This window comes from Falco rusticolus, chromosome 1 (genome assembly GCF_015220075.1).
Source record: "Falco rusticolus isolate bFalRus1 chromosome 1, bFalRus1.pri, whole genome shotgun sequence".
Lineage (NCBI taxonomy): Eukaryota > Metazoa > Chordata > Aves > Falconiformes > Falconidae > Falco > Falco rusticolus.
The window spans coordinates 44637451-44709539 of record NC_051187.1 but is presented as its reverse complement, the minus strand read 5'-3'; the positions used below and the strand labels follow the sequence as shown (position 1 = coordinate 44709539).

General features: G+C 37.5%; 1 long non-coding RNA gene across 1 annotated transcript; it reads left to right on the top strand.

The window, feature by feature from the left end:
- The first annotated feature begins 25587 nt into the window (after positions 1-25587).
- Positions 25588-58732, top strand: LOC119143245. Its single transcript, XR_005102636.1, has 6 exons — positions 25588-25686; positions 54435-54585; positions 55802-55979; positions 56197-56259; positions 57031-57162; positions 58152-58732. It is a non-coding gene; the product is annotated as an uncharacterized LOC119143245 (long non-coding RNA).
- The last annotated feature ends 13357 nt before the right edge of the window (positions 58733-72089 follow it).

The following is a 72089-nucleotide window of genomic DNA, read 5'->3' as shown; positions in this document are numbered from 1 at the left end:
TACCATGGGACAGAGTCCTGGAGGGAAAAGGTTCCCAAGAAAGCCAGTTAATACTCAAGGATCACCTCCTCCAAGCTCAGGAGCGATGCGTTGCAACAAAGCAGATGTCAGGCAAAACCACCAGGAATCCTGCATGGATGAACAGAGAGCTCCTGGAGAAACTCAAACACAAAAAGGAAACCGACAGGGTGGAAGCAAGACCAGGTAGCCTGGGAAGAACACAGAGAAATTGTCTGAGCAGCCAGGGATGAGGTTAGGAAAGCTAAAGCCCTGATAGAATTAAACCTGGCCAGGGATGTCAAGGGCAGCAAGAAAAGCTTCCATAGGTATGTCAGTGATAAAAGGAAGACTGGGGAAAACGTGGACCCTCTCTGGAAGGAAACAGGAAACCTGGTTGCCCAGCATGCGGAAAAGGCTGAGGTACTCAGTGATACTATTATTGCCTCAGTCGTTACTGGCAAAGTGCTCCAGCCCAAGCCTCAGAAGGCAGAGACAGGGGCTGGGAGAATGAAGAATCACCTAGCGTAGGAGAAGATCAGGTTTGAGACCATCTAAGGAACATGAAGATGTAGAAGCCCATGGGACTTGATGAGGTGCATCTGCAGGTCCTGAGGGTGCTGGTGGATGAAGTTGCTAAGGCACTGTCCATCCTATTTGAGAAGCTGTGGCAGTCGAGTGAAGTTCCCGCTGACTGGAAAAGGGGAGAGGTAAGCCTTGTTTGTAAAAAGGGAAATAAGGAATATCTGGGTAGCTGCAGGCCAGAGAGTTTCACCTCTGTGCCTGGCAAGATCATGGAGCAGATATTTCTGGGAACAATGCTAAGGCACATGGAAAACAAGGAGGTAATTGGTGATAGCCAATATGGCTTCACTAAGGCCAAATCGTGCCTGACAAATCTGGTCACATTCTGTCATGGAGTTTCCGTGTTGTAGGCTGCGGGGTGAGTGATGTCATCTACCAGGACTTGTGCAAAGCATTTGATACTGTCCTGTATGACGTCCTTGCCCCTAAACTGGAGAGACAGGGATTTGACAGGGGCACTGGTCGGTGGGTAAGGAAATGGCTGCATGGTCACACCCAAAGAGCTGCTCGATGTCCAAGTGGAGACCATTGACGAGTGGCATTCCTCGGGGGTCAATATTGGGACCAGCGCTGTTTGACATCTTTGTTGGCAACATGGACCAGTGGGATTGAGTGCACCCTCATCAAGTCTGCCAACGGCACCAAGCTGTGTGGGACAGCCAACATGCTGGAGGGAAGGGATGCCATCCAGAGGGACCTTGACAGGCTTGAGAGGTAGGTCCATGTGAACTTTAGGAATTTGATCAAGGCCAAGTCCAAGGATCCTGCCCGTGGGTTGGGGCGGGGCAGTCCCTGCACAGATACAGGCTGGCTGGAGAATGGATTGAGAGCAGCCCTGAGGAGAAAGGCTTAGGAGTGCTTGTGGACAAGAAACTCAGTGTGACCCAGCAATGTGCACTTGCAGCCCAGAAAGCCAATCGTATCCTGAGCTGCATCAGAAGAAGCGTTGTCTGCAGGTCAAAGGAGGTGATTCTCGCCCTCTACTTGACTCTCGCGAGACCCCACCTCTGGAGTACTGCGTTCAGCTCTGGAACCCCCGACAAAAGAGGGACATGGACCTGTTGGAGCAAGCCCAGAGGAGGTCCGGGAAGCTTGATCAGAGGCTGGAGCACCTCTCCTGTGAAGACGGGCTGAGAGAGTTGGGGGTGTTCAGCCTGGAGAAGAGAAGGCTCCAGGGAGACCTTACAGCAGCCTCCCAGTACCAAAAAGGAGGGTAGTAAGGAAGCTGGAGAGGGACATTTCACAGGGGCCTGCAGTGATAGGACAAGGGGGAATGGCTTTCAGCTGAAAGAGGGTAGATTTAGATTAGATATGTGAGGGTGGTGAGGCACTGAGGCAGGTTGCCCAGGGAAGCTGTGGGTGCCCCATCCCTGGAAGTGCTGAAGGCCAGGTTGGATGGGGCTTTGAACAAGATGGTCTAGTAGAAGGTGTCCCTGCCCGTGGCAGGGGGTTTGGAACTAGATAATCTTTAAGGTCTTTTCCAGCCCAAACTATTCCGTGATTCTATGAAACACAAAATTACTATATTTTTTTTTGTTCCAAAGAATACTGTTATGAATACAGATTTACTTATTGGTGTAGAAGTATGTTTTGAAAAGCCATAATACCAGTAAGATTTCAAGTGAGAGAGAAATGGTGAAAAGTGCAGGAGAAAGTCCATATATTTGGATGAATTATCTGATGAATATTAAAGATGCCAAACGCCAATTAATGTATCTAGGAATTAAGACTGTAACATGCCCCTGCAACATGAATTGCAGAACCTTGCAGGCTTTAAAGATTATGTGAAATGAATTTCTAGTGTATTGATGTTGCTAGAATACTTACCTAAGAGCCCTAAAATGAAAGGCAGGAGACATAAAGTAAGGAGATGGCATTTTCTCTGATTATGGCAATATAAATACCATCTGTTTTCAGAGTGAAAGTTGAAAATTTTCTTTGTTTCATTTTAATGCTTTTCAAGGCACCCAGGAATTGTTTGAAACTTGAAAGACACTTGCCTTTAGAAACTAAAAATTCAGTGGAGTTGATCAAGGCATATTACCATGTACCTGAAGAAGAGATCTCTGATGATATTTGGCTCTTAGCAGCAAATCACTTTGTTGAAAGCTGCAGTTAAAGAAACTCAGACTGAAAATGAAGTGCAGGTTATCAATGGTTACACTTTTTTTTTTATCAGCTTAGGAAAGTACTGTTCTATCAATACTATCTTGGATCAATAAGACTAGAAAAGCACAACATAGATGCTATAGCTCAAAACAGTATTGAAGGGTGTAGAGCTAATTTGATCATTGTGTTGTATGGTATGTGAAGTGCAGGAGGTTTGATGGGATGGTTTTCATGCTACTCTCTAGCTTTAAAATTTCTGACTTTATAAAAGGTGGCCAGACTGGCAGCCCTGGAGCATGAATGTTTCCTTTTGTCTGCACAGCAGGTACCACATGTTAAGCACCAGTGCACACATCCTCCCTAATAAGTCTGAATCCTTCCCGTAGGGCCCAGTTCTGTGGAAAAGTGGATGATTTCTTGAAAGATGGCCATCCTGCAGGGGCACAAAAAGGTGGAGGCGGACCTAATTAAATCTGGAATACTGTCTATCTGTGAAAGGGAAATTTTACTAGGTTTTAGAGGACCAATTCACATAGCCACTAATAGTCAACAGATGGTAATTACTACTGGCTACTAAAAGCTAGATCAGATTTGAACCCAATGACCCAGAACTAAAATGCTCCATATGCCATCACTGTGCTGCCTGATATGTCACTAGTTGTGACCCTCCCACTGAAATGAGGCCTTTCCCCCCAAGCAGGAAGTTTTAATAATCTCAGTTTGATGAAACAACTGTCTTGACAGTTTTGCTTTGACATTGGTTTTAGCTCTTGCTACATGCTGTTTATACGACTTTAGTTTTAACCTTGGGGGGACAGGGGAAAGCAAGACACTTTGTGAAAGAGAGGAAGTCATGGAAATAGTAAGGATTCTCTTAGAGGAGAAGCTCTCCCTAAGTTCCAGTCAGCCCATGAACTAGAAGTTAGGTTAGGCTTTTTTTTCTTTTTCTTTTTTTTTCTTCACACAGTGCCCTTCAAGATCTTTTCCAGGGCCTTAGGTGTTAAACAATTGCTAGGCAATATCGGTTGTCTTGGATGGTACATTTAATTACAAATCTTTTGGTCAATTTAGGCTGAATCTGTCTGGATTTCATCAGTTAGGTAGAATCTGATAAAAATCTAACTGGAAGGTGTTCATTAAACACATAGTGATGAACAAATACAGCTTGTTGCATCTTGAAAAATATGAGGATTTCTTACTGTTAGGACATGCAGGACATACAGCAAGTTTATATACCTTGCCATTTATATGCTTTTCATCACTATGGCATCTTGTGTTTTATATGCATACATAAAAATACACTGCATTCTCAGGTATTAATTTTCTGCAAATGGTGAGTTTGGAGAAGTTACTATGTATGTAGTAAGGAATAAAATGCTTCTCATTGAGGTCATAATTAATAGAGAGGGAAGTTTTCTGTGTGTAGGAGGCAAAGCATGTCTCTTCTGCTCTTCAGTTTCCTGACTAACAAAACACAGTCTCTGCTGCCTAATGTCACACTACAAGGTTGTTAGAAGTCCTGACCTAGGCTGAACAGTCACTATTGATCACACTACAGTACCAAAGCCGTAAATTTATTAATGCATGGGGTTTTTTTTCAGTCTTCTCAGGAAACTGCTCTGAACTGTTATCATATATATGATATACCATATATATGACTAAGAATTTCCCTGGTAGGAAACCACATATCTTTTACTGTGACTGCAGATACAGGATTTACTTGGAATCAGATTTGCTGAATGCTGACTTTCTGACAAATATGTATTGAACCTTTTATGTAATTGTGTTTCCTTTAGCTATTATTGTTAAGGAAATACCTGAAAATGCATTAGGTGTCTTCAGGACATTGCTTCTTTCTATGACTCCTGCAGGGTAAGCACTTTCATTTTCATTACTATGGTCTCTTTCTTTACTCTATAACATAAACCTCAAAAAACTTGAAAAAAGTTTGTTAGCAAGTATTTTACAGCAGTGATGCTGTGTTTTTTAATTTTACTATATAAAAAGTGCTGCAGCCATGTGTTGATGCTTCCCTGTATCTGTGTGGCAGGTGAATAAATAATGTGAAATATTTTTTTTCTTATGAAGCTCATAAAATAGCAACTAAAAGGCAAATGTATGTTTGGTAGTGAAACAAAGTAATGCTGCATCAGCAGGTCTTAATTAAAAAAAAATAAAACAACGGAAACAATAAAAAAAGTCTTTTAATACCCAATCAATTTTAGATAATACTAACACATGAGAAAGAGCAATTAAACTGCAAAATCTGCAGCTTTATGTATGAGGAAGTCAGCAGTAGGATAGTAAGCCACAGAAGTATCAAAAAGAAAAAAAGAATACCAGGAAAAAACAGAAAAATATTTTCATAAGTAGTTTACTCTGGACTGCAAGAGGATGCATAGGGATGTAAAGTTTCCAATAAGGTATCATAAAGATATATCGGCTAATAAAGAAAGCAGAAAATTCAAGGATATTTGTGACTGTCTTCCTCAGCTGTTAGACAAAAAGGATGAAATTCAATCTTCTGCGGAGTATTGCCACAAGGCCTATACTACTGGAACTTCTCTTTAGTTGCTTTTCTACACAAGAGAACATTATTTACTCATGCTGAATGCCACCAAAATTAGAATAGCTGGTTAAAGGATGTATAATTAAGTATTTTTTGGCTAAACAGTTTGTTTTTTCAAGCAGTCTGTATGGCTTTTAGCTAGTACCTATCACTATGGAGGAGGTCTTTGCTGTAACACTGCTATGACATTTTGCATGGTGGTAAAATATCTAGGATAAAACCCTTACCACACTGACATCAATATAAATACACTTTTTTTGAGGATAGGACTAAGGTTTGCTTCTCTTTTCATTTGACAATTCCTTTTGTTTCATAATGTTCAGTACTTAGGAATCTACAGCAATCTGTACTTAGCATGCAAAGGTCTTGCAGGGGTTTCTTTTGTTAAAGAAAAGAAACTCCTAAATAAGACCTATATGTATGTCTGATTACATTTCCTCATTGGAGCTTATCATGGTCTGAATGCACCATCCTAATAACAGCTCAGACAATAGAATAATTATGTATGATACTCCGTTTATGTGTAAGGCTGTTGAAATGAAGCACACTATTTTAGCAGAGCTATTTGTACCTTCCTTCTGTTAGAATAGTTAAGTATGACTCCCATCAATCATTAATCAACTTCATTTTTTGGAGCAGTAAGTGCTCCTCCTGTTATCTGTGGCATCACTTAGTATCTTGTTATAAGATGTCTTGGGGCTAGTGTCTCAAGCAAGGCAACTGTCAACAATCACCATGAGCCAGAAAGACATAAGAGTAGTAATATAAAGGGTTTAATTCTTTGAAGGACGTTTAAACATGCAGTCACTCAGGAAAGAATAGGAAAAGTAAGACAAGAAAACCCAGCACCCTACCTGCGTCACTTTGAAAGACACAAAAAAATTTACAATACACAGGAGACTTTTTTGCCTCTTTTGCCTTTTTCTTCCTTTCTTTCTGTTATTTTTTACAAGCTAACATTTTAATTAATGTTAAATCAATTAATAACAATGTCAAAGTAATTGTTCTCTGTCTGTGAGTACCCAAACACCAAGCACAGAAGACCTGGCTGACAATCAGCATGACTAAAACACTAATGGATATCATGTCTAATCTTCATGTGCTACAGCTGGGTCAAGTGCATGGGCACAAATTGATGGCTAGGCTAGTGCTAGATTTCCAGTCTTCAACTGATGTCTTAATTCCTCATGCAGACTGTGTCTGAAAGATAATTACTCTTTTGCATGTCAGCTCATTCCAAAGCTGCCCTGAATTCTGGGACTGGAGAAAACAGACAGAGAAAAGGGAGGGGGGTTGGGGGTGCCGCGGCTGCTCTGAAAATGCAAAGGTGCAGAGTTGAAATTGGGCATCCACAATGGAAAAAATATGAACAGAGAATAATTAAAGATGGCATTTTGGGGTTACAACTGTGGAGTGTCTGTTCTAACCAAAATAAAATTAAATTGAAGCTGAAAGAAACAGCTGCACATTAAGCCCTCTTTAATATTGATGCTAACTGAAGTATGGATTTTAGTGAGCTTCTTCCTCCAGGTTTTTGCCTTGTATCACTGCCTTATTGTATAATAAAAAGGATTTCTACTTAGAAAAGTATAGCAATCACTCATGTATACTACTTCATTGTATTTTGAAAAGGAAAAAAAATATTTTTCCCCTTATAAAGCCTTTGCAATGATGCCCAAATAGTCCGAGAGACTCTATCAAAAATTAAGGTAATAGTCCCCAGGAGGAAAAATCCCCAATGCTCAAGTGGGAGAATGAATCTCTATAGTTTACTTATACCTTACTTGAAAGTAAAGAAATATGTTAAAAATATTTTTAACGAAAGCTGTTTTCTCAAACTTATTGATTTACTCCATATGTATTAACTTGTTTATAAAGACACTGTTCTTTTTCACGTAGTCAGTTGTTAGAACGCTTAGGTGGGGGAGAATCCTGTCCTGACAGCTTCTCTTATTGGAAGTCTGATAGCCAAGTCATCAGGAAGAAGTATCTTCTCCAGTAGTCACTGGGGTACAGAGTGGTGTGTATTTAAACCAGATATCATTGTTTCTCAGGGATCTGCACATCCTCCCTAAAAGAAACTAAGCAGAAAACACCTTGTGCTGAACAAAACAGAGAATCTTCTTCACCACTACCACTGCAGCAACAGAAAAGGAAATACTCTTCCCACTTCATTTACTTCCAGGCTTCCTGTAAAATGGCCTTGCCTGGTGCTACAGTCTGGTGATCACTGCATAATCATCCTGACCATTTTTTTTTTTTTTTTTACTTTGTCTTTCAGTTTTCAGGAAGAATTTCTGAGAGCTGCCTGCATCAAAACTGGTAACATTTGATCAGTTAAAGCAAAACCACCAGGTTCATAATGTTTTATTTAATTTCACTGAAGCTAAACTTTTACCACACTGTCAGAGTGAATAAGAAATTTAAGATTCAATAGTTTTCTTTCAAGGATATAGGTGCTTTTAAATTAACCTAGAATATTAAACAATGGAAAGGGTAATGTAATCTATATTTTACTAATGTATTAATTGCAATACAAAGGGAAGCTAGATAAGCTTATGCAGCTTTATACTAGAAAATTCAGGAACAGGGTTAAGTTCATGAGTCCTTTCTTTGACATCTAGAAAGCTGTTATTTTTCTTCTTTTTTTTTATAATTCCTATGTCTCATGAAAACATTTTATAGTATTTTTTCCAACTCAAATATAGCCAGTTTTTCTGTTGAAATTGTTAGTCTGCATAACATTTTGACTTCTCATTGAAAAGCCATATATTCATGTGATGCTACATTGAAAATTTTATATTTTTGAGGGAAGGATTTATTTAGATTTATGGATATTGTTGTTTTAGTTGGTATTTTCTGTGGCTTTCCCATTCTCCCCATATTAGTCATCTGGTAGGACAGTACTGCTACAGCACAGTTTTAGGTCTGACTTAGATTACTTTTTTACGAGATTAATTGGCTTTGCAATGATGATGAAGCAACACTTAATTGCATCTGCTGTAACACTTGTGCTTAGACTAGGGTTGTGTTTTTAAAGCTAGTGTCCTGATCAGCTCCACAACCCATGTTTTGCTGTTACACCAGGGAGGGGTGTGGACTGCACAAATCTTAATCCTTTCAGAGGAGAACACACTTGAAGTGTTTGTAGGGCAAACTCGGCACACTCTGAAAGCTAACGAGTGTTCAATCCTTAACACCAGCCAGACCCCAAATGTGCATAGCTGAAACAATCATTATCACCATCTCCTTAACTTTTCTGATCCAATTAATGCTCCTCTTAATGTGATGTGGTTACTGCTGGCATGTCAGCAGCTTATGCAATCTAGTTAGAATTGCCAAGTGAGAGATAGAAAAATGCCCTAGATCAGTGCTTGGTGACCCATCAGACATCAGAAGATGGGTGTAAAAAACCATCACAACATGTGTGTCTATTCCCATACTAGCAAAAGGAACAATAACAAACAATTATTTCAAATTTAGCCTAAATATTGTTTAGTTTAAATTTTGGAAATCGTCATGACATTTACACAAATGCATTAATGACAGGGTGTGGGCTATGGATTTTTTCAGGAAAGTCAAGTAGACTTTGGCCTAAAAAGGGTTAAGGTGTACTGTCCGTGAAAGTGCTTCTGGACAACTGTCCCATCTTAACCTGTTGAACATGACTGTGAAATCACTATGATGATTATTAAGGATGACATTGGCTGAATTTACTGGGAAAATATTGTAAGTTTCCTACTCAAATTAGCTCTGCAGCAAATATTTCTGTTCTGGTAACTTCAGCAGAAGAATTTACTTACTTACAGAGAGAACAGCTTTTCTATAAGGACCACTGATAAAATTTTCTACAGAATCTTTCTGACTTCTTTTTCCCTGTTCAATGCTGGCACGCTAAAAATTAATGATAATTTGTTTTAATGAAGTTAATGTAATTAATGGATGTTAAAGCATTCAGTGTTACTGTGTCGTCAAATATGTTGTTTTAACAATTTGTTTGGCAATGTTGTAGCTTTGAGGGAAACTGCGTTCTGATTTGTGTTTTGTTTTCCAAGGTATGTAGCTTTAGATCTATTTAAAGACCTACTGAAGCTATAGAAGAGATGAGGTAATGCAAGGTATTATTTTTTATGCTTTCGCCTTTTACTTCCTTTGAACTCCATTATACCATTTTCTAGCACTGGTTCCAGATTTTTGAACATTCTTATCAAAATTTTATAAAACAAATAAATAACTCAATGAAACAATGAGAATTCTTGTTTAGATATGGGAGTAAGATAGGGTAGTCTTCTGATAATGGGGATTGTTGCAAATCCATGTATTTTAGGTATTGGATGGGATGCTGCTCTTTTCTCTCCATCTGTTACATTGACTGTATCCATATATTAGTATGTAGAGAAGTGTTTATAAGCATTTTCTTAACCACTTGAGGGAAAATAATCTGGGTTAGTATAAAACACTTATTTAATTGTGAAGAATAACCTGACTGATTTTGGCTGAGGAAATCCAGAAGTACTCAACTGTAGGGATGTAATCTTCAACAGCAGGCTGGTAGACAGCAGCTAGAGAGGAATGTCAATATTTTATACACTGGACATTATGATTTTTTTTTTATAAAAAGTAAAAATTTCTATCTTAGAATGAAATATTTAGCATAGGCTTTGTCGGGTTTGTGCCATCCTATTTCTTTTATTATTTGTAACATAAGTATTTCCTGATTAAACTCTGAGGATAAACTTAGGGGATCTTTGCTTTAATTTTTTTAGTCAAAGTCAATAAAAATGTCCCAGTTCTCATGTTTCCTTTTCTATTATCTTCCATTGAAAAACTATTTTTTGATGTCTCTACTTCGCTGTTTTTAAAGCCAATTAGAATCCGTCAGAGATCTGATGTTTTACAAAGTTCTTTGCCCACATGCATCTTAAAAGAGGTGTTTTGGTTTAAGTACAACTTCCACTCATGGGATACATGGGAGAAATATGTTACTGAATGGAATAGGAGTATCTAGCTGTACTTTAATGTGTCAAACAAGGCTTTGCTATACAGGACATTTAGGACCATTGGAAATCCATTATAAGCCATTTCTACCTCCTCTGCCTCAAGTTACCATCTAACAGGTCAATGCACTTGAGAAGGACAATAAGGTCAAACAAGTGCTAGAAGCTAAAAATCCCTCAGTTGTGATTCTGCCACTACTTGCAATTTGCTGCATGAAATTCAGTGAGTTATTTGTCTGTGCTTAAAATTACTCAGCCTTAGTACAGAGATAAGAAAACCTACTACATCCAGCTAATGGAAACATTCTGTTATTTAATTAATTGTACAGTTGTTTCTTGAGAAAAATTGGTTTTGTATAAAAGTCCAAGACTATATTCCCACCTAAAATTATTCAGAGACTTACAGGCAGACTTTCAAGGTAAATCAAACTAAAATATGAATAAGATGCTTCTATTCCAAACAACATTAAAGTTTTGACTATTTTATATATAGCCAAGGTATACAAATGTTAATGTTCCATGTTATCTTATTTTAAAATGGGTTGCAGTCAGCTCTTTTTAATAGGAAATGTCTATACCCTTAAAAAAAAAAAGGCCTTGAACAGTATTATTGTTAAATTGTACTAAGGGTGTTCACTGAGCTTTCTGGAATTATACATGTGTAAACTAAGCAGAATTCAGTTCTTTTTCAAAAACGTTACTAAACTAAGCAACTGAACAGTCCTCTGGACACCTCTGTGTGTGACATACTGGTATACACTGTGCTATGACTACTAAATATTTTAAGCAAAAACCTGTTAATTTGTCTCTACATATCCCTTTCAAAGTCCTTTCCTGAGAAAGAGGTGTCAGCAGGCTTGCTAGAACACTAGTCTCATTAAATACCCAAAACAAAGTCAGTAGTTACATAGGATTCAGATTTCCTTCTTCTCCCTGCATTTTAGAATAGTGGTAAATTTGGGTGAGGAAACCAGTGGTTTATACCTCTCAAGTTCACGTGCAGAATGCGGAGTTTTTCATTCTGCCTGATAACCTGCCAAGCATTCAGGAAAACAGAAGCCACAAGCAGCTCTTCTGCCTAGAGCTTTCTGCATTTTAGTGGCAGCAGTTTTTTCAGAAGCTGATGACATTCTGGGTAGTTACTGCAACCTAAATAGCACAAATATGGTGATATTAGATCACTGAACCCAAAGTTCACCCATCCCCATTCAACTGCAAAGGTGGAATGCTGATACACTTTGTGTAGGTGCCCCTGCGTCATTATGCAGAAATGACTAGACCATTATGACTTGGGATATTCAGAAAGTAGAAACTAAGAGCTAAACACTGGTGAAATAGTTAACCTACCTGACTGCTCATGAATACTAGATCTGGAGATATTAGTTCAGAATTAGTTTTTACACAGAGAGAATTATTCTGTCTTCTACAGGCCCGTGTCTTGTGTCATCTTCCTCTTCTATTTCATTCTTCTTTATTTCATCCACATTTTGGCAGTCCCTAAAGCAGGGTTTGCACAATAATTGGTGTTGATTAAAATGTTAAACCTTGATTGCTGTGTTTAGGGTACTATATATGTGTAGCTTCATTTTCAGTGATGCTGTGAAATTTCAGCTCTGCCCACTAAAAATTAGTTTAAATATGATTTTGAAAGAGTAAATTTGTAATTTAAGAGAGTGGTTTTAGACCAGATTTCCTTGGGCACTTACTCCTTTCAACAACTTCCAGAATCTTGTGTTCAGTATGAAGAAATGTTGCAGTGTGGCCTCTTCTGATGTGATTCCCAAACTATCATCCTGTTGCACACTGAGGACAGGGAATGCTGAAGAGAAGGAATAGCTTTAGCTCCGCATACAGCTGTCATTTGTGACTTCTTTGACAGCATTCTTTTACATTTAGACATTAAAAAATTTGGGGTTTTCTGCTATGCCTACAAGTAACACTTATAAAAGCATCTGACATTCCGTTTAGCAGAGGGCAGAGATAAACATATTAACTAGTCATTGCACTGAATACTGTGATCCATGGAGTAGTGTAAGCAAGTCACTTGTGGTTTAAGGGGACAGGCAGCTAAACTCCACACAGCTGTTTGCTCAACCTCCAACCCACAGTGGGATGGGGGAGAGAACTGGGGAAAAACCAGTAAAGTTCATGGGTTGAGATAAAGGCAGTTTAACAGGACCGAAAAGGAAGAGAAAATAATAAATAATAACAATAACAATAATAATAATGGTAAAAAAATTAGAATATACAAAAGAAGCGATTCACAATGCAGTTGCTCACCACCCACTGAGAAATGCCCAGCCAGTTCCCAAGCGGCGGTCCCCAGCCAGCTTTCCTGCTAGTTTAAATACTGACCATGATGTTCTATGGTATGGAATATCCCTTTGGCCAGTTTGGGTCAGCTGTCCTGCTGTGCCTCCTCCCAGCTTCTTGTGCACGTCCCCACAGCCAGCCTGCTCACTGGCAGGGCAGTGTGAGAAGCTGAAGAGTCCTTGACTCAGTGTAAGCCCTGCTCAGCAACAGCTAAAACATCAGTGTTATCAATGTTATTCTTATACTAAATCCAAAACACAGCACTGTACCAGCAACTAGGAAGAAAATTAACTCTATCCCTGCCAAAACCAGGACATCACTTTACACGTAGCTTATATCTCATATACCCTAATAATTAATTTAGAAACCCAAACTGTATTAATTCAGAATTTATGTATGGTTCAGAAAGTTCTGCGAGAAAGTACTGTGTGCTTTTACGAGCATTGATCTCTGGTCATAATCTCTAAACCCCAGTTCCTTCTGTTTCTGGTTATTGTCCAGGGGAAACTGTACTATGGCAGAAGGAAATAACTTCTGAATTATTGTCAATACAGTCTCGTGAAATTGATTGTAATGTCTTGGGCTGTATGAGATTAACCATGTGTGGTTGCATTTTGCTACATCTATCACTGACTTATGTCAATCTCATACATTTTTTGTCATAGCAAAGTATTTTGAGATATTCCCTTATGGTAAGTGTTACAATATATAAGGTATGGCTTGCCATTGTTTGCCTCCCAAAAGCCTTTTCTGTGATAAATTGAACATTAAATCATATCTCAGTATAGCTAATCTCAGATTCACAATCAGCAGTATTTCAGTTTATCATTTGTCTATTTCTTACCACGGTGATTTAGGTCCCAGGATATTCCTCCATTCTTTGTTAACACTTGTAAGGAGTATACAGAGCGTGAATTCAACTGAAGTGTCTCCTATATGCTTATTTTGAGAAATTATTATTTCAATATGCTTATTTTGAGAAATTATTATTTCAAACTGGGAAGTTTCAAGGTATGTTGCATGTTTTCTGCTCACACCCCCTCCACCTTATGCTTCTTTTAGAAAACAGCCATTTACCTGGCGTTTTAAATATATGTCAAAACACTTTCAATGCTTTTTTTGCTAGCTACAAGATTAAATTTATTTTAAAATTGGTATTGTTCTAAGACAATGATCTGAAACTGTTTAGGAATGGGAAAAAATACTTTCTTTTTTCCTGGCTGATTTGAACCCTGAGCTTTGAAATGCAAATCTGGTTTTATATTTTAGGTGGTAGAGGCAAATTTGGGTGGCTTACAGTTATTCATTGCATTTAGGAACACTGTCATGATGAGCCAGCATAGTGATTGTATTTGGCTGTGGTATCAAAGCATGGATAAAACTGGGCTCTGGGGCAAGGAATGAAATGTTGTACCCTGCTTAACTGTGCTTGGTGCTGATTTTCTGCCATCTTCATAGTTTTTCAGCTGGCTTTGACCTGAAAGCCCTCAGAGAGGAGTTGTACTGTGTATGAGGGTATCCGTTTCTGTAGGTTTGTGCAAAGTGGAAGGAAAAGTATAAGGTGCATTTGAGAGTGCTTTTCCCTGTAAAAGAATTTCCTTAAAATTTAGAAGGTGAAAAATGGAAATCATTAACTGGCATGAATTATTATGGCTAGAAGACTGTTACCTGCTCATCTCTGGAAAGAATTTTATGGTTACAGCAGCACTGGGTTGCCACAGAGCAAAGAACAGAGTGTGTAAAAGCACAAATGATTGGAAAAAAAACATAAAATCCTTCTCAGAAAAGATCTACAGGTTCCTTGGTAACACAATGTATATACTCAGACCAGTTTTATGTTAATGTGTTTTTGAGTCACTTATCATTTTCATCTGACTCAACCTACAATCAGCCCCTTGTTTATTGGCGCTGTCTGTTGTTTCTTACAGTTTTTCTTACAGCACCAATCAGAACTCCTAATCATTATCAATTTAAGTATGAACATTCTTTTGCTCAGAGAGTTTATATTTCCTTTTGATGTCAAGACAAAGACTATCACTGACCCATGATGTCTATACAAAGACTCTGGCAGAGGCTTTAAATGTTAGTAGACTACAGTGGGTGGGACAAGAATGTGCAACACAGCCTTTGATGATTAATTAATCTAAAGATGAGCAGATAGTAATATACTGTAGCTTCCTCTTGCTAGCATTGCTGTGTAGAAAAGGTAGGGCTCATCCATTCCTACCTACATAAAACTACAGCTAGGTTCCATCTGACCAACAAAGTTGAATTGTCCAATTTCAGCATTTGTAAATGGAGGTGTCTGCTCTGTATTGTAAGGAGGGCTGTCCTTGGTATGTGAGCAGAAACCAGTACCTCTGAGTTTTGTTCATTAGCATTTGCCTGTGGGTAGCGATCAAAAGTGACTAACATGCCAGAACAGATATTTTATGCATAATTTTTTTTATTTTTAATACTTCAGGCATTTTGGAATATTTCTTCACATTTCCTGAAAACTGGATTTTCTGTTGCACTAAAGTGCACTCAGTAGTGCAGATGCTGAGGGAGGAAATACATACACTTCATGCTTGCTTTGAAGCTGATGATCACATGCCCTAAAGCTAATGATAGCAGATAATCTTTCCAAAGGAGACTCTGTCAGCCACGAATACGTGGAACAAGGTATGCCCCAATCTCCTTACCTTCTGGCTAACATTTCTGCAGTTAAGAACTTTCCTGTGCTAGAACTTGCTTTCTGCAAAAATTGGATCCGGAAGGTGTCTTATTCTGCATCAGGGAAAGGAAATAAAACAAAAGAGCCTCCATCATGTCTTCTCCTCCTCCCTTTACCCCAGAAAACACAAACAAAGCTCTAAGAGAAGAGAGCAAGAACAAAAGAATCACCACTTGTTTCCTATGTTTTCCTTGGATTACTTCTTTCTCTGCCCTTCAGTTAAGATGTACAGTAATTATATAACATAGGAGTGTAATGAAAATTAGGTTAGGAGTCCCTATCCTAAAATTCATCCTAATAGGGCTCAAACTAATTTCTCATTTCCATTCATAGCAATACTGCCTGCTCACTTGATACAGTGGTATAATTATTGTCTTCTTCTTCTGCTTGACTGTGGAGTCCTTGCTGCAGAAAGCAGGCCACCCAAAGTATGCTTTAGGATGATAAAATCCTTTGCCTCTTTGTGCCAGTTCTGCATAATGAAAGATAACTACAGTGCCTGTTTCAGAAATACCTTTCCCCTCCTAAAAAAATCCAACTGTAGTTGTCATAATTGTGACAGAAAAGGTGAAATATTTATCAAATAGAAAATCACCATTGGTGCTAATTAAAGGATGCTGAGAATATAATTGGAAATCTTCACATTAATGGATTGTCTTATAACAGCAAATCTTTACATTAAGCAACCAAACAATTCTTTCCAAGGAAATATAACTTTTTAAAATGTAGGCATAATAATGCCAGAGTACTTACTGTCACCCATGAAGGCAATTACATAGGCTAAAGCAGCACAAAATCATTAGAGGACAAGCTTTTCTCTGATAATCTCACTTGACCACAGTATCCATAACTGATCTTCAGTCTAGCTCTTCTCTGAGATTGATTAGAAGGGGTCAGTTCTCAGTTTTACACTGAAGATGAGTTTGATTTATTAGGCAGTCTTCTATCAGGAAAGAAACAAATGTCTTTGATCCCAGGAAGGTGAGATGAAACAGGGCATTTTGCTGTTCCCTTATATTACAATATATGTGAGACATCATCATTTTGCCCAGCCGTATTTTCTTTTCAGACAATCTGTTTTCTTAATTTTTTCTGTTCCTTTCAGATAGTTTTGAAAACTGCTTTCATGACTAGGATATGAAGAATCACAGGAACAGCTTTACACAGGTATTTCTCTCCGTTCTTTTTTATCTTTACCTGAGGTATGCATTTAGCAACACTTAAACTTTATTCAAGTGCTTATCCATACTTCTAAAGCTATGCAGAGTATGTTAAAAAGATATTTGTTTCCCTGTGTAAAACTTGAAAGGTTACTGCTAAAATGTGCTACGCATTGCTAATTTTTAATTGAATGAAGACAACTTTGCAAATGAAAAGCTCTATTTTTTTCTCTAGAGTAGAAAAAATTCTTGCTGCATTTCTACTTACAAAATTTTATTAAAAATTAGAAATGTAGATGGAACAGTCTGTTTGAAAAATTGGACAATAGTGATTTTTAAGCATAAGTGATATTAATACTAGAAGCAGAGTTTTTTGTTATTCATAGAAAACAGAAATACTATGTATTTGGCTAGCCAGCCAGTAATGTTGTGTTAGTTACAGACAGCAAGTGTGCAGTTGGCCTCTCTTCTACATTCTCATTGATATGCAGGACATTGGTTATGTGAGTTGTGAGTTTTAATGGAAGGAGGATCTGGGGTTTTTTTTGTTGGTTTTTTTTTTTTACATCTGCCATGACTTCTTGGGAGACATTTAGAGACACAGAATGTATGATTAAGTTTGTCAACAGAAAAGAATTGAGATCTCAACTAGTATTTTTATAATGCCTATAATTTATCAACTTAGACCATCTGACCAGCTCTAACTTTCTCATTTCAATGTCAGTTCCTCCTGTTTATCCTTGGCCAGTGAGCTTCTTTAGCCTGATACTTTTCCAGCTCTATTATGGACTTGTAACCACAGTTTACAGCTGAATATACATCCAAACCACATTTACTATTCAGCGAACAAAGAGCTTTATGGGCAGAACATTTTTAAATTGATTAGCTGGGGTGAAAGTATTTTTTGATCACACAAAATGAAACTGAGCGTAGCAGTTAATTCATGGCCAACTCAGAGTCCTATTGAAGATATTGAAAGGCCTATTGCAAATATTGTTACTATTGTGAGTACCAATTAATAAGCATAAATTATTTGTTTGCTGAAACAAGGGAAGTAGGATTTTCAGAAGATTTAATATCTCTGTTCCAGTGGAAATCTTGGTAAATCACATCACCAGAGAACCGCAGTTCCAACCCATGAACGTTCTGGAAATAATCTGTAACCATGATGAACTATTTCAGTCTAGACATAGGGACATTCTTAGTGACAAAACATTACCATAATTATTCTGGATATTAGATACCAATTTTCTATTATTGAGACAGAAATTATAGGTCTGTCTTAACATTTCATTTCTGTATCAGCTTTCAGATATAAATACATACAAGAATCTTATGAAAGTAATGTATCTGTGACACAAAACTCTGAAAACTGTTTCAAAGATCTGTTATAGACTATATTATTCTAGTATTTTTGTTGAGCATTTAATCACATCTCATCTCTCTGGAACAAAGACTTTTTTTTCAAAAAGTCTGTAACAGTAACCAACCAGTAAATAATGAAAAACAGAAAAGCAAGTAATGTTTTGATGAAAAAAGTGCTGTTGAAGCTTTAATTTGTTTTCAAATAAAATTTGCTGTTCTGTCAAAAGGGAAGGAAAATTTTCTGCACTTCTTTTACCAGATTCCTCCTACTTCTGCAACTGTGCTCTGGTTTTCCTGATTTTTGTCTAGAAGGAAAATTTGCATGAGGTGGTGAAAGATGCAGAATTAGTTATTATTCACCTGAGCTGTTATAATCCACACACTTAATGTTGATACTATTTCAAAATCTTCTGTTCCAGGTTTCGCTACCCTTCTTATAGACTTCTGGGTTCTAAGACTGTCTCCACTGCTCTTAGTGAATATATAGGACCAGGCCTCAAGCATTTAGCAAGCTGCATTCTAAAAATTAGGCCAGGTACATTTAGTGTTAATGACAATCCAGTGTTACAGCCATGAAATAAGACGGCATAATAAAATAAATGAGTGAAGGTCCATCGTATCTTACTATAATGTTAAATACATTTATCATGATTATTTATGGTACAGCTTAATAAATATTCAGCATAAATTGCCATCTAAACCCATTACCAAATAGCATGGTAACCACCATTAACTAGCAGTAGGCTTCAGCCATTCTTCAGTGATCAGATATAAATCTGCAGCTTTACATCCACATCAGTATTTGTTTCTATCTACACTCCCATTATTTGCAACATTGCCTTGCAAATTTTTCTGTTACTCATCTTGCACATGGGTAAGTTAAAAGAACACCACCCATTCAGTTTCTTAAAGTACTCATCATTATTCTGACTGAAATATAATGAAGGTATTGAATTCTGACATTTGTGTAGTTAAACAATGAAAAAGCAGTTCCTCATGTAGAAAATAAATTATGACCCTGTATTTCAGTATTTGTGCCAGACCATTGCATCTTAATGTAAAACAGACAAACTGTAAAAGCTAGTGGATCATGTAATTATAGTTGAAATACAGTAGGGGAAAAAATGAACATATTTAAATGCCCCTTTTCAGATGAATAGCTCAGCAATGTACACTATGTGTGCAGTAATTGTGCTGAATACAGCAAGTTCCAAGTTCTGTGTAGCCCTAAAATAAATTATTCAGGTAACAATGGGGGTGAAAATTATTTTACAAGTATATTACACAATCAGCTAAGATATAATAGTCTTAAATATCAGTACATTTTCAAATTGGACTTAAATTCTATACTATATTATGAAGAAAATAAGACTAGAGTTGTAGTTAGTATTTCATTCTAAAGTATCTGGCTTTGTAGTGAAGCTGGACATGCATTTTTCAACAAAATATTTTCTGTCTTCTTTTTAAAAAATTAGGAAAGATACCTAAGCAGTCAAGGAACTTCATTCTTCCTGAGCTTTAGAAAGCTCAGGCAAAAGACAAGATCCCAGTGACCAAAACCTACATAGCATGAAAGCTAAGATGTTAGAAAGCAGTTACACACTCATTTTCATTTTAACAAGAATTTACTATAACCTGGGAAATCTTCTAGGAGCCCAGTAACTTCTTTCATCTTCTATTATAGCTGATAAATTACAGTAAAAATATTCCCACCGATTTTTTTGCAAACTGGATCATGTTCCTACTGTATTCCTGTAAATAACATTAGGTTTTCAGATTAATCCTGTCAAGAGTGGGAGGGGCACTCCAATCATATATCTGATTTATTATTTAGTGCTGGCCATTATCCAGAGTATCGGGGGCGGCGTGGGTGTGGTAGAAGTAATTTGCTAAATGCATATTTATGCTGCATAGGAAAGGGTAAGTAGATTGGGAGTGGTATGCTGACAAGTAATACAGAGAAGAAACAAGTTAGTAATTAAGATAAGGAAGTTTAAGTTACTAGGAATGGTGAATAAATTATACAGTGTACACATTTTAAGAATTCAAACCTAAGAGAAATAACAGAAAAGATGGAAGCTGTCTTTAAGAAACTGGCTTCTAATGACTTCACTTTGAAGTCACATGGCCCTTGTAAAGTAATTACAATAACTGCATCAATTTTTAGCTGTTGGAACTAAGCTGCAGTCAACATTCTGGATGTGTTTTTTCCTTAACCTGGTACTTTATATTTTAGACATTTTAATTTATACTGGAGAATACAGAATAGTGTAAACCAAAGGAAAAGTTTATATATCAACTTGTGTGTGGTATGTACTTGATTTTCTGGTTTGCATGCTAATGTTTGATGTCTATTCAGTGAAATGTTTATTTTGCTGAATCATACAGTCTCTCTTTGACTCTTGAAAAATCCTTTAGAGCACAAACTGACAAAATATATTCTATTCCTCTCGAGTTTTTTGGTAGTCATCATGACCTATGTGATCAAATGGAAGTACTTGAAAGTCAAGATATAAATGGAGTAAAGGTGAAGCTAATACTTAATATAATCTGACAGATTTTTTGAAAAGTATGCAAGAGTTATCAAGCTGTTGAAGCACTGAAAGTAGCAGTAATATTTTCATCATGAACAGCCAGTCCTTCATTTCCAATTTTATTTTATGAAGCAGGTTTCTATTATTGACATTAAAGATACTAAATCATCATATCAAGGACCAGTTTAATTATACACTCAGAAAGAACTTGAGAAACTGTAATTCACATGTTCTCTCTGGATGTCAAGTTAATTTCTATAGTAATGTATTTTGCAGAAAGCCAACTTTTTTGCAAGGATGTTTCTCTAGAGAAAATTAACAAATAAAATCACTAATAAAACAGTTGAACTTTGGTAGAAAACCTATTTAAGCTTTGATATTGTGCCTTTTAACAGTCGTGTTCTGGTACTCTGATGTTTAGATGCAACAGTGAATAGGCTTCTCAAAAATATCTGTGATAGAGGCCAAATCCTGATTTTAGTGATACTGACGTAAGCCGTGATAATCTTATGGCTAGAGAAATATGCACATATCAGAATTCTCCATAACATTTTTATAAAACTCACTGGACATGGAAATAAGTTGCATCTATTGGCTATCTTGTATTTCACTTGATACCCATTTCTTTAAAGATTCTTTCTTCTGCTTTAGGAAATTATCTTCAATGCACAGCATTTGATTACCTCATCTGGTTCTAGATAGATAAAATAAAAATAACTTGGTAGATCTGTGCTCATTATCACTTGATAGCAGACTGACATTTAATGAACAGCACCAGTGCTTATTCTTTGCTCAATTTTTCCAAGCTCTGATGGTTGCATTTAACACTATTTTATTTCAGAGAACCCCTGCAGCAATCATCAGCCAAGGTAGGCTTCTTATGTGCATCTTTCTGGACATCAGGTAGCTACTTCAAGGTGTGGTTAATGTGCTGTAAAAACTGCAGAGAGGTTATTTGTTAAACTATTTCTGATCAGTCTTGAAAGAGTTGCCATAAAAAGAAATATATGGAAGAAGGTCACTGTTGTGTATACTGTGTATGACATTAACAGTCTCTGATCAGTGTATGAAACCATATAGATATCTATGCATATATATTTTGTCACATACAAGAAAGCAGATACATCTGAAATCAGTCATCCTTTTGTAATAATTCTTTAGGGAACATATTTAATGAAAATTATCTACTAGATAAGGAAGTTCAATAACATATGGCCAGATCAGGATCCCTGCAGAATATTGTCTAAGCACCTTGAAATACATGGGTGTGTTCACCGCACAGGACTAGCAGACTCGGGATATATGTCCTTTAACATTAGTATTTATTATTTTTATGCAAGTACTGTTGTGCTTTTTCTGTGATTAATAGAATTACAGTTTTCTGCTAACTTCATCTTAAAGGTAAGAGAAACCATAAATTGATGGTTAACAGAATGTCAATATGGTAGCATTTTGTATGGCAAAGAAATCACACCTTCATTAGAAGCCTTGCAGGAAGATTCAGGAGAGTAAATAACATCGTGTATCAGTTCTAACCATTTCTAATTTATTTCCTTTTCCCTTAATTCTGCATTGTAATTTACATTCACTTTCAACTCAGTAAATGGTTTCCTTTTCCTTTCGATTGGATATCACTAAAAGGCAATAGAACACGTAAATCTGCTGTGTTCCACTGTCTGAGCTTCTTAGAGTGTAAAACAACCCACCAATTGTTAATACTCTGATAGCTGTACTGGAAACATTTACAATGTTTAGCTAAGGAGTGTTGACATGAGTTATGTAAATAATTAAGAGGGACTACATTCTGTTCAGCTCCTCTGTAAGATCTGTATTTGCTAGCTCCACTTATAGACTTCATTTAACATGTATGAAATGTGATCAAAGTTATTTGGATTAAAAATTAGGCACAGATGAATCTGTTCCAAATATAAGATTCCACGTTTTTCTCAACTGTGAATTAAACTAATTTCTTTTTTCCTTTTTAATAGCTCTTTCTCTGGGTTTTGGTTGCTTTATTATTATTATTATTATTCATTACATTGTCTTAATCAGATTTGAATTGTCTTTCCCTCACCAGAAGTCACTAAAATAACTGGCTAAAATGTCAAAGTCCATAAATGCTGGTCTAGCCTCAGTTTTTGTGACACCACTATGGCACAGTTTAGAAACTGTTGTGGTAAAGCTTCTAACAGGGATGTAGTTCTGATGTTAAAAAGATGTTTAACTCAGTGCAACTCATTAAGATGAGCTCTAATTAAGACCAATTTGAAGGTAAATTTAGAAAGGGGGCTTGGCTTTAAACTGGATCTCTGCAGATTTGCTCTACCTTTCAGTTTTTTCTGATACTTGTATAATCTCCGTGAAGCTGCTGCCTAAGTTTATTATTCAGTTCCTGTTTCTGTGCTTAAGTTTCTGTCAGTAGGTTCCTACTTGCCTTCTGCCAGCTGCGCTACACATGCCCAGAACCATTTAGCTTTAGATGCCATTGGGAATGTAGGACTACATCAAATAAGCTGTAGCTCGTTCCTGCTAAGTGGTTAAATAGCCCTGAGGATGGTGGGAGAGGGGGTTGGGTGGAGGAGGAGCGGGGTGGTCTGACCTCTGGAGGAACGAGAAACAGCCGGACAGTAGAATCTGATCAACGGTAAAAGCCTTGTCGCAGCCTGATAGCTTGCTTGTGCTGCAACACTGGATCTTAGTAAAGCCTTTGACACCATGTCCAACAGCATTGTCCTGGAGAAACTGGCTGCTCACAGCTGGGGCAGGTGGACTCTGTGCTGGGTAAAAAGCTGGCTGGATGGCTGAGCCCAGAGTGGTGGTGAGTGGGGTTACACCCAGCTGGTGGCTGGTCACACGCGGTGTCCCCAGGGCTCCGTGCTGGGGCCCGTTCAGTGTCTTTATGGAGGGCCTGGCTGAGGGGATGGAGCGCACCCTCAGCCAGTTTGCAGATGGCCCCCAGCTGGGTGGGAGTGTTGGTCGGCCTGAGGGCAGGAGGCTCTGCAGAGGGTCTGGGCAGGCTGCACCGATGGGCCGAGGCCACTGTACGAGGTTCCACCAGGCTGAGTGCCGGGCCCTGCCCTTGGGTCACAGCAACCCCCGGCAGCGCTCCAGGCTGGGGGAGAGCGGCTGGGCAGGGCCTGGGGGGAAAGGGCCTGGGGGTGCTGGCTGGCAGCCGGCTGGGCAGGAGCCAGCAGGGTGCCCAGGTGGCCAGGAAGGCCGGCAGCGTCCTGGCTGGTGTCTGAAACGGTGTAGCCAGCGGGGCAAGGGCAGTGACCGTCCCCCTGCGCTCGGCACTGGTGAGGCCGCACCTCAGGTACCGAGTTCAGGTTTGGGCCCCTCGCTGCAAGAGGGACAGGGAGGTGCTGGAGCGTGTCCAGGGACGGGCAGCGAGGCTGGTGGGGGGTCTGGAGCACAAGTCTTGTCAGGGGCGGCTGAGGGAACCGGGGTGTTCAGCCTGGAGAAAAGGAGGCTCAGGAGAATTTATTGCTCTCCACAACTGCCTGGAAGGAGGTTGTATACAGGTGGGGGTTGCTCTCTTCTCCCAGGTAACCAGCAATAGAACAAGAGGAAATGGCCTTTAAGTTGCACCAGAGGAGGTTTATATTGGATATTAGGAAAAAAATTTCCCTGAAAGGGTGAGGTATCACCATCCCTTGAGATGTTTAAAAAACACAAAGATGTGATGTTTTGCAACACGGTTTAGTGGTGGAATCAACAGTCCTGTGTTAATGGTTAGACTTGGTGATCTCAAAGTTCTTCTCCCACCTCAATGGTCCTATGACTCTATGAAATAAAGCATAGTACAAATTTCCACTGAAAAGTTAAATTTGGAGGAATTAATTGCAGATTCATCAAACATAAAACAACAGACTTGGAAATGGAATGAATTTTCTATTGCTGGAGGAACATTTAGATGTAAACTCATTATGTCTTGTTAAAATTGTGGGACCTGTCATTTGTATTATAACTTTGGCTTGATAACTGTTTCCAGGATTTTAGTAATTGATGCATTCGGAATAACAATTTATTTACATTTCATTTGAAAGTTTACCATTTGATGCCCTTGTAAGTGGTAAGAGTTCTGCTTTCCAAACTGTTATCTCTTTCACGTTCATTAGTTTCAGATGTTAATCTGTCTGTAGATTGTATTCATATTATTTATATTTTCATTTTTATGTGTGGTGAGGTAAAGATGTATGTAGTGCAACTCTCTCAAGCTTTAAAATACTCATTTTAGTTGTTTTTATACCATGCTATATGAATTTTATATATATATATATATCTTTACAGGGAATGCTAAAGGAAAAAGGTTTAAAGGTAATTATTAAGCTTGATAATACAATGGAACATTAAACCCAATATAAATCCATACAGCATGTTTTAGACTACATATTTAATACAATTAATATTCTGCATACTTTAACCTGAAGTCACCTCTAGCTATTGATCTCATTTAGTCCTCCCTCATTGAGTCCTGTAAGGCCTTTCTCTCTAAGCACAATTACTAAAAATGTTGTTCTTCACTTTACTGGCTATGTTGCTCTCAGTTTTTGTTGTCTTCATGTTAGCTACTACTGTTTCCCCTCTCACCTCCCGACATCTCATGTCTTCTATTTGCCTTCAGTGGCATTTCCAGTATCTTGTTTCTGCTGTGCCTTATTCTATCTTGTGTTGTCATAAATCAGTGAAGCCCAAGGCTGTTAATCTTTTCTCTGTGGAAGAATACATTTATACAGAAAGGCCATTGTCAGCTTTAAAATTTTGATTAGATTGCCTATAATTAACTATATTTTCTGTAGAATACCTAAGGCTCATCGAATGGTTGGAGGTCCCTGCCAGGATGTTACATTATCTACAGAGTAATTCTGTACTGGGACTGTATTAAGAATTTTAGACTAGAAAATCTTTACATTAGGGCAGTTTTAATTTGTTTTCAATGGCACTGAGCAGGTGGTCATTTCAGTAAATAATGACACATAACAAACCAGCAAACTTTTGTTGTAACTCAAGCTGAGTACAACTTCATACAAAGAGCAGCTGCTGTGACTGCTATTAAGAAAAGGATGTAAGAAGCCCTTCAGTGGACAAAAAAAACCCCTAGAAAAATAACTTCAAACCTGAGTACTGGAAGTCCAGGTAAGCACATTTCAGGAAGTGGATAACTGTACTTCCCAGCTTCTCTTGTGGGAATTTTTTGGTTTTTTTTCTAGGAAAGGTAAATTGCTTTTTTCCCTCTTGTCCAGGCAAGAATATTTTGTGACAAGACCTTGGGTTCAGACTGAACAGAAGGAAGAAAAGCCCTGTTTCTGCAATATGTTGAACCAGTCAGTCAGCATTTGAGGTAATTAATTTTATTTGGGTACTACTTTGGAATATTAAATTTTTTTCTTTTCTACCCAATTTTCCAAATTCCTCAAACATGTGTCATTTTATTAATGGATGCTGAAAACTGTTAGTTCCTTTTTTCACAGTAACTAGTTTTGACATTGAAAAATTCTGTTTATTACATTTTAGCTTTTAAAAAAATAATTCTCATGGCAGACATTAAAATTTTCTTGTATTTTCTTGAGGCTTTCATTTTGTTTTATTTTTATGTCCATTTCAAAAAATCAGAATCCATCTGGTAAAGCCTTTTCATAGAAGGATGATTCCTACAAGTGGAAATTTTAACCTTTGACTTGGAATTCTTTTCCAGAGAAACAAATGGTTAAAGCCAATTCTGAGAGATCCCCTTAAATAAGCAGGATTTCTAATTGTAAGACTAGCAGTAACCAGTTTATATTTTTGCCATTTGCTGAACACAGAAAACACAGTGTTTTCTGGATTATTGGAAAAGTAACATCAAAATATTTTTAGTGAATTTTTTTCTTTCACAGAATGCACATACATCTTGCTCACTTAATGAGAGGTAGCAACACACTGACCTTTTGCTCTGCTTACATATTGAACTGTGTGATAGACGTGCATCTCTTCTCCATTCTGTTGTTGACTCTATCGTTCCTTTTTCCGCAGTGCAGCAGCTTTTAACATAAGAAACCTCCACAACTAGGATTATTTCTTTCAGACATCTTGAGTCTCAAAGATCTGGCTGTAAATTTGCTCTGCTTTTATACAGCGATGTAAACAAAGTAACAAAATTACTTGGTTCTTGGTAAGAACATAAGGGTACTATGATGTACATTACAATGGCATCATCAGTCAGTGTGGCAAGTAGTTCTTTCAGTGATACCATTCTGTACATTCCTGGCAAGCTCCTTATCTCTACATTTTAACAAGCCATGACAGAACCTGGTTTAGTTTAGGAATGAGAGGAGTCAGGGTTTTGTTGAAAGACCTAGACTTCATTATTACTGAATAGTAATTTGTATAGCAACAGTTGTTCTTGTTCTAGCATTTTCAGTATTTTGCACTTATATTTTCTTGTGCTAGATAGCCTGATATTTATCAAATGCTCAGAGTTTAGGTCCTGAGAGAGATCTGCTAAGGGTTACAAAGCAATTAAAAACTGAAAGTTGGTCAGAACAGCTGGTAAAATCAACTATTCTGCTGTTTGCTGTGCTATACTGAGATCAATCAGTTCTTGATATTATAAGTCTAGGAAACTGTTAGGTAAGAAAATCTTTGACTAATTTGTTCATACTGGAGTCTTCACATCTGCTACAGAATATTGCACTATCCATAGAACACATTCTTAGAAGCACTAGCAGTAAAAAACACTATCATGTTCCTTATGCGGCAGATCTGTCACAAATATCATTACTTGTAAGTCACTTGTATCGTGTGGCTCAGCAGTGGATTACTACAATCTCCTATGTTCTTCTGCAGAGCTTGAATTGCATTTTAAATTTCAAGCACAGGGCAAATAAATATATGGGTGTGGAAAACCCATGCCTTTGATCTTGATTCTTAATTTCAAAACATTTCAGATTCTGTGTAAAAGTACTGCGAGTGACTATTATCTATGGCATATTAATTCAAAGCTGTCCATGTTTTCCTGTGTATACTCCTTAGCCTTGCTGCAGCAAGAGAAGGCAAATTCTTCTTAGCTGCAAAAACTACTCTACCGGTGACTCCATGTAGGATGCTTTTATGTGCAATGCATTGATAGAGAACAATCTGCTGCAAAACACAGCTATGCTCATTAGTGATAATGTTTATAAAACAGTGTTCCAAATAACACAGTTGCTCAAAACATCTAAGAGAAAGTTGCAGTCTACCAGCAACTCTGCAGCATTTAGCTTTCATGTCCTTTTTTTCCTAGATGATGATTTTCTGTAGATTATGGGATCCATTCTCAAGGTAGGCTCTTGACTCCTTATGTAATCACCTCAGTCTGTGGTCTGATACTTCAGGGCAATAGACATCAACAACATTTATAGAAATAAAGTGTTGATGTAGATATCAGACCTGAGGGACAGCTTCTTTGGTTCTTAGGTTATTCCTAGAGTGTTTCCAACTTCTGAAGTAGAAACTGAAGCAAGAATCATTCTGTTTCAAAGTGCTTAGTAAACCACGCTTGATGTCTATCCATATTTTATACACCTAGATAGAGGTATATCAAAACAGCCAAGGTCCTTAATCCCAGAACAGGAATTGGAGGTGGTTACAGAGGGATGGATGAACATTAGCTCTTCTCAAAGCTTTCCCCCAGCTGTCCTGCAGATGTTCTGTTATTTGCAGAAATTCATACCTGTAGTATGTTGGCTGATCTCTGAAACTAGCGTGAGGTCAGTCCCTTGCAAAAGTCATGGTCATGCTCTATTTTGACTGACTACTTATGCATTCCTGATAAAATGGGATATGAAAGAGAAAGGACAGCAAAAATATGAACAAAATGTGAATACAATGGAACATTTTGTTAGTCTGAAAAACATTTGTTTTGCTTGGATTAAAATCCTTGCTTTAAAGAATGTTGTTCAATGTTGTTTAGTTCCCCTCTAGAAAGTTACAAAAGAAAACACCATATATAATAAAAATTTTAAGCATGGTCGAAGAGTACTAGCAAGCCTGATAGTAACAGCCATAAGTTTATACCATAGTGCTGGCATGACCAAGATCAGGCACATCATTAATAGATTTCAAAAACAGGTCTTCGTTAAAAAGATAAAAATTAAGTTTAGCAATGTATTAATGATCTTTTGAATAAAGATTTCTTATTTTCTCTTCCTTGTTGTGTAAGCTGGCTTTGAAAAGAAACAGGGATTGTTACAAAAAGCAGTTTAGAGGTGCAGGCTTGTATATTCTATTTAATATTAAATTCTAAACTTTCAAAGATACTTGCACCTCAGAGATAGTTATCTCTTCCTATTTCACCCTTTGCTCCTATCAAAAGTAATAAAAATGTAAATAAGTGTATGGTGCTATCAACTTTTTCAGTTAGGTGCTTTGTAAGTCAAGATAATCAACATTAGATTGAATAAGTAGTTGAAATCTTTGAATCTTTATATCTTCCCCATAAGAGAAAAACAAAAATATCAAGGTAATTCCAGTTTACTTTTATAGTACTCATGACTTTTCCCTCTGTAATATTAAAGGAGAACGTAAACCAAAATGCATTCCTCCACTCAACATTTATTTGCTATATAAAGCTTCAGCAATAATGTGTTTTCCTCTTTCATTCTACTTGAGTTGATTGAAAAGTTTTACATATTTACCAAGCTCACACTTTGCCTGAGTTCATGAATTATGCAATTAACCATGAATGCAATTTCCTGCATTTTACAGTAATAGCTTTAATTCTGAAATGCGATGCTATATAGAGACAGCTCATTCATAAACTATATAACACATTAGAACAATTTCTTACATGGGTGAGTATTCTTGGGCAAACAGCTCTTATGAATATGTTAATTTGTCTAATAAACTGTTTCTGGGCAGTTCTTATGCAGGGGCAATATTCCTTAGCTACCATATTTTCAGGAGCACTTTCACCAGGTGAAGTATAAGCAGGAGGCTAGTGGTATTTTTATACACTTACTGAAAAGATTCTGGTAACTTAGTTTTTCCTTCCTGACCGTAGGTTTATGAACACACATGGACTTGAAGATCATGTAGTAGAATACATCAGTAGGTGTTTAGCCCTGGTAATTCTACTGTGGATGATTTAATGTAGTTATCCTCAATGATGTCCCAGTTATTATACTTGCAACACTATGTGCTGTGTGTTTTCAGATATGAACTTAATGAGAAAAAAATCAAAGAATTGTTTATTTTGTTACCGAACAATCCTAATGCATTAATACAATTAGAAATCATTAGTATTTTCCTTCACATTACATTTAGTTTGAAACAAATCTGTGATCCCCGAAAACTTATTACATCTGTGCACATTGTTTACACCAAGTGAACAGTAAGACTCATGCAGAATTCAAGACAGCAGAGATGTGGGCCATCATGCAACACTGTGGAAAATCTTGTCTTTCATCTTTCTTTTTTTCACTTGCAACTTTTAAAAGAAAATGTTACCGTGTTGCTCTTGGCCAGCTAACTTTATTTACCTTTAGCTGGCTTCCATTTGCTCAGTCAGTGCATAATTTATATCTTAAACTTCAAGAGCTTACCTAATTTGCAAAGTTGCACTTGAGACTGTTATCTACAACAGGCTTCTCTATACATCAAAGTGCCCATACACTCAGCTCTAAGATTGTATTTTGACTGATCTAGTAGGTCTTTGTATGTTTTCTGTGATTAATAATATTTGATTAGGAGTGGTTAAAAGACATTTAGAAACGTGCATGCACTTGTGCTGTGCTTAGAATAGTCAAACAGCCATTTCAGGAGTGCTCTTGAGGTTGTCTGTAAAATTGGAAACAGTCATCTCAAAGCATCTTGGTTTTCATTACTCGGTGTCCATGCAGTTCAGCCTGCTACCCAGCTACCCAGCTGTCTGATTTGCTTTTGGGGCCTCTTGGCTCACTGAGGGACTGAGGATTAGACACCCTGGGCAGGGTTCAGAGGCCTGAGCAGAGTCATTTGGTGCCATTTAGAATGCTCAGGACAGCCAAGGAATCTGCAGGGACAGGCAGGCAGAGGAGGAGCGGGCAGCAGCACCTTTCCAGGTGCCTCGCAGAGCACACTGCAGTGCCTCTGATGGCCCTGCTGACTTACCTGGGGGCAGCTGAATCCCACACTTTGTCTCTTTGTGAAATGCACAGTGAGAATTTGTGGCAAAGCAAGTAAAAGCAGCTGAAGGAACAAATGGGAAAGAGACTGTGAAGTGGCACCTAGCTAACACCTAGCAACTGAGCACCTCCATTTGCAGACTGGCCACTGTACGCTTCATCCACACTGTAATCCCTGGTTTATTTAGAAAGCTGGTTCCAACTGACATTTCTCTTCCTCAGGCTGCAAACCTCGTTTTAATATTGCCCATTATGGCTTAGGTTATTTTGCCTTTGTAGCATATGAATTGAGTACAAGCACAAAATTTGCATTGAAAAGAAATCAGCTTTTGTTTATTTTTTTTATGTGAAGTAATTTCTGAAAATTCCACTTGTTTTTTTTAACCATATCCTGCTTTAATAATGAGCCAACAGTTCCCAAGGAACTTTCTGGTAATTATTGGTTTATTGTTTAATGGCCTGAGGCAAGACTGAGAGTAAAGAACTTTCTTCTAAAGCAAGGAGGAACTGCAGTAACGATAAATCTCTCTGGTATTATTACTGTTATGAACCATTTTCAAAAGTTTATGATGCAGGCTTGAAAGCACTCAGATTCACATTACAGTGTTCAGATACTTTAGAATTAACAGGTTTTTTGTAAAGCCCTAACCCTTTCCAGCCTACATTTCAACACAATATTCCGTATTCTTTCTAACCTGAGATGCCTAATGTTCTATACGCCTGCTCTCTTTCCACCTGTTAAAAGAAAGTGGGAGCACAGTAGTAACTAGATAGAAACTAATTTTCTTAATGTCTGTCTGTCTGGCTTGGCTTGAAAATCTGTACCACTTCTAGATGAATGTCAAGCAAAAATCTCACTACTGAGAACATTATGCTGATGTATCTCATGGTGGATGCTATGGCTCCTGATCATCCACAACGGATTCATACTAGTGTGCTTTCTGGGCTGAACTAAGAAGGTCATCAGCCAAGGGAAATCTGGGCATGGATTAAATGCTAAAGCACATGCTCTCACCCCCGCTTACAGTACAAATCAGGCTTACACTATATCTGGCTTTCTGGCCCATGTGGTCCATGCAGAACATATTTCACAGTCTCATGGATTTGCATTTTCTTCCCTGACTCAAAGCTCTCGGTCCACTGTGTCTGGCATCACACTATGGCACACTGATAGATTATATGTTTAATTTGCATGTACCCTTATGGAGTTATTACAACTTGCTCAGAAAAGTAGACTCTGCTTTGGTCAACACTTCAAAGGAGTAAGTCTTAATGTGAATTTACATATCAGTAGGGACAGAAGGGGAGGTGGGGCAGGAATTCAAGTTGGCTGTAGTATGTGAGCTGATATGATGGCCAGGAGTCCAGCAGCACACAGTGCCTTGAGACAGGAGAAGCTTTCCGAAGCATCCTACTTTTCCCTGTTCCTTTCCCTTCCTCAGGGAATTTTATCAAACCTAAAGCCTTATGAAGCCTAATAAAGGCATGCTGGTATGATCACAGATTATGTTAGGTAAATGAGATAGAGGTATGTTATTGTCCACACACAAAAGTGCTCAAACCCTGGAGAAATTTGCCACAAGCAGTGTGTATGTCTATTCCAAGGCTTTGAGACTTCAACAGGAGTCGGCCAGGAGAATAAAGTTCACTTGCCACCTTTCTGCTAATAGATCTGAAAGCGGGTGGTACCCCCTTTGGAAGGGCTTTGGTGGGATATTTCAGGAACCTGCTTCTCTTCCTTGAGCAACAGGCATTTCTCAGGCAGCCAGAAGACTTTAGCAGAAGCCATTTTATTACTTTACCCTTTTGCCTGAGGATGATGAGTCCATATTAAATACTTATATTTTTTCCTGTAACAATTACCAATGCTTTCTCCTTCCTCTGAAGTTTGCATGAAATTTCAAAAAAAATCTCTATATTATAGAAGCAGCATTAAATTTAATTAGTCAAAAATTTTTTTTGGATATGGGAAAAAATGCTCTTGAAATGAAAGAAAGATGCTGTATGGCCTATTTGGTCTTTAAACTCTGAATAAACTAACTTGCATAGGGCCAGTCTGAATAATTAGTAGGGAGAAATGTTCTGTTTAGTTCTGGAGAGTTTTTTCCTGTCTTTCAGACAAGTGCATATCCACTCTTTCATTTGTGTGAATTATTTAACGTGATTCACTGATGGAAAGGTAACTCATGATCCCAGCTCTACAGTCCTTTATTTTCAAATGTGCCAGCTGTGCCACACAAAAATTCTTTATAGAAGAACACAGTTACTTTTTTTTAATGTACTTTTTGCAGTATCGGAACCATTCCTTGATGAAAACACTGTGTGTGGTGAAAATTTATTAATTGATTACTGCTTATGAAAAAGTCTTTGTCTTTAATTAGGAATTGTTTAACTTGCACAGTGAGCTCGGGGAGCTCAAGGATGACTTTAATGAGCAGGTGGTGTTTGTTCTGAGCACCTTGAACAATCAAGATATGAGCAGGACCATCCAGGCAACAATACTGTGTGCAGCTGGGTCATGACAGTAACTCCACCACACTCTGGTGTCTGGCCAATGTCCCTGGCATGTGTGAACCTTATAGATCATGGGATACTGCACACCTGCACTTAGATAACTTAAAAGTTTGCATAGACTAGGTATGTAAACTGGTTTTGTTTTTCACTGAGTATAAAGGTGGGCAAGCTCTGGGACTGGCCCAGAAGCCTCACCTACGGGTGGATGCACCCAATAGGAATTTTCCCAGTTACGGAGAGACTCCTGGCACTGGCTGCAATGGGGCTTCCCAACCAAAGTGTGGGCCTGAATGGTGTTAAGGTGATAATTGGTGATGTAGTCTTTTCTTAGTCTCTGTAACATTGCGGTGACGATTTGATGCTTCACTCCTATTGCTCTTTTATCATATTGTGTATAAAAACTAGTACTGTTTCCTTTTATCATATTGCATGCTCTTTTCCTTTATTGTATTGTAATATAATAATATATTAATATATTATATTTGATTTTTAGTTCATTTTTGCTTGATATCCAGTCAATCAGCAAAACAGTGTGTCAATTGCTAGACTAAAACTATAATCAGAACATATTTAAGCTTAATTTCTTACAATAGTAATACATGTTCAGCACATGTAAAAAACTGAATCTTAAGGTAAGACATAACAAGAAGTGCTGAAACCAGATCATGTTTCTTAGAAGTGGTAAACAGTTTCAACTGGTTTGATGTTTAGGCCCTCAGGCTCAGAAGTTTAAAACCCAGGTTTTTAAATATGTATTAATTCTTGAATTCTCAAATGCAACCTTTTTTTTATACTGGGCACATTTTTAGTTTTTCTTTCTACATCCTTTTTGTTAATTACAATTATATTAATTGTGCCTGTGCAACAATTAAGTTTCAGTTTGCGTTCACATCTTCTCATTTCAAGATGCATTTTATTTTTGCTCAACCGTAATGGTACTGCTAGGTCATTCTGAACCCAGCTTGCTTTATTTTTGACCCATAACCATCATGAACTATTTTTGCTTGAAGTACCTTCTCATCCCTAAGATCTCTGGGAAATCTTTTGGCAGTGTTTTACTGTAGTTGGTAACTAAGAATTTGTTCTGAGCAAAGGAATTTGGTAAGAAGGCTATGTTTGACTGCAGAGCTGTGTCTTCATTCAATTGTTTGTATCCCTGTGTCTAAGTCCTATGTCTAGCTGGTTCATTTTAGTTTGTAACTTGTGTGCACGCCTGACTGACTACACATTGATTTCTAAAATGTCCAGACTTCCAGAGTACAAAATCCAAAAATATCACCCTGCAGTGTGAAGTCTGTTCTTAGACATGCCCTTTTTTCTTGCTTGTCTTTGCAAATTCTCTTCTCTATGCTTATCTAATGTGTTTTTTAGAAATGTATCAGATGTTATTAGAGAAAACAAAAAACAAAACAGCACAGTTCAAACTGAAATCAGTTGCTGGAGACTGTAACACTTAACACAGCTGATACTAATGTCAGCTGTATTCATTCCTCGTTGGATTGTGATGTGACACAGCCTCTGAACACTAGGTCTGAGCCTCGGGAGTATTCAGTCAATCTGGGGCCATGCCTAGCTTAGATTTAGATGACAGATTACTGAGGAAAACAGGCTGCTGTTGGAAGTTATTTCAACATGAGGAGGAACTTAAGCTAGAATGTTTGACTGGTTACCCACCCCTCAGTGCTATAATCAGACTGTTGGTAGCCTAAAGTTTCCCAGTAATAATTGAACTCCCAACAAACTTCCAACAAAGTACTGCAGGGAACAGACCTATATTTGATGATATACCTTAACGCAACTGACTTTTATGATCATATATGACAGCTGAGATACTGTTCTCAATGCAGAGACTGTTTTGTAAGTCAAAGTAATTTTTTCAAAAGTTGATTAACAAGATGGTGGTGTTTAATATTTTCTTGGTAGCAAAGAATGTACTGAATTAGTTTTATGTAAGTTTTATGTAGCAGTCATATGTATTGCAAGTTGTTATATACTAAAGGTTATTTTTTCAGGATCATTGTAAAGCCTGTATTTTAACAAGCCCCCCACATCTGCTGCAATGTAATGTTGATACTGGCTATTGAGAGTGGTGAAATAAAACACTTGCTAAGGAGCAAATGTCATCAAACAGGGAGTTAAAGAAACAGTCAAACTTTTAGCACAGGGAGAAAAATAAATCAGTTTAGAAAAAAGAGATCAGCTGGGGAAATGGTTGCATCCTTAAATGGATACTGCTCTCTACCTATGTTATAGTTTGTGGCACATCTCTCTAAGCAGGTTTCACTGAGGCAGGGTAACAGCACAGACCAAAGGATGCACAAAGATTAATGAGAAGAATGAAATATGCCTTAGAGTTGGATGCTTAAGGTTGGTGGAACTTGTAAAACCTGGACAGCTGTGAAACTTTATCCATTAGAAGGCAACATTGGCAGTTAGTCTTGCATGGTGTGGGCAAAAAATTCAGCATGCTTAAATGAACCAACCAGATATTAAAACAGCCAATAGAAGCAGTGCTAGAAAGATCTTCAGAAACAACTTTACCTGACTCTTGCACTCTTGGGGTCAAGAGACAGAAGTGATCTGAAATGGAAGTAAGAAATCAAGGGTTCTTAAAAACAGGTAATTGAAAAGCAGAGCTACCCATGTATCGTAGTCTGACCCACATTTCAATATAGTGCATGGGATTGATCACAGGTCTAGAATGCTAGAGGTTCAGCAAAATTAGTGAAGGGCTTTACTGATGGGTAGTGGTGAATGAACATCAGTTGTGAGATAGCTGGGTAGCTTAAAAGCCTGTAAATCATTCACATTGCATGAGACTCTACACAGGAGATAGGGAATTACATAGGAATGCCATTAAACTGTGAATCTGGTCAGCAAAGGAGCCCAGCAGAAGCACGGGAAATGCTTGCCCGTTAGAAAAAAAAGAAACAAAACCAAACGGGTTAGAATGTTTCTATCTGAATTTTCACAGTGGTATTACTGGTTAATGGAGTTTTTGGTAGGAAGTAGTAAGGGTATGCAGAGATTTGACAGCATGACAACTGGCTTGGGATTTGAATAACAGATGGAAATTTAAGTCCTTGCTCTTTTTTATGTATCATGGAAAGCAATCTCGGGAATGAGATGGAGAAGAGATTTAACCTTTAGATTGCAGTGTCCTAAAGAAGGCTACTCAACCCTGCATTCCAGCTCACTTCAGTGGAAAAAAATATTTTTGATTTTGATTTTATTAAAATTTATTAAAAATATTGAATTGGATTTGTTTCAGATCAAAATGAAATCAAATTTCAATTTTTCACAAGGTGTCAGGAAATAGAATAATAATTTTGATTCTTTTCATTACTGCGGTCATACACATGAGGAGTCAAAGCACTCGAAGTCGTAGTCTGGGGCTGGAAGGAATCTGTGGTGGCTGACCTCTGTGTAACTTGCTTGTCTCAGCAGTGCCTTGGATGTGAACTGTGGCTGCTGAAACAGTTTGGTTTCTTTATAAAGCTATAATCACAAAACTCTGGGGATAGTCTGCTCTCAGAAAGGGAATATTAATTATAATGTACAGGAAAGGGTTGTTCAAGGAGCTGCAAAAGTAAAAAGGTGAACTGTAGGAGGATGACTGAGTTACACGGCTAATTTCACATCCCTAAAAACCCTAAAATACTAGGAACCAGTACAGAAACACATACTATAGAGTCTGCATAAGTGGTCTGTGAAACAGACTGGTGTTAGGTGCTTTAGCACTGCAATAGTTAACAGTGAGGAAAGCACTTCTGAATGAAAATCCAACCTAATGAACTGCTGGGAACTGTATAGGATGAAGGCAATAGTGCACGGTACCACAATAATCACTACACATAATCATGACTACAGGGTCAGCAAAGTGTTAGTAGAATAGCAGTTCTGCCATACTAAAATGGTAACACTTTAGCCATGATTTCTCCATTAGATTAATTCTTAGAAATAGGCTATGCATCAAATAATACCATTTCCTTAAGCTTATAATTTCAATATTTATAAGTCAATTTGAATCCCAAATCAAAAAAGAAGTTCAGTTGTGCAGCTGTAGAAAACAGCTTATCTGATGCATAACTAATTGACTGGAAAGGTTCAGCTGATTTTCTTGCCTCTCCTTCCCCCTCCTCCTCATTCTTTATACATACAAGTTGGTAGCAAAGTTTCTAAAAAAGGAGCAAGTCTCATAAAAACTGCTAAATACCCAAAACCCAATTTCATTTTGAAGAAGCATTGAGATACGGAAAAAAACAAAACCAGTGTGAGATAAGTGCTTTAAAGTTCTTTTCTTATGCCAAAACCAGTGTGAGATAAGTGCTTTAAAGTTCTTTTCTTATGCCAAGAACCCTGATTTTTGTTTAAGTTCTGCAGCAGGTTGTCTCAGACCTTGTTCTTTGATGTGTGCTTTTTAACTTCTTAGTTCAGGAGGAACAATGATTGTGGTTAGCTCCATTTCATTTATTTGCTGGTTTTGTAGTTGCTTTTGGTCTTGCCTGTTTTGGTGTAGCTTTAGCTAGCCTTTCAACCTTTAAAACATTGCACTTTCTTGTGTTTTTTCATTTCCCTAAGTACATCTCTTAACTTTTTAAAAACATGTTTACATCCCTGTGCAAAACATAGGTTCTGTTGTTGCTTGGTAAATGGAAACAGTTCTGTTGGGGATGTTGAGGGGGAAAAAATAGCAGTTCCAAATCTCTCAATGATTTTTAGTTTTGGATCAAGGCCCATAGGAGAATGATGTAAAATTGGTAATACAGGTGAAAATACACAAAAGCCAGAGAACACAGACACAGGAATAGTGATTTAGATTTTGCATAGTTCTGCAGAAGTATGGTTTAACATGAACAGACCTGAATCAGATTTTATTCTTGGATGTATGGTTTTAATTTCTAAGGTGCTGTACTTGTAGCACACTGTAAATTTGTAACTAGGTAATTAAATAAGTTGGTGATAGATTAATTATTTGGCCATCTGTTAAACATGGACACATTTTATTTCCCTTTTTTTATTGACACCCCCCCCCTTAACTTATAGTACATTACATTAAGTATCTGTCTAGCCTATTTGTTCTTGACTAATAACATTACGGTTCAAGTAGAATTTTTAATTTAGGGAGCTTGAATATGAAGTTACAGATAGCATGATTTCTTTCTCCCAGGTATTCTTACTATTGATGCTTAAGGGAAACAAGGCAGTGCAGTTATCTTCCCTTGAGTAGGAGAGTTTTGTTCCACCATGGAATGGAAGACAAGAAAGGGTTTTATGGGTATATTGGCACCGATTCAGTGCTAGTTCTCTCCTTTTCCCCACTGAGGAAAATAATTTCTTTAAGAGAATTAACTAATAATATATTACTATATTTGATATCCCTCTGTATAAAATTTATATAGACAAAATTCCTGAGATAAGTATTTTTCAAATTTTAAGGATTCAGATGCACTTGTATCATTTCCAAACATATCTGAGAAGGTAAGAGTAAAGAAGTAACACGGGTAGAGGAAACATTTATAGTACATTTCACTTTCTACCCCTTAAAGACTTTGAATTTTGGAGGGAAATGATGTTGGTGACCTTGAGGAACAAGAAGCCAGAAAGGTTATAGACTTGCCACTGTACACCCAGAGCTAACGTCAAAATAGCAAATGAGTGCCACCAAAGTAGACTCACCTGATAGCAGTGCCAAAAAGTTATTAGAAAATATTCAAAATTTTGTGTAGGGTGCATCTGGCTGTGGAAGAAAAATACTGTGATTGCCCAAGAAGTGCACATCTCTGGATGCTGGTTCCTCTGGGACTCTCCTGTGCTACTTCACTGAGGTGGGTAGTTCACAATTTCTGCTGGAGGAATTTCCATTCATGCTTACAGGCCCTTGCCACCTGAAAGATTGTTGCTAGTTTTGTTTAGTAACAGCACTATGTGCTCAAGCCTGTTTTCTTTTACAAAACCAGATTTTTCAGGCATGGATTTTTTTGCATATTAAAGGATCTGCCTGCTCAGTTGTATTTTTGCTATGAAATTTGATTTTTTTAGAGCTCGATAAAATGTATTTCCTAAACTCCTGCTGATTATGTGAGATTCAGGTCCTTGATTTTTGTCTTAACTTTTGAGTCAAAGCACACATCCTTAAACACTAAAATAAGTCTTTTTGATTCACTCATCTAAGGTTAAATTTTTCTATTATTCCTTTGACCCTTGGCAACTTTTAACGTAATAGAATTATTTAAGCTCTTGGGTGGTTTGACCTTATCTGGATGCCAGGTACACACCAAGCTGCTCTGTCACTCCCCTCCTCAGAAGAACAGGGGGGAAGTAAATAAGATGAAAACCCCCCAGACTTGTGGGTCAAGACAAAAGCAGCTTAATGAAGCAATAGAACAATTTGCATCTGTGAAAGCAAAGGAAGACGAAAGATGTTATTCTTTACTTCCCATCAGCAGGTGATGTTCAGCCACCTCCCAGGAAGCAAAGCTTCATTTAGTACATGTAGTGGTTACTCCAGAAGAAAGACATCATAAATAATAAATGTCCCCCCTTCCTTCTCCTTTCTCTTAGTTTTTATATCTGAGCAGATCTCGTATGATACTGAATATCTGATCGGTCACTTTGGGTCAGCTATCCTGGCTATGTTCTCTTCCAAGAGTTTTCCCACACCTATCCTAGTGTGGGGTGTGGGAGGGGGAAGGCTGGAGAGACAGCCTTGATGCTGTGTGAGCACTGCTCAGCAGTGGTCAAAACACTGGTGTGTTATTGCCACCTTCCTAGCTGCCAACACAAGCACAACACTGTGAGGGCTGCTACGGGGCTCAGCCAGACCCAGTACAACTCTTAATAGCTATTTAATCAAGAGGGAAATCAGCGTACTTGAGTTGCTGACAGCATATTTCCATGACATCAGACTCCAATGCTCTAATACTTGCAGACGTATAGATGCGGTGCTTAGGGACATGGCTTAGTGGTGGACTTGGCAGTGCTGGGTTAATGGTTGGACATGACGATCTTAAAGGTTTTTTCCAACTTAAATGGTTCCATGATTCTGATTCTAAGTTTTACCTAGTGCAAGTGAGCTGGGTAGCCTGGGGGTAAATTTCTGTTTGAGCATTAGTAAGAAACTATTCTCATGATAGAAGAACCTCATGTCCACATGCACTGTGAAGACAAAAAAAAAATATCTGATTTTGAACTGTTCTTTAACATTACAGGCTTGTCTGTAGCTAACATCTAAACCCAAACCAGTCACCTAGCAGGTTTTAGATTTGACAGCCGCCTTTGAAATTTCTTCACAGGAATTTTCTTGGAAGAAAATAGATCTTTACTGACATGGATGCCTGGATTTCTGATGAATGTTTGTCAATACTATATGTTAACAACTTTGGCCAAAATAGACACACTATAAATTCCTTCTCTGATATATGATGAAGCACTTAATTTTAGTTTTATTCAGATTATCTTCAGAAAGCCTATATTTAAAGGAACATGTATTTAAAAATCATATTTATTTCAGCTCTGTGGAAGAGAATGGGGTTTCAGTTTTTGTGCGGTTTTTTTTTGTTTTTGTAATGGGATTATTTTCACATATATTGATTTAAGAAAGAAATCCTTTCCTAAATGTTCACCATTTCAATAATCACTCATGACTTCATATAATTGCTCATGAAAGCAAATAGATGGAAATTCCTAGACTTTGCAAGTAGGGAGGCCTATTTTCTTTGGAAAGAACATAAAGATAGTAAAGTCCAGGCCTCTATTTTTAACAGTACTGCTTTGCAGGTTGGATTCCTTTTGTTTTCTTATTCTTATGTAGCATTTTGAGCTGACAGGAATCTACGGGCACATAAATGGTCTAGGTTTTTCTATTGTTGTAAGCTTTCTGTTATGTGATACAACATTCCAAGAATTCCAATATATTTCAAACAAGTAGATTAACAAATTATTGTCATGCAGAATTGATATGTTTTATATCAGTGGGTTTGTGAATCAAAGCTATGCCCCTAACTCTGAAAGGTCAAATAAGAATTGCACTTTCTTTTGCCATTATAATAGGAATATAAAATTCAAAGTTACGTTTCTGTTAGCTTGACATTGAGGACTCAAATGACTCTGGGATAGGCTTGGTGTGACACAGAGTCTACAAAGTGTTCCCACCTTCTTTTTTCCAATAACAACTTCCTAACCTTTGTTTTGCTCTTATGCTTTTCCCAGATCTCTTGCATCAGCATGTAAATATCCTTTTGTTTTAAGGTCTTTGTCTCCTTGTAACTCGGGGTGGGGGCCCTCATTATTTCTGTCTGCAGTCTTTTGAAATTGATTTCTGTCTTTAAGAGGCATTGGAAACTGTATTTACTGGACTTTCTCTTCTGGAAACAGGTGAATGTAAATGTTTTGAATATAGTTCTAGGAACAAACATTGTTTTTTTTAAATGACTCCGTTCTTCTCTGAATATAAACCAGCCCTTTTTATGTTAGCTCTTTTGCATTTCTCTTGAGTAAACCTGATTTAATTTATGCTAAACATAATGGAACACCTGTGTGTGCTGGATAAAAACTAGAGTATATAATATTAGATAGAGAAATGTCGCATCATAAGTATTGAAAACAAGCAGCAGTGCTCCAGAGTGTCTTTTAGCCTTTTTGTTGTCATTTGGAATTAAGAAAGCTCTGAAAACAAAAATCTGTATGACAGCTTTAGCAGGTAATGAATGACCAGTAAAAAAAAAAAAAAAAAAAGTATAAAGAAAGATTTTTCTATGCTGTTTTGCCAAAGCATAAGATAATTTTTTACCTAGTTTCTCATGTTCTACTGTGAGACTCAATGAATAGAGCTAAAGCTGAAGAATTAAAGTAATTGGTTTCTGATTACTTTGTCAATCTGAGTAGTAGTAAATTGGAAATGTTCTGAACTGTTGCACTACCCATGTATCAGAGAAAGATTGTACCAGAGCCGTCTAATAGCGCTTGATTTTTCAACCAAGAAAATGATATGAGGCTTTTTTAAGAGTGCAATATTTGATATAATTCCATTTGAAAGATTCCTAATTCAGCTGGAATAGGAAGGGATGGGTGTAAGATCCAGCTACAAGTAGTGCTAATAGTGTAGTTTGAAGAAAGGCCTCAGCTTTAAATTTCTTTTTGGTGCTTTTTAACCCTCCTTTTTATCTTCTTCTTTTTTATTTTTTTTTCCTGTTCTATACTGTGTGTAATTATATTCTTACAATATCTATACAGGGGTATCAGAATATATAGTAGGAGAAATAATGTTGATGGGATAAAAATTCACAGCTTAAATATAAGATATCAGAACTTAAGAGGGGACCCCTTATTAACAAGGAAAGGAGCCTAACTTTCCTAATGTAACTGTGAGTCAATAATTTGATCTAGCCTGAGAGAAATCAAATATGACCCTACGACATATCACATGTGAAGTATCTTCATTGAAGATTGGGTACTACTACCCCTATTAAGCATATAATTAATAATTTCCACGTACTATTCATTTCTTAAGAAGAAAAAAAAGCCAAAAAAATCTGCCTGGATTATAGGGTGAAAAAACAAAGTAATGGAAAGCTGAGTTTGCAGATGAAGGTATAATTGCTTCTATAACTATTGCAGATGGAGTTATCATTGTTGCTATAACTACTGCAAATGGGTATACAATTCAGAGAGAAAACTGTATAAGGTAAGGAACAAAGACCACATCAAAGGAAATAAGCATAGCATGCAGGTGAACACGTGTAGGCTAAAAACTGCAGAAGGTTTCTAACCATCCGAGAGAGAGGTTATAGTTCCCAACAAGAGAAGTGAAGGCCAGAGAGGCTATTTGTTGTTAAGGTGAAGTTACACAAAGTTACAAAAGGCAGTATGTGGTGTGGTTGCCTGTACCAGAAGTTATCTGAGCACAATGCAAGGGAGGTGCCTTCTGGTCCTGTTGCAATAGGCCTATGTAATCCTCCAGGCTGCTGTGTGCTCCTGAAAAAGGTGGACGTTGTAATAACACGCAACAGATGCTAAACTTACAGAGACTTAACACTGCCAGGAGAACGAATGCAAGATGTGTTAAAATGAAGTGTTTCTTGCAGTGTGTTCTCAGCACTGGGGAAAGATATTACAATGAAAGATGAAGCTTTTCCAAGTATGTAGGTTGCAATTCAAACTATTTGATGTCTCCATTTTTCCCTCTTACTGCTGCTTTTGGGGTCCTGTTCTTGGTGGAGCTGGCTGATGATGTGATTCCTATCCACTGTTATGGTGAGCACGCAGACCATTGTGTGGGGGGAGAAAAAAATAAAAAAAACATTTTCACATAGGGAAAGGCTGTAATTGTATCTTTCCTTATCCTCTCACCCAGAGCAAAGTTTTATTGTTGACTCCAATGAGAAGCAGGTGGATACCAAGCTCAATAGAAGTGGGCTACATACATCTGCTTTGGAAAGGAATTAAAGGAAAGAGAACAGAATAGTGTTATAAACCACAAGCTGAAATATTGTTTGAGTGGGATCAATATGTGAGGCTGCTGGATTCAGCAATGCTAAAGAGAAACACTGAGATCTCACTTCCTAATTTTTTTTAGTTCACCATTCAGTTTACATCCAAGTAGTAGTAATGGGCTGATCAATTGCACTTGGAAAGATGGACAGAAATGAGCTGGCTTGCCCCAACTACAGCTGTAGGTGGTTGCAGCAATGAGAATAGGAATCTACTCAAAGGTCTGGGTGCTTTCACCATCTGGCCCTTTGGCTCCCTAATGTGCAACACATTGAGCATCTTTGTGAACCAGCTGGCAGACGTTTCTTTGGCTTCCACCTTCCTCACAGGAAGAGTCTGTCAGTTTGCAACAATGACAGGAAAATACAGAGCTATTCTCTAAAGCCATTAAGATGAGTTAGGACCATTCAGTTTCTAACATACTTCCCAGAGCTCTTGAAATGGGTTGTACTCCCTTGTACGGTTCAGCATATATTTTCAGCAGATACATTAAAACAATCCTGCAATGCAAAGCTGAGGCATAAAGAAAGGGTAGGTTTTCAAGTTATAACACAGAGCTGATGATGGACCTGGGGTGGGGGGGTGTTGGTTGGTTGGCTGGTTGTGTTTGGGGTTTTGTTTTTTTTTTTTTTGGTTGGTTGGTTTGGGTTGGGTTGGGTTGTTTTTTTCATTTCTGCCAGTAACTAAATGTATGACTCTGAGATAGACACTAAGGCCAAAATCCTCACAGCCTCTTCAGGCATCAAAAGAAATGATCTATTTTCAAGGTTCAGAGCATCTACAGCTCCAGTTAACATTAAGATGAGCAGCATGCTTTCAATTCCTCAGTAATAAACAAGAAATGCCTCATGGGGATATTATAAAGCTTAATTAGTTAAGAGTCAGATTTCCTTCTCTGCTCCCCCTTGCTTCTTCAAAGTAATTTTACAATCTGTCAAGAGATTCATAGATGGGAAATATATATTGCCAATAAAAATATACTATCTGAACTGAGAATCCAGATGACCTAGCTCGGAGTAAATGCTTGCTCCATCCTAGCTATGAAGAACATCATCAGACAACAATCCTGTTGTCTCTCACAGGGGACTAGTCTTTCAGATGCCGACAGGCTTGTCTGTAGTGCACACTGCATCATACTCCATCACTTCCAGCTCAGTGTGGACTCTGTGTAGTATTCAAATATCGTTGTCCTCATTTTACCATTGGGAAAAAAATTAACTGAATTGTCCAAATCAGACAAGTATTTTATGTCAGTCTAAAGGGCAGTTCTCTTCAACCTCATCTATGGTCCGTATAGAAAACTTTCTAATCAAAAGTAGTTCTGGTTTTAGAGGGTTTTTCAGGCCAAGACCAGTGTTTAAGTTTCACAAAACCTCTTCTGATGGTTCTTTATTGTGGTCTGTTTAACTAACCATCATGTCATTCACTTTATATACTTTGAAGATACAGTATACAAATTATTCTTCTCTTGGCATTAACTAAATACACAATGTAAACAAAAATTGGTTTTAGCTGTTAAGCTAAATCATAAATCAAATTGTTATGAAGTCTTGGAACATGGTAAAGGCATTGCCTAAAAGCAATGATCACCTGAAGAGGCTGGCATCATTCAGTGGATTTTAACTCATCAACATACAGAAGCAAGCAGAATATTAGAACTCATTAAAATTTTATTATGTCAAAATACCTATGTCTGTAATTCCCACTTAATAGTAACTTAAGATTTCTGTTGACCCTAGAGAATAAACTCTCTATCCAGTCTTCACGTTTGTGATAATAACGAATTTTACAGGCCCCACAATGTGCACACTTTAGCGGCTGATGCGCATTCAATACCTTGTGCTGCGTTACACCTCTCTGGAAAAAAGTCCCACACGCTGATGTTCTGTAAAATGAGTGAAAGGACAAAAGCAATGTGCCAGTATTCTATGTTTGTCTTAGAGAAATGTGCTGTCTTAATTGACGTGTGTTATGTAAGGAAGAAATTAAGAAAAAGTGTCCAAAGAAGTAGCAGTTCTCCATGATTCAGGTGCTCTGGCAGGCATGGCAGAGTATGAATGCATTTCGTGGGAGACCGATGTGACTTTCTGCACACCTGTTTAAATGGGCTGTGGCGTATTTATCAGAGGCTCATTTAAACAACTAAATGGGCTTGATACGATTACATTAGAACAAACTGAGAGTACTTAAAGGAAGAGAAGAGAGCTTTCCCTGTGACTTTCGGATAGATAATCTATTTGTTATACTGCAATGAAAAAATATGAAATATGCTTAATTCATCTACATCTGGACAGGGGTAGCTATAAAAAAAGGCTTTGGAGGCACTGAAATAAGAAACGCAGAAACACGTGGAAAAATAACTGTCATTCATACTGTCATCTTTCACCAAGGACTAAGTAAATCTGTTGTTACAGGGGCAAGTATTGTAGAGTATAAAAGATGAAGGCAATAATCCACAATCACAGCAGGACACACAGAGCTATTTATTATTGACCAAACCCACTCCCAAACAGAGCACCTATTTAATATTTTTTTTTAATTGATGAAGATTGCTCTCCTCAAGTCCTCTATCCTGTTTTGTTTGTTTGTTTTCTATGAAGCAGCAGGTCTGACTTCTTGTAGAATATTATTACCATAAAGTATTTAAAAAAAATTATCCACATTTTATAAAAATCAACAATTGTTGTATCTTCAGTTCACTTTTTCTGTTCGGTTTTTTTCAGTTATTCTAGAGATAAACATGTGATGACAGCTTCTATTTATTGAGTTCTCATTTCTGTCTTTACATGATAATTGAGGTGGTTGTGATGTATCTTTAGAAGACACGTTTGAGGTTCTCTCTCTTTCTCTGTGGTTTATGTATTTATGCTTTTTATTGTTGCTGTTGAGTCTCTTAAATGGGGTTAGTCTGTATGTAGTGGAAGTGTGTACACTATATGAGGAAATGCAGGCATTTTCAGGAGTATATATTTTTAAATCTGTTTCAGTCCACACTTTGCTTATAACTTTCTGCGGCTTCTTTATACATTGTATTTCCTAAACCCAAGAGATTCTCTACATTTGCTTAAATATGAAATAGTTTTGAAGTCCTAAAAACAAGGAGGTTGTGTGCAGATCTATACTTAGAATTTTCTGCAGTATGCCCAGTGAGGATGTTAACTGGAGCTCATTTATTTCTACTAGGACCTCCCCAAAAAATAATTAAAAAAAATCCACAGCACTTTCCCAAACTACTCATAGAAGAAAGATGCATCGCAACACATCCCACCAAAATCAAATCTCAGATTCTCCTGTTTGTGGAGACTCCATGACTGATGTACATGGCTTAAGGGGCTTATGCTGACAAATTATAGATAGACTAAGAACAGAGTAAAAGTAGCAGATATCAAGTTGAGAAACTGTTTTTGCTCACAATGTCAAGAGGTACTGGCAGTGGGGTGCTGTCTCATGCTTGCTTGGAGGGAACTATTTAGAATAGCCACGCACTTTCAATAAATTTCTTGTAAAGCACAACGCTTCTCACCTTTTAATTGGATGTAATTATTAGCTAGAAATGTGAAAAAATGAACAGCATTGTATACTACAGGAAATTTATAGAAATTGTTTGTCTACATAGAGAGTGGAAGGTAGTTTTAGGGGAAATAGGACAAATGTGCAAACAAATCATCTTAGAAGTGAAAGGAAAGGAAGGAGGTGTAATTGGTGCTTAGCCTCCAGCATGCTCTGCATTGTGCATGGGCCATGCTGAGAAATTTAACTGGAGGAAGCCAAAGGAGGGATATTCACACAGACTATGTCCTTATATTAAGACACAAGCCTCTGTAGCTTTTCTACATGGGGACAGAGAGAAGCAGGAATGCAGAGAAAGAGCAACAGCAGTCCTCCTTGAAAGCACAGTTTGGAGCAGCAGGATAATATATTCCCTGCTGCTGCCTAACTTGGGGCATAAACTAATCACAGAATAAGTAACGTGTTTATTTTAGCATGGTATTTTTGAAATGAGAATTGATCTTAAAGTTTTCAAGTGTGTTAAAACTATTGGTTTTCCTCTTGGAAAATGTTTCCTTCCCTTCACCTGTATATTTAATCACATGCATATAACTTGATACATATATTTACTATAATGCGTAGTGAATTTTAGTACAAATAGATACAATTACAGCTGGTAAATAATTGTCTACTGATAAAAGAATTTTATAAGAGCAAACATAGTTACTAGTGTACCCCTTCATTGAAGACAAGACAAAAGTACAATATAACCAGTCATAAAGTATGTAGAAAAGAAAGAATTTGTCATAAACCAGCACACATCTCTGGGGAAATGAGTTCTAATGCTTCATTTCATAATGGAGGATTTTTATCAGACTCTAAGTACTTGCAGTTAAATGGCAGCAGATCACTTTGCGTGGTTTCACTATGGTTAGATAATTGCGCCTCTGAAGCATACGACCCTGCTCACCGCTTGGGTACTATGAACTGAATTATACTAACTTCAATAGTAATTAACTTCACTGGAGAATGTATCAAATTTTTATACTTTCAAGAAAGTGAAGCAACTTCGATGTTTACAAAAAACCTTCCCAATACCTTTTAAATATCTTGTAAGCGTAAGAAGTTTGGCGCTACTAGAGAAATTAAGAGGAAGGCACCTCTCAGACTTTCTAAGAGATAAATTGTATAATGAAAGATAGGTGTTCCTTTTAACTTCTCAAGTAAGATATATTCCAAAAATCATTCCAGTTATTCCAGTAGCTTGCTGTTTTCATACAGCCAACAGAAGATTTCAAAAAATACTTTTCCTGACATCACAGGCTTGCTGAGCCAAGAAAATGTAAAAGAAGTAATAAAGATTCAGTTGAAAGGTCTTTTCAAGCTTTCTAGAGAAAAAGATTTGTATAACTTTTTTAATTTTTTTTTTAATTTTTTTAGGACATTATGTTATATGTTGACACAGGGGATTTAATAAACATGTTGACATTAAGAACAATTATAGAAGTAATGTGGAATACCATTCCACAATTTTCCACCACCCCCACCCCTGGCTCTATCTGTAATTTGTATCAACAAACACTCTACTACTGTCTCATAGCTTTTCAGTCTCTCTGCTTTCTCGGCACGCAACTTCCCTATAGACAGAAATTTATCCAAAGCTTTTTAGGACTGTATGAAGTTACAGTCTTAGAAAAAGAAATGTGCAACAAGATACCATCATCAAATTAAATGCTATAGAGATTCTTCAGATGTACTGAGTTCTCCCTCTAGTTAGGATCATACCACATTTGTTCTGATGTACCATTTCACAGTAGTAAAACTGTGTGTCCGTTCTCCAGGAAGGTATCGCCTGATTAGTAGGAAAATTGATGACCAAATTTTGGCAAAGGCCATTGAAAAAATTTGGTGTGAGTCGCGCAGCCTGCCAATCCCTCACCACAGAGGTGCATGCAGACATCCCTCTAATCCTAAACAGGATGCTGCAGCCCCCTTCTCCTTTCTTTTTACCCTTTAGAGAGATACCACAATATTTTGTTGTAAAAATAAAAGGCTAATCTCAGAAGTGTTTATATGTTTCAATAACATTCTGAATTTCACATAAAATTTCTCCTTGAAACAATTTACAAATTCATAAATCTAGGCCATAAGTCTGGCCACCACCACTGTGCAGCTGCCCAGCAGGCTGCTCAGTGCAGTTTACGCACAGCCTTTACTCTGATATGGCCGAGAGAAAAGGCACCTTGCAGCAGAGAGTACAGAAAAAGGGCAGCTGAGAAACTGCCTGTAGAGGTTTTAGTAAGTACCAATTGGTTATCTGACCCAACAACGGTATTGTTTGTTTGTGACATTATGTGTCTTTGGTACTTTTGCACCATCGTTTCATGTGGCTTCTGCAATGTCTGAGCTGGTAAGAAAGCCTTAGACGGGTGTCTGAGCTCTTAGCTATCTTCAGAAGGGCTAAGCTTGCCTCTCAGGTGAAGTTTGGAGACTGAAGAGAAGTTGGGAGCATCTGAATATGGATCGTCATGTTGTTCCATGTATAGTAAGTTACCACTTATGAAGGCTGAAAAGTCACATATATTTTATACTGTCTGCGGTCAGCTTATGGAATTATTAGAACAGTGTGTTAAACATGATTTTCAAAGTGATTTCAGTATGTTTTCCAATCTAAAGGTAAAAGAAAATGGGCTTATATTCTTTTAAGCATCTGGGAGAGATAAACACATATGCTTAGTGTACCTGAAAAAGCCATGCTGCCATAGCTGTTAAAAGAAAAATAGAAGGAGGATAATATGTGCACGTTTCCCTTGTAGAGTTACTGCCAAAATATATTTCTCTGCTTTTATCTGAGTCTCATTTAGCTGTGTAGTATACTCTTCTGTTCAAATTTAATGCTGCTTCTTTATAAAGTGATTTTTAGACTGCAGTCTGAAGTACTGACTGGAAACCCCAACAGAAGTAATAGAAATATTTTGGCAATTACACACCACATTTTAATCTTTTTTTTTACATTGCCATTTACCAAGTAACATTGTGACAAGCTGTTAACTGAGTTAAAGACATATGCTAATCCTGTTGTATTTAACACATTCATCTGTCATCACGTTCTGCTGTCATTTAATCCATTATATCATGTTTATAAAGTGAGTACAAATTTTCCATAAATATATATGTATTTTTCTATCAATGATATCTTTCAAGCCACTTAACCAGTCAGAATACATTGCCCTTATGTAATGGTGGTTTTTCCTAAGTGTTGCATATTCTGTTACCAATAAAGAAGTCAGCAGGTAATTAATGGAAGTTCATGTTATATTTAATTTATGTTCCACCAGGACAACTAAAGCTTTAGAGGCAGAAATATTTTTTATATTTATAAGTTATGATAAAACCAGTAACAATGACTTTATAAACTGATTGTTAAAGTTAGCTATGTTAGCCTCATAAAATAGACCTGTGAGGCAGCTGTTTCTTAATACATAGTCCTTTTCCTATGTCCTAGAAAAATAAGTCTAGAAATGTTATTTGCAGGAAAATTAATGTAAATGTAATTCACATCTATGGATATATTGACTAAAAATATCAAGTTAAACATTTAATTCTACTCAGACCTGCCTAAAAAATTATTTCAATAATAAATAAGAATTCAAGATTTTAACCTATTTTCCAAAAATACTTTTCCATTTTCTTCTCTTCAAAATTTGCTTGAGTACAGTCAATAAAACATCTTAGTGCAAAAGAACTAAATGACTGTCATAGCAACAATAAAACAAAAAATTGTAATATTTTACAGATGTAAAGGTCTAATATTGTTCTCTCACCCAATATATCTGTTTGCATATTTGTTATATTCATTTTTATGGAATAAATAATGGTATTTCAGGTTTAGCACCTTAGAAATTCACTCATTTTGAGAACGGACAGCACACTTCTAATAAGATTTACAGCTGTGGTTTACATTTTTTCAGAAAAAATCTGTCATCACAGAGACAATTCAGACTTTAAACTTAGGGGGTATTCCAATGATTCCTTAAATAACATGGAGTACATTATTGGAAAATATGATTGTGCTGTTATTCTAAAACAATATTAATCATCGATGCCAGAATTTCACAAAAGCTGGAGAATGGATTATGGTGTACAGGATTTGTGGAGCTCTGATATATTGATAGTTGTTTATGACACATTTATATCATGAAAGAGAGAGATTTGACAAGGCTATTATTACACACAGACATAAGTTGTGATTATCAATATTTAGTTAGAGAGACATGCACATTTAAGAGAAACCACATTTCATTACAATACAGACATATGTTCAAAACTTCCTGTCTTAATTTTTCAAGTGGAATAAGAAGAGTATTTAAAGAAAGTCAGTCCTTTTAAACTTCTGATTCCAGTTGAAGGGTTTATTGATTAAATACTAATGAATGGAATTAATAGGGATATGTTTTAAAATCAGTGCATTATTTTTCTTAAAAAAAAAATAATCACTTTTTGAGCTTCTGATGTTCTGCCAAGGTTCCAATGCTGTCACTAGATTCCTTATTCACTTAATTATTGTACTTTAGTTAGTAGAATTTCATAGGTTATGTTTCTCAGAGTTCAAAAGTTTATTCTGGCAATAAACTGTCATTATAGCTAACACTGAAAACTGAATTTCTCCATTTATACTAAAGTTTTCTACTTTTTTTTCTCTGTATATTGTAGACAATGAAATATATATAGACAGGCAATGCAATTTTTTTTCCATGTCACAATGAATAATTCCATTCCAATGCTGATTCAACTTGTTTTTTCAAATGAACATATTTTTCAACATGAAACATATTGGTAATGGAAGCAATCGTTTTTTAATCATTAAAATCTATGAACACAGCTGAGCTCTAACTATTTAAGTTATCACTTCAAAGCATTAAGCAGGTGAAATATATAAGAAATATGATCTTTCCAAGGAGACTAGAAAACCCCAAGAGATTCACAGCATGTCTCACTAGGGTCACTGGGAAAGTTTATACTAAATATGTTTTAAAAGTTCTTCCTTATCTATATGGTATTTAGTACCAACTGTTTAAAATAAGTACAGGAAACAGAAAAGGCATTTACAATCATGGAGGATGATACAAAATGCTTTCTCTGATGCTCTTGCACTGCTAAGAGCACAAGACTATCACTTCAATGTTCCATTATTTCTACATTACACTAAAGCACATTCTTAAGCAATCATAGATAAAATTTGTCAAATAATACTTCTTTTTCCCAGTTAAAGCTTCAATTTCCAACATTAATTTTATGCTAAAAACCCCACAAAACTTATTTTTAACTTATGAGGAATAATATATCATTATATGCATTTGAAAGCTTAAACAAGAACCCCATGACCCTCCCCACAAATGATGAGATCTGATATAAGCATAATACTGAAAATCACTTTTTGTTTTTCAGATGCATTTGTTGATAACAAGGTCCCTAATAATTGATCACAATCTTAAGAAAACTTTTAGGTTTGTCCCTGATTTACTGTAAGACCATCATGTTGTTAGACAAAACCCAAAGAGATATTGTGGTCATACAGATGGAATCATAAACACCTTATGACTGTCAGTCATAAAGACTGACAAACCGATTCCTTAAATTTTCCACTTTCCATTCCTCTTCAGTCTGGACTCAGTCATGTAGGTGATACTGTCTACAAGAAAACAAAACAGATATTCAGTAACTAACAGTTTTCTTTGATACCTCCCTACGAATGGCACAGATAAGAAAGAAGTACAATTTTGGGCTCCTCTCTTCAAAAGAGACTGAGGTGCTGGAGAGTGTCCAGGGACGGGCGGCGAGGCTGGTGGGGGGTCTGGAGCACAAGTCTTGTCAGGGGCGGCTGAGGGAACCGGGGTGTTCAGCCTGGAGAAAAAGGAGGCTCGGGGGGGCCTCATTGCTGCCTACAGCTGCCTGAGAGGGGGTTGTAGGCACGTGGGGGTCAGTCTCTCCTCCCAGGTAACAAGTGACAGGACAGGAGGAAATGGCCTCAAGTTGCACCAGGGGAGGGTTAGATTGGACGTTAGGAAAAATTTCTTCACTGAAAGTGTGGTCAAGCACTGGAACAGGCTGCCCAGGGAAGTGCTTGAGTCACCATCCCTGGAGGTATCTAAAAGATGGGTAGATGTGGCACTTAGGGAAACAGTTCAGTGGTGAACTTGGCAGCACTAGTTTTATGTTTGGACACAATGATCTTAAATTATTTTTCAACCTAAATGATTCTATGAGTCTATACAGTCTAATTGATTCAGCACTGAAAGGCAGGAACAGAAATGAAATTATTTTTGTGTCTCTTACTGTGAAATAGGTGGAAGTTATTTTAGTCTTTTTATGGTACACAATCATTCTATAAAAATCTATTAAATCTTTAGATTTGAAATATTTAGAAATTCAGAGCAACAACAGTTCAGGCCTATTGCTCTGTAGTTGGTATGAATTACATGTGAATGCTTGCCAACTTGTGCATTTCCGCCGACATAGAAAAGATAAACATTAGAAAGTGCTTTCTGTATCTCATCAAACAAGGATGACCATTCTTCCCCAGTGCAGAGGAGTCGAGCTGTTAATGTCAGGCTGAGTCACATATTTACCCAATGCCAACTCAGTTTGAAGCCCCACTGACAGATGAATTAAATTAGCCACCACCTGCAGGTTTAATTTAATGGTTCCATCTTGCTTTCTACAGCTACCTGAAATGAGGTTGTAGGCGGGGGGGGATGGGGGGTTAGGTCCCTTCTCCCAAGTAACCAATCATAGGACAAGATGAAAGGGACTCAAGTTACTTCAGGAGAGTTTTAGATTGGATATTTGGAATTTTTTTTCACTGAAAAAGTGGTCAAGCACTGGAACAGGTTGTCCAGGAAGTGGTTGAGTCACCATCCCTGGTGGTCAAAAATGCATAGATGAAGTGCTTAACAACATGGTTTAGTGGTGGACTTGGCAGCCCGAGGTTAATGGTTGGACTTGATGATCTCAAAGGTCTTTTCCAACCTAAATGATTCTATGATTCTGTGATTCTAGGTAAACAAAATCATTAGAACTACACTAAGTTTCTTGTTCTGTACAAGCTTTTGTACAGATTTGAACTTGAACTCACTGTACCAGTTTCTTCAATACTGAGTATTCACGTATTTTTCTTGTACAGTTTAAAAAACGTAGAGAGTAATGCAATTTATTCCAGTAGATGTATTTCTGTTATCCAAACTTTCTCCATGATTTTCACAGTAGAACTCTCCCCTCAAATCCTACTATTCATTTCATCTTATTGTAAGCACCTGCCCAGCTAATGGTATATATTTGATATATGTGTATATGTATACACACCTATATGTATGTACATAAATGTCCATATAACTCATTTTAAAAACCAATGTATAACTTATTTCTGGTTTTCTCTCCTTATTGTCATTTATTCTTTACCCATTTTGCCAATCAGCAAGCTATTCTGTTTCACTGCTGCTCTTAGAGACAAATCTACAGCCATTTGTTACACAAAAGGAGAGTTACAGATCTCTTCCCTCAGCTCTGACCCTGGGCCAGTTCTGCCAGACAACTGGACAGCAGCACAGAGGTTTCTGAGGCATCAGGTAAGGGAAGAAAGAGCTCCTGTGCAGTCATGGAAAGTCACACGAGGGAGTCTGATCTGTGTCATTTTACCTGTTTCAACATAAATCATACATTCTTTATCCAACAGCATTTAAATAATATAGAATACATTTTCTCTTTCTGTACTTGCTAGAAAAACCTTAATTTAATATCTATTGTTTAAACCATAAGTAGGGATCTGCACAGAAACCAGGATACTGTATGAACATCTTTTTATGGGTTTTCTCCACATTTTATGGAAAACAGAGGGGGAAAGGGAAGCGTGTTCACTACCTTTTCCAACGCCTCCTTCCACATTCAATAGAGATAAGAAAAAGCACTAATCACCTGTTTTGCTGACTGACCTTCTATCTGAATGCCATACCTCATGTACTTTTCTTTTGCCAATATATTAAAATGAATTGATGTGCAACTTAAACATGATAATAGATGTGCATGTAAATGTTCTGAATCCTACAAACACTGTGATCTGCACTATTTTCAACCTTCCATTCTGCTTGGGATCTCAAGTGTCTCAGCATCATATGTGTGTTTAGAAAAGAAATTTTAACAAGTTTCCTTAGTAATTGGAACCTCTGCAATTCCCACAGTAATTGGGATCTCTGGGCTGGTAATGCATTTACAGATAGAAAATAAGTAGGGCATAACTGAAAAAGACTGTGAAAATTAATACAGTGCAGTAAAAGGCAAACTCATGTATACATCTCCTCCCCTCAACTCTGCTTGCTTTGAAGTTGTCAAAAGAATTTATAGCTCCTTCCTCTGATCCTGTCATTCCTTCCCTCTGAATTCCCTCTACTATACCAAAGGCCGTCTTTCCTCCTTGCCTTTCAGTCTCAGTCCTCCCCAATACTCACTAAGCTGCTAGCTAAAAATGGTGTTCTTATTTTACTTGCCCACTAGATAGTTCTGTCCATCCTCCCACGCTGTCCTTTGTGGCTGGGAAACCATCTTGATAATGAAATATAAAACCACTTGCTTTCTTTCTGTAAAATTATTTTAAAATTCCACTTAACTGCAATGTATCCAGTAAGCAAGTAATGAGTAGACAGGTGGTGAACAAAGACGTTTACCTTTATGTATTTAATAAAAAGACAACGAAATGTGTCTAAGGGGAAAGAGAAACATGTAAATTGTTAAAAAGCCCCATGTATTTCTATGTGAAAATCTTCTCACATTTTACTTCATTTCCTCCAGGTTGACAGAAAGTAGCACATAATATGCACTTTGTTCATGGATTCTTTTGAAGATGAGAAACCCAGCAGTAAATCTTCAGTTTCAAATAGCCATTTTTTCTGGCGTATTTTGCAGAAAGCAGTGCCATTTGCTTACATGCCTTGTGTGCATCCAGCCGCAGGTGACCCTGCCACCACAGGTATGTGATGACACACCTTTCTTCAGTTCCTGATAACGCACAAGCAGTCCCTGGGGTCGCTGCTGGGAACCTCTGGCTGCTTGGTGATTACTTGTGTTGTAAAACAGACTTACTCCTGACCTGCTTGCAAAACCAAACAGGCTGCTTTCTGGTCAGGGAAGAAAAATACCCAACTTCTTTTCCCCATTTGCCCATTTGCTTTTCTCTTTCTTGCCAGCACAGGCGGACTGCTTGGTTTTCTTGAAACAGCCCACTAACGAGAACACAGAAAAAATACTCAGTGAGTATCTGTAGAAAAACAGCAGTTCTTCTGGTTTTAACCACACAAGCCTATGCCTGATCCACTGCAGTGAGGTCTGTCTGCTCTCTAGAAGGTTATTCTCTTTCCTTGTTAAGAATTATAGCCACATATTAAAGCACAATAAAGACAAACACTTCAGGCAAAGCCATATATGTAAAGCCTGCTGTTTCTAAGTCCTTATTTTAGCATTTTTAAGTTTTCACTTGTCATCCCAGATTTTTTTAACAGAAAACAAATATCTGAGAATGCTGTCCTTAATAAAAATAGATTAATTATATTTTCTTGATAATTAAGAAGGTTATTTATGAAAGAAAACGATAGAGATTAATCCAATCATGCCAATAAATGATTGCTCATAATAAATATACCCTGCTAATGATAAATATACTGAACAACAAATAATTTTGAAGTTATTGTTAAGAAAGTTTTTCACTGTAAGGTTGTAATATTTTTGTTTTAAAATTATATCATCTGTCTTGGAATAGGAATACTGAATAGTAGAGAAAGAAAGGATATTGTGGAATTACAAAGGAAATCTAGAAGTGGATATTAATGGGCTGTAAAAATACTGTTATAGTGGTTCTTATTTTTATTTTGTTTCCCATGAATCCCAGGGTAGTATTTTCAGATATAACTAATTTTCCACAAATATCAATATAGGGTTTGTTACTGATATTAAACGGAAACAGGCCTGCCAAGTCCTGTTGTAAAAATAATTGTTCAATGGCATTTTTTCTGCTTCCTTGTTAGATCAGACACGCCACAGGTTAAGTGAGGGCACCCCAAAGAGGAGTGCAGAGGTGTAGGTACCACATGGAGGGCTTGCAATAGTGGAGATCTGTGCTCTTCATCCTGGAAAAGGTCACAGGACCTTATTTACTGGTGAGTGCCATCCTGGTGGGTTCTCGGGCAGATCTGGTTATTTGGTTGTTGTTCCTTATTAGAAATGTCAGGCCAGCATCAAACTGCTCCAAAAGTCAGGGAACTGATCTGCTGCAGTTTGGCCCTCCAACCAAGAGGTGACTTGGCTTTTACTTCTTCCTTGTTTACCTTATTCCATACTTTTACATGTGTAGAATAAGCAAAGACTAGCTCCAGCTGCACCCTCTCACATCATGATCCCTTACCAGGAATATTAAATAGTATTTACCTGTTCTAGCCAGTGTGCTTGCTGGCAGAAACCTGTAAAAGAAGGGTTTCCTGAAGTTTATAGAGTCATGCACTACATGCAAAGATGATGAACTGCACTTTGTGTTAGCAGGCTGGGGAAGTGGTGGGAAGTCATCAGGACTGAGGTGTAGACTGCAGCCCATGGGTAGGGCAAAGTAATCCCAAGGACTTGTTCCCTTGGTGTTCCTCATTAACTTCTGTGATGCCGTGGGGCACACTCAAAAGCTGTGGCAAATTATGGCCAGGGAATTTTGGCCCAAAGGTGCTGAAGACAGTGTTGTTGCCTAGGTACTGGATGTGACACCTGTGTCCCCTGGCCCCTTTCTGCCTGAGATAGCTTCCACAGGGGCTTCAGGCAAGCTCTTCCTGGAGTTACTTAGCACTTGGATAAGGATTGCAGAATTTTGTGTGAAACAGTAACCGCAGGCAAATGGTTTGCATTTGGTTAGGCAAAAAGGCTACTTATTTCAACAAGCCATGGCAAAATATAGATTACTTTTTTCTCTTTACATAGTATTTTCATGCATATATTGCTGAATGCCATTGTAATATAGCATTCAGTAAGTTTATTCCAGGAAGTGAGAGCAAGTTTTTGCAATATTCCTCACTTACATAGAGGAAACAGTCAAAATCACATCTCTGGAAGAATTTTCTGGTAGCAAAATGATCTTTCCATTGAATCTTTTTTATCACCCCTGTAGGATAATTTCAGTTTAAAAAAGCCTCATTTCCTGATGCAGTACTCAAATTTTGGTCATATTCTGGATTCTGCCTTGGGACAATAGACTCTAATGTAGGAACAGAACTCAACAGATCAATGTTTTCTAGGGCAACAGTGGGAACCTTGGCTGAGTTGGGCAGTGAAGGACCTGCTGCTCCAAGGCTGGCATGAACAGACTTTGCAGGTCAGTGACCTCTAGGCTTGCAGAAGAAAGCCTCAGCCCTGCTGAAAAATGCTGTGGGGTGAAGTCATCTGATTTTGGGGTAGCTGATGAATGAAACTGTTTCTGCAGACATTTTCCCTGGCTGTGGGACTAGCAGGGAAGTGAGGAACCTGAGCATTCAGCTCACAACAGCCTCACCAGAAGTGAAGACTGTTGTTAGTTCATCTTTTTGCCAGAAAGGAAAGAACAACATGCTTATCTTCAAAAACAGCCTGTGAGTCATATGCTTCAGCTCAGTATCCCCAAGACAAAATTTTCTGGAGATAGTTTGGTTTTCTATTGTACATTACCCTGTCAGAGAAAAAAAAAAAAAAATTTCTGCAGTTATATTCTGACTATCCCTGCCTGATACACAACAGTTATTTTACTTTGTTCTCTACTTTTACAGAGTTCTATAAGAGTTAATTATAAACATCTTGAAGTCCGTATACTGTCATTTGAAAATGCAATCTTTTTTTTTTTTTTTGTGGCACTCATTCCGATAACAAGACATAAAATACTAACAGTCTGAGCAGTTTCCAATTGCTTTCTTGGCTTTAAAATCATGTTTTTAATTTCCGAGTATGGGGAAGAAAACAAGTGAAAGGCAAGTTGAAGTTTAAAAAACCCCAAAAAGTCAAGGAAGCCATAAGAGGATCCTGATGTAATTATTCTGACATTTTCTGCCTCATAATCTATTATCACCTTCTACTGGGTGTTCATTCACCTCTTGCAACTTGAATATGTCCTTGAGGTTTGTAGCTTTATCTAGATGCCAGTCTGCCAATTCTGTGCTCTTTAAAGTGGAAAGTCTTAAAACACTGTTTTTCATTTATGCTAAGAGCTGAGCTGCATGGGGAGTAAAAGTCAGGTGGAAAACAGAGCTTTAAAGGATATGAAAGAGTAGAATTGCCTTTGATTTGACACTAAAAATTAGGGCTTGAGCTCTGTATGGTCTGGGATTCATGGTAGGGGTATGGGCCATGGGGTTCAGGCCAAAAGAATAAAAGTAAGCTTTTTGTTCCTGAAAAAGTTATGTAGTAGAAAAAGAAAATACATATTGTGTTTGCTTTCAGCTTTCTGAGGAGCTCCATCCTGACCGAGCAGCAGTGGGAGCAGAGGCACAAACCAGCCATGAGGCTGCGGGCTGGGAGACCTCCTGCAGCCTGGGTGTCGGGGGGCGTCCTGCCAAACCAGGAAAGGGCTGCACAGGCTGTACTGGTCCTTGCTGGCTCCCTGGCAGTCTGGCCTTTGAAACAGCTGCTTTCCTCAGTGGCTGACTTAGCTGAAAAATCGAATGGCCCCATACTGAGCTGAGACTGCTTACAGGCAAATTATAAACAGGTTTATCAAGCAGAGCACAGCCTGATTAATAAAATTATATTACTGTTACAGGTCCTGTTTCCAGAGTCTGAGTTGCATTAAAATTCAGAGGACATGTCTTGGGGCTGCTATCAATGATATAAATTGGAATACTTCTGTAGAGGCTGTTTGTAGGCTGAAATTTAGAATATCGTTCTGATTTTTTTAACCTACAGAAAGGTCAGTAATGACTTTGAGGTTACTGATATACACACCTAAATTCAACTCTTACTACCTTCCTTCTCCCCCTACCCTCTGCCCCTTAAAAGCTTATCTTTGTCTTGACAAGGGTATGTTTAAGTTGTTTTCATTCTTACAGGCTTATTGCAAAAGCCTGATTATTGTCATTTGACATATGCAGAGAGGTCAGTCAGTGTTTTATCTTTCTTCATTAGAAACACTTCTTTTTCCTACGGTTGTCATCTAGCAGTCATAAAGAAAATGGGCATGAGCATTTACTCATACTCAAGCAGTACCTGGAATGGAAGGCAGCTCTCTCAGACATTACTGATCTTAAACCAGCCTTGTAGAGTTAAATAAATGAAAAGGGTCAAATATTTCAGCACTTTATATTTCATTTAAATAATCTTCCAAAATGGCTTTCTTTACTATATCTAAACTACTGACTCAATTTTCCTGTTCAGCAGTAATAAATGAAAACGTAAATGTGAAGTGTTACACGTTCAAACATGCATGCATGCAGTGACCATGTGAAATCAGCTGTTCCCACCACTTAGTACAGAGCAGTAGCTCATTGAAACACAGCATTACTTTGGACACATAAATGGAAGAATCCAGTACAGATACCATTAAAGACAATTTTAAAACACCTTATATTGAGGTATGGGTTATGTACACAGCTCTGGAGATAGTTAAAAGACGTGTAGATGCGGTGTTTAGGGACATCGTTTAGTGGTGGACTTGGCAGTGCTGGGTTAACGGTTGGATTTGATGATCTTGAAGTTCTTTCCAAAGTAAAAAGTTCTGTGATTATACATGCACAATCATGTGAAAATATATGTAGACATCATTGTCTTGTACATGTAATATGCAACATAACACTTATTTTCTGGAGCTCTGAATGTATGACTGCCTGCATTCACCCAGTTTTTACCTCCTCCTTTTTGCTGCAGCCTCTGATCCAGCACTGCTTCACTTCTAATGTTACAGTGATCAGATGAACCTCACAAAAAACATGCTTGAAGAGTAAAATTGGGCAAGTACATAGAAAGTCAGAGATGTTTTCTTTATTCATTTTCCACATGCAGTTTGTTCAAATTTGGGGTGTAGGGAAATAAATATATGGTCTGTAACCTCAGTGTTTAGAAAGCTAAGTAAATCAAGCTTGATTGTAGACTAAGCTATAACCTTTCACTTGCATTCTCTTGGCAAAAAATGCCACAAAATCATTTATAAGATTCAGGTTCACTGGAAGAATTTCTTAACTTACAATATCTATCTGAACTACTGTGGCAAAAAAAAAAAAAATAATCTGGCAGACTCAAAACCTACAGTTTGTTTCCTTAATTTGAGATGTTACTTCATTTAAAATTTACTTTGATTTCTTATAGGAAACATTTATTTGGATTTGTTGAAACATTTGGTAGATAAACTAATTTCTATTTTTCTTTCCGTGGTCTTTGTCAGATTTTTTATCTTAGTTGTTCAATTTCCAATTACATAGATGATAAAAAGCATTTCTTTGAGAAAAATGTCTTATTTGAATGAGCACAGTATTATGTATAAAATCTGTAGACTGTATATGATGGAGTACAAAAGGAGATAGTAGGGAAATAATACTGGATGAAATTCAATAAATTTTGTTGTACTGGGTCGCATGAACTCTGCCAAAACAGAATTCTAAAGAGGAGAAATGGAAAGAAAAGTGGAGAAGAAAAGCAAAAAGAGTCAGCAGTGCTGTAACACATATTGACGGAATGAAGAGTGTACACTGACTTTTGTCATGTTCGTAGGCAGGAGCTGAAACTGAGAGCTGGCTTGAACAGCCAGGCTAGCACACAGAACATACACTAGTTACACGGTAGGAGGGTGGCCGGGCTCCTTATTCCTGTGTTTCTGTACACCAAAAAGTTTTTTGAAATCAGGGAACATGCAAATAACCTTGACTGGTGCCGTCATGTCCCAGTGACCTAGATTTTTTCTGTTTGCTTTGATTCTTGCATCCTGCTGAGTTGTTACCCTTCCCAGCATACTGCAAATCAGTAAGTATTGGTTAAGCCAGTTAAGTATTTTGCAAATACCATTTGCGACAAGACAGAATCAGACCCTCAAATCTGCCAGGGTAATGGGGAGCAATTTGCTCAGAGTTCTCAAAGGACTGATGCTGTGACTAATTCTTAATACTTTCCTACTTTGATTGCCAAAGTCCTTATCTTCTGATTGACCTCACTGAACCACCACAGTTACTTGCTGCTTTAATTAAAGGCAGTTTTAAGTGGCCCTCTGTAGACCGGATCTGCACTAGATAGAAGTTGATATGACAGACCTGTCTTGATCTGGTATATCATGAACATCACTTGAGGATCCGTTGGCTTTGAGTTGGACACAGTCATACTGCTCCGGTAAGCGCGACTAAGACAAGAGGACCATTTATGTAAGTGAAGGATGCAGGAGATGCATCTCTGATTAGCAGGCCCACCGTAGAGGTAACTTCTGTGGTTTTGTTGATGTTATTTTCTCTGAAAAGTCTTATATACTTGCTGCTGTGCACATTAACCATGTATATGTGAGCACGTGAAAGAATCGTATCTGTTGCTAATAATGGCTCCTTTGTCTCTTAAGTAAAACTGCGAACTTGTATGATCACAGTGGCTAATGCAGATAAAAAAAAGGCTCAACAGCCAAGAGTAAGGGACTCTCTCTAAATCAGATAAGTCTTAAGTAATTTGTAGGAGCACAGAATAACTACAAGTTATTTTTAGGATATGTCAGACTATTGTATAAATATTTATATACCCACAGTCTCTTATCTCCTGTAAGAGTTTCCGGGGTCACTATTAAAAGCTAACAGGGAGGATGACTGCAGGAAGCCCTTTGGCTTTACTTCTAGTAGATCTGGTGTGACTATCAAGGTGCAAAAGAGGTGAAACCTGATCTCGGCCAAGTAGGAACTTCTGAGCTCAGTGAACAAATGCCTGGGCCAGCATGCTGCAGGTCCTGCCCCATAAATTAACAAAGACAGCCCGACAGGGATGGTAGAAAGTCTGCTGGGGGTCAAAGAGAAAGGTACAACAGAATAGGGGCAACTTGCTGAACAGGGGAATCATATGCTGACTGCAGATGTTGGTCTCTACTCCTTGACATCTGGCTGTTAGAGAAGTGCAGTCAATGCCAGAGCTCCATCACCAAAGAAGCCAGGGAGAGGAGAAGGTCCTGGTACATTTTGGCAAGAACCAACAGAGACCCCAAGGCTGTTTCAGGCCAGGGAAACAGAAAGCCAGAGAGGGTGTTGATTTCAGGTAGCAAGCACCACAGAGATCTCAGGGAATGCCATTTCATCTGCACTATCTATCACCCTCCTCAGACAGGCTCTCCTGAATTTGAGAGAAAAAAGGTAGAAAAACAATTTAATAATCAGCACTTACTAGTAACCTTAAGATTGTCCTTACCTACATGCTATTTCTTTGATTATATTTTTAAATTCATTCCTTTCTTTGAATTAGTTTTATTCACATTTATTTATCTTTTATGTCAGTGATATGTCAAAGGCTGACTTCAATATATAGAAAGAGTGAGTCCTCACAGAACAGTTCACTAGATATGCCAAGAACCATAATAAAATATTTTGCACAATGCCACGAGTACTGCCTTTAAATGGACATCCATCCTTAAAAAGATCACAGGCTGGAAACATCTTCAATATTTGCTATAAGCAGAAGGCAGAAGCTTGAGCAATTTCTCACTGGAAGTCAGAAGATGCTTGAAATTTGCATTACTTGTCTGGATGATTGTCCATTGACACAGCCTGACATTTATTTCTTAGACAATCTCTGAAAACAAACTCCTCAGAAACACAAATGTTTTATGGCAATGTAACAATCAATAATGAATGCTAAGTATGTAGGTTATTTTGTTATTTAGTTTGAAAGAGAAAAATGAACACTCATTCAGCATGGATCACAATTAGAGATGGGCTGAATAATCACATCTCTTAACAGCAGCAAACCCATGGTTGTCAGGAGAAATTATTGTTAACTCTTTTTCTCTCTGCTTTGCCCCATCTCTGTTGCTGTCTGATTTTCTTGCCAGTTCTGTCCTCTGAACACTGTGAAACAAAAGGTATAATTTTCTCAAAACTCCACATCACCCTTCAATTCAAACTTAAAATCTTAACTTTCCATGCCCATTTTCAAACAATTTCATTGTCAAAATTAGTGTACTTGTGAAGAAAAGAGAGCCGATGAAAACAAACTAACGAAAAAAAAAACAAAAACAAGACTAGTATTTCTAGGAGAGTGGACTGGTATTGGTTGATTTGTGATACAAATTTATGTTCAGTGTGATCTTTTTTTCTCTGTTTGCTTTTTTATCCTGTTCAAAAGTTTTGCATCTATGGTAAAGCTAGTAAATTTGGAGAATAATGAGAAGCAAAGAAGTGAGAATTGGTAGAGTAAGAATAAAAAGCTCTGATTCAGCACATTCACACTCTAAGCTGAGATGTGAAAATTCACAGGGAAATTATTTTGACACAAATCTTCAAGAGAACTTGGAATTTTTAAATGCATATATAATGCTTAGGCTATATTTATACATCAAAAGCGAACCCCCCATATTTAATACAATTTGCAGGTCAACACTTGGGAAAGCAAACATTATTTTCTATGCTGCTTCATATTCAGCCCTTAGTTTTGTCTGTTTTTATTGAAGATGTTAATGACTTTAAGCACCAGAATTTAATACATGGGTACAATGAACAGTATAAGCAAATTAGCATATTTAGAAGTATGTGTATATTGTAAGTTAAAGCTATAATGATTGTGCAGTAGCAGTCTGAGGCTAAATCTTCTTTTATTATACTTGGTGCTCAACAGATGAGACTACTTCATAGCAAGCAAGCCTCTGCAGCTATTACTTCATTTCAGTGGGCAAACTCATTGACTGTAAAGAAATTGGTTCACAAGTGTGATTATTTTGAAAATTACTTACATGGCAGATCGCAATACTTGTACATTATTTAACTGACTAGATTTTCCCACAAGTTTCTCTAATTATGAGCCAGGGATATTTGATGCTTTTTAATGTGGAAATAATCATTGAACACCGTTCCAATGTGATCCTTATCGTTGCTATTGAAATCACATCTTTCTGCTATGCTGCCTTGTTTCTGGTATGAAGAGTATACAGTAACACATCAAGCAGGAAACAATAACTGTCAAAATGTTAGCAGCAGACTACTTTAAAAAACATTGCTTAGATTTTTCTAGAACCTTGTCATCTGACCTTACAGCTTCATGATCAGTATTTTCTGTGCAACATTGCTTACAATAGAAATGGGATGTGATGAGGACAGTAGAAAACCACCTCAGTTATAAAATTTATATACTGATTAATGTTAATATAGTACATAAAATCACCTAAGACTAAACAGTCCTTACGACAAAGCTGGTTTTCAGTGCGTGAGAAAGGCCAGGAAAGCAGTGCCTTGCTGGAAAAATGAGCTGTCTTGTAGCAGAAGACAGTTCCACGAGCACGGACGGCACTGAATACTCTTCAGTCAAATGTATAAAACTGTTCCCATCCATTCCAACCTGTATAACCTACTGTTTCATCTACAAAACGTTTGTCTATATATGAGACTGTTACATTGTCTCAAACAGGGCAAGAGACTTGGCCATCAAGATTAAAGGGTTAAACTCACAGAAACCTCACAAAAGCTAATCTTTCATCTCACGGTCAGAGAAAATGAAGTCCAAAGTATCATAAACATGGATATCTCTGGCACAAAAGAGAGAGAAAGAAAAGTCTCAAATGTACTTTTTCAGTAGTTGTATTCTGAGAAGCAAGAATGCTGGAGAAAAATCTGGAAGGAGACTTGAGGACAGGGAAAAGGTAATGAAAAAAAAAAACCACATCAGCCTTGGGAGTGGCAAGGAATTTGTTTTCATGAGTAATCCTAGATTTCAATCTCTTTTTTTTCTGCTTATTTCACTGTTAGTTCAAGCCAGTCTTGTAAAAACTGAAAAAATTATCTACTCAATCAGACCTCACAAAATACAGGAATAAAGATGGCAGTTTTAGAGAATTTGTCTGGGCTATGAGAGACCAGCATACATCCTCATCTAGCACAACAGACCCGAACCCACAACATCGTTGTCCTATAACAGTGACTTTAGCCCTTAATTCAGGTATATTTAAGGTGTGTGTGACTCTTAACTTTGTATACTCAAATTTAATAGGTACACATTCACTAAGTTATAGGGATTGTTTATCCCTCCCTAAAAGGGAGGATTTAGGTGTTTGTTGCTCTTCTGTACATTTCAGTGTGCTGTACATAGCACGGAGGTTTTTGAGGGTAGTCCACCAACACAGACTGGTTCAAGCCTCAGGAATAACAAGGACTATGCCTTAAATCTTAGGAATTCTGTTTAATTTCCTAGCCATTTTGTTACTGAGTGGACAAGCGGAATTAATCTTTCTTTTTTTTTTAATGGAAAATAGTCTTAGTTGAGGTGCACAGCTTTAGGAAGTAGTAGATTATGAGCTATGGCTGTGTTATGAATTAGAAGCAGAGCTAAACAGGTATTTTCACAATCACAAACGAGGCGTATGAAACACCAACATCCTCAGCATTTCTTAAACATCCCATTTAGGCTGTTCTAGACCTTTGTAGACTCCATACCTCAGTGTCTGTATTTCCCTGTGCAGAAAAGTGGCTGCTCCATTTATGCACAGTCTCTCCATGCCTAGAGATAATTTCTTGTCCACTAAACAGAATTGAAATGAGAAATAAACTTTTGGTAATAAAAGGAGAAATTGCAGGGGGGAAAAAGAGCTTCTCTAGGACCTGGTAGTGGATTAAGAAATCAGTTTGCCACAGCTCAGGTATAATTGTCTGCAGTACTTATCTATCAAACCAGACTTTAGTGTCAACTTCTTTGTAGATTTTTCTTTTCCTACACTTTGTTTAAAACTGGATTTCAGTCTTAGCTTTCATTATGACAGAAAAACATCAGATCTGACAAATTGGACTAGAAAAGTGAGGGTTATTCTGTTCGATACTGAGTAACTCAGCCCTGCGGAAAAGAGACTCCCTTTAAGACAGAAGTTTTTTTATTACAGAGGAGCAAAGCCACAGAGAGATTTCTTTTGGAAATCCATGCTTTTCTGAAGAAAGGCAAACAAGTTGCAGAGACACTACCTGCAGGTGAAGATGTCTTCTAAACGTCCAGGAAAGGCTAGCCAAATTGGATTTGTCTGATATTACTATGTCAATTTTTATTAAAATGAACACTTAGAAATAATAAGAAAGTTTGATGATTTTGGGTAGAAAAACTAAAAATATTACACCGGCACTGCTATGAATGTCTTAAACCATCCAGACTCAGAGGTTTTTAAACTTCATTTCAGTGCTTTCCTGTGGCCATGGCTTTACTGCTGGGGATACTAATGGGGTGAAAAAGACTTTAACTGTCTTTAGAAGATTCAACTGGACAAATCTTATCTTCTCCAAAATCAATTACTACACTCGCTATTGTCTACTGAATAATACATAAGTGCACCAAATGTAATTCCATTGATATCTGGTGATTTCTTCATCCCTGTGAGGGAGAATTTTTTTTTACTTTAACAGCTCATGATTTATACTAGTGAATAGATTGTTTCTTAGTCCCCAAAGAGTCTTCACAAACAACTCTGGCCTCTCCGACCACACACTTCTATCCTTATCTATAGCTACAGCAGCACATTAACATGCTCAAACAATAGTTCATAGACACCAGTGTCGCAGCAGAAGTGCTTTCATGTGGTTTGGTTGAAAGCTTTTCTCTGAGGGATAATCATATTCCTAGTCATTAAGAAGAAAGAAAAAGAAATTAAACTCATTTCAGCTGTATTGAGACAGAAAAGAAAAAATTGAAGAGGGTGGCTGTTCAATTTTGGTAGGTGTTTGTCTCCAATAATATGTAAATTCTGCTTCACTAAAGCCCACATTTTCCATAAATTACTGCCATGTCCTATGGCAGAAGTAGATTCCTCAGGCTTTTTCTGTTTCCTGGTTAGCCCATTCTGTCTCATGGGAATTTCCAAGGATATCAGGTTTCCTTCTTGTTTGATGAAGGGAAGCTCTGAATAAGCACAATCCAGGCACCAACACTGAACAAAAGGTTAATGCTCAGTTGGTTTTCAGACTAATCTATGAATGGCAATCAGCTGTCACAATGTTAGTGACATGGTGCTTGAACCAGGTCCCAGAAGATTCCACAAGATCCACGTTAAGACACCTCACTAACTGTTCTGTAATACCAAGGGACATCAGAACGATGCTGAAAACATCACACCAGTCAGGGAGGTGAGCTAGCTAAAGAAAAACAATGAAGATCGGACAGTGCCTCAAACAGCAACTTGTTGCAGAATTTCAACACCTCCCTCTAGCCTGTGGGGGAGTATCGTCGTTTTCCTCCTCTAAGACGATCTGAACACACATTCTGTTCCCAAGAGATTTCCTTGGATTCACTCTGTTGGTAGCACAGATGTCTGCCACCCGCGCGTCTCCCTTTCTTCAGGACACACCGTCTCCCCGGCCCCCAGCTCCTGATCCACGCGTTGATCTCAGACAGCTGCCAGAGTTCTGCTCTCTGTTCTTTCTTTCTGAGTGAGCAGCTGTTCAAATTTGGGTGCTGTAGGTGTTCATCTATTCCCATCCACATTTTTTCTTTGAAAACTCAGTTTAAAAGTTTGAAGCTTTCTCTGGTGTAGTGTAAAAGAAGTAAAAATTATAAAGCCGTCATTCTAGCAATAGAAGTAATAATGTATCTATAGACAATTGATGTACTGGAATGTCGTCAAGACCCAGTTAAAACATTAGTAGAGGCTATGCAGGAGTACTCTAATGGTGTGAGTAAATTGAAAAAAGTAAAGAAATGATGGTTCTGTTTGGTCCTATAGTTGGTCCACACTGGGTGGTTAAGTTATTTTGAAAAATCACTTACAAAAGTTCTCCTGTGTTCATTCTGCGCACAGTGTCCATGACCTGATACCAACTTCTGTTGTGAACCATTTTTACACCTGTGTAAAATATAAATGTAAAAAGTTCTGGTTTCGTAGAGTTTTACATCTACTCCATAAAGGTGTAAATAATGTAAAGAAGCAGTGAATGTAATTTTAGTTATGTAGGCTATATAAAAGGGAGGAGATCAGTTCATTTGTGTATTGCACATTTCCCTTTCTAGCATAAATATTTACAAATATTTTAACTTTTGGAAGTCAGTGCTTTACAACTAGAGTTAAAACTACGGTGGAAGACTTTTTAAAATTATTTTATTTAGATTATTTCAGTATACAGGAAGATGTTTGGAAAAAAAGTTCTAGAGCTGGTTTAACATAGTTGCATCCTGTAGATCCACTTGTCAAATCCCATTAGGATTTAAATTTTGAATTATAACTCACTTATAACTTTTCACTCATAACTCACTTAGGTTAGATCTTCAGGGGTTTTATGAACATCATACTCAAATAATTTGTCAGATGTCTGGTTAACACATAAAAATTATAGATGCTTGCATATGGACAATGAATACTTTTCATATTTTGTTCCTTTTGTTATGTAAAAGATTAATCCATAACTAGAGGTTTAAATGGAGGTTTTCAGAGTCTGAAAAGCACAGCTAGGATTGTAATTTTAGATCATATTTCAGCATGCTTTTTCTTTGTACAACATTGAAGAAAAAAAATAACAAAATATGAGAAAGTAATTGCTTCTTTTAAGAACGCATCATTTCATCTCCTTTCCACCTATTAATAAGCTTCCAGCCAAAATTGCCAAACAATTGTTTCAGTGATGTGGTAATATTTATTAAAACTATTTTGCAGTAAGATTTCAACTGAAGCAGACCTGAAACATTAAACAACCATAAATGTAGATTGAAGAATAGTTGGATGTCAATAGAAGCAGTAAGAAGTATTTTTTAAGAAGATTTTAAAAGTTTTACTACAATTTGGTGTTCTTTTAATTCATAGCCTTTAGTACTTTTTCTTGTAATAGGTTATATTTTAGTGCAAGTCTTGGAGATGCAACAAATGTAAATGAGTATTTTTAAAAAAGCATTAAAAGTCAAACATCTAAAGTCATTCAGAGTTTTTCACTACTCTAAAAAAGCAAGCAATTTGAAGGGAATTGCCACTTATTTTTGAAAGCACTGTGTTGCGAACAGCGTCATATCTTATCTTTGAAACATCATCCAACTCTGTCAAATAGCTAACGAGTTTTTGATTCAGGGGTCTACATCACCCAAAAACTTGGCTCACAGATGGATCTTAGTTCTGTTTGACAACTTCTACTTTGTACCTGGGCTCTTTTTTGGTCTGAGCCAACTGGTTTTCTCCAGGGCAGAATTCAGTTGTTGGTCTAGCGATGGTTGACTAGAGATCTTTCCCAATCTGGGAGATCGATATGACAAGGACCCTGTGGCAGGGGCTCTCTGTCTCTGACCTTCGCAGGTCTCCAAAGTTAGTTCATCAGGCCTGTGACCCATGTAAGTGCCCACAGCAGCACCTTGGGTCACACCCGTGGCATGATATGGAGTAAATTCTTGATTCCACGCTATATAAAACTACAAAACACATTTCTGTTCTAAATTAAGCAGAAAAGAAAATGCAAATAAAGAGTAAGAATTAAAACTTCTGAGGGCCACAGCCATGCAGAAGAGGTCTGGATTCACCTGTGATCTTCAAAGCTTTTGGAAAGCAGACAGAAGCCAGTCTGCACTGCTTGGGAGGAGGGCAGGGGTGGTGGAAGGTGCACTTCTCGATGCAGATGTAGCCATAGGGATATACCAGTGTCAGGCTGGCATGGCCACAGCCCATTGGCATGTCTTACTAGCACAGGACAAAACTTGCTTTTGTTGATGAGAGGAGCTAAGTAGTTGAAATTACCTTCATATACTTCTAATCCCAATTTGCTTTCTGCCTGGGATACAAAAATGTGTCCCAAGAGCTTGTCTAATGAAAGCTCCCCTGGCCTGCCCTTCCTTTCTGTTGATTTAAATGCATTATATAGTTCAGAGGGGCAGGAGAACAGGGAAAGTTCTCACCCCACACATTGACGTGATAATTATGACCCATCCCACAGGTGGTACTCACTGAAACGACACAAGAGTGCGAAGCTCAGTGAGAAAATAGTCAGACTGCCATCGGCCTGGATTGCAAACATGTCACAGGAGCTGCAACTAGAGCTCTAAATCTGACATGCTTTGTTCCCACATGTGTTTCCAACATAATCCTCTTGTGGCTGCAGCAAGGCCCTTGGGGCTTTTCTCTCTTTGCGTAATTTTTCTGTATTAAAAATTATGATACTTATCAGATGTATTGATTGAAATGATAACTATGAAGAAGTTGTTAATAGCTCACTAGAGTGATGTTGTGTAAGAATTTAACAGAATTATTATTTATTACAGTGATGAAAAATCCTTGATAATGCAATTTATAAAATAGCCAAAGCATTGTCTCTGAGTGGTGGGTAAAAAATGGTGCCAATAATTAAATCCGAAAGATGGCTATTGGAAAACTTAGCGAGTTGGATAATTTGCAGCTCCTTGTTAAATGAAACCCTTGATTAACATTTTCCAGTTAGCCGCCAAGAACATTTATAAGGTTCGTTAAGAAAGGCCATTCAGAGTGAGAATACACTGATGAGCAAATCAGAGAGTAGTATGGAATGGTTTTTTTTATATATATTTATTTACTTTGAAAACAGACCCTAGCAACAATGCAGTACGTTTCTGAAAATGTACAGCAGATACGGAATAGCTCCTCCCATCAATACATAGGTGTGACCACACGCATGGGACATTATCTAGCTGCCATGCCTTTATTAAGCATCAGCAAGGTGTTGCTATAAAATATGCAAGTTTCAGTAATAGGTCACTGAAAAAAACTAATGCAGTTATAGCCTCAGCAGCATAAGGAAAGTCAACTAACTGCTTGTGATTAGATCTAGAAAGCTGACATCCAGCCTGATTGCACTCTATGTGTTATGATGTCTGTAATTTACCTGTCAATGAAGAACTGGTTTGGTTTTAAAATAAACATCCATAAAACAGCTAAGGGTAAATTTCCATTACTTCAAATTTCCCATTACCGCTGTTAGTATTTTCACCTCTAGCCAGATTTGTATTGATT